We start from the raw sequence: 72,089 nt of genomic DNA, 5'->3' as shown, positions 1-72,089 counted from the left end.
TGGCCAGACAGCACTGGAGGCAAGAGCTGCACGAGTCAGAAACCCCAGGAGATCTGCTGCCTCAAGCTCTTTGCTCTTTGCAGCCATTCCTCTGCACATTGCTGTCCCAAGGCTTCCTGGGGATGCAATAATATTTATTGCAGCTGTGGGCTCATTTTGCTCTTCACCTTTCCTAGTTTCTCTTTTAATTTTCTCTTTCATTAGTCTTTTTCCATTTCCTTGCTTGGTCCAGAGACTTCCCCTTGGCTGCATTCTTTCCTTTGCTTTCATCTCTACCTGCCAGCCATTGACCTCAACTTTTTTAGGAATAGAATCATAGCATAATTTCAGCTGGAAAGGTTTTCTAGAAGTCATTGGGTTCAACCTCTTGCTCAAAACAGGGCTACCTTTGGTCAAGTTGCTCAAGTACTTCTCCAGTCTCCAACAAGGGATATCAGACCACATGCCCAAAGAGGCTGTGCAATATTTGATCTCCCTTATTGCAAAGAATATCAGAATTTCCCTTGCAAACATGGCATGTGCCTCTCAGCCTTTCATTGTCCTTTTCCACAGAAACCTTTGCTAGAAGGACTTGATGCAATGTGAGAATGGAATACATGCAAGTAGAGGGTGTGGTTTTTAAGTTTGGTGATCCATTTTGTAGAGCTTCATGTTGCTTTGGACAAGTACACAATATGAGCAGCAGAGAAAAACTGAAGTCCTTTAAAAATATTGTCCTTTATGTGAGTTTACAATAGTTGCTTTAAAACTTGCAGAGTTTTATCTAGTCTCTTTCCAGACCCCTAAGAAAGGATTCCAGGGTAGTAGAATATAAGGAACCATATAGTCTGGAGAACATTAAGAAGGACTACAGAGCCCTGTGAGAGGCGGTTAGGGTCTCTGGGCCTCAGATAGTTTTTTCATCAATCGTCCAGGTTGAAGGAGAGGACCTTGAAAAGGCCAGGCAGATTTGCAGGTTAATAAGTGATTAGAACGGTGGTGCCATAGTCAGGGGTTTTGTTATTTAGAACATGGGACTTGATTTGGGAGGCCAGGTCTACTGGAGGCTGGTGGAGCTGGTATGAGGAAGAAGGGAAAGAGCTGCTTTGGTAGGAGACTTGCCAGGCTGGTCAAGGCAGCTTTAAACTAGCTGTGTTGGGGTAGGGGGGCATTGATCCATCCCAACACTCCCAGTCAGTTGCCTGCACCTGTAATAAATGCTTGGAGCAACACAGAGGTTATCTCAGCTGCTCAAGCCAGTGAGACAGCTTTATTTGAAACGTGGGTAGGATGCCTCTATACAAATGTGTGTAATATGGGGAATAAACAAGAGGAATTAGAGATGCGTGAACGGCTACAGGGATATGATATCATTGGCATAACAGAAACATGGTGGGATGGCTCTTACGATTGGAGTGTTGGAATGGAAGGTTATAGGCTCTTTAGAAAAGACAGACCAGATAGATGGGGAAGGGGACTAGCTATTTATGTCAGTGATAGGCTGGAAAGTATGGAACTCTGTCTGAGGACAGGTGATGAGTCAACAGAGAGCTTGTGGGTCAGGGTCAAAGGGAGAACAGCAATGGGGGTCATTACTGTGGCAGTTTGTTACAGACCGCCTGATCAGGAGGACTCTGCGGATGAAGTGCTCTATAGGCAGATAGGAGCAGCCTCACACTTGCAGGCCCTTGTCCTCATGAGGGACTTCAACCACTCTGATATCTGTTGGAGGGATGGTACAGCCCAGCACAAGCAATCCAGGAGGTTCCTCAATTGTGAGGAAGACAACTCTCTCTTGCAAGTAATAGAGGAGCTGACAAGGAGAGGTGCCATGCTTGACCTTGTGCTCACCAACAGGGAGGGGCTGGTGAGGAATGTGATGCTCCAGGGCAGCCTTGGCTGTAGCGATCATGAGATGGTGAAGTTCGAGATCCTCAGGACAGCGAGAAGAGCATGCAGCAAGCTCACTGCCCTGGACTTCAAGAGAGCAGACTTTGGCCTCTTCAGGAACCTGCTTAGTAAGGTTCCATGGGATATAGCCCTAGAGGGCAGGGGGGCCCAAGGTTGCTGGTTGATATTCAAGGGTCATCTGCTCCAAGCTCAGGAGTGTTGCATCCTGACTAGAAGGAAGTGCAGCAGGAGGGCCAGAAGACCTCCATGGATGGATAAGGAGCTGCTGAGGAAACTTAGAGGGGGAAAAAAGGAGCTTATAAAAGGTGGAAGTGAGGACGGGCAACCTGGGAAGAATACAGGGATATTGTCCGGAAAGCTAGAGACCAGGTCAGGAAAGGTAAGGCCCAGATAGAATTGAGTCTGGCGCCAGGGATGTGAAAGATAACAGGAAGGCCTTCTATAGGCATGTAGCAAACAAAAGACAGACTAGGAACAATGTGGGCTCTCTCCAGAAGCTATCAGGAGAACTGGCTACCCTGGATTTGGAGAAGGCTGAGGTTCTCAATGACTTCTTTGCCTCAGGCTTCACTGGCAAATGCTCTGACCACACCACCCAAGCCTTGCAAGGCAAACACGGGGACTGTGAGAATGAAGACCTTAGGCCCACTGTAGGAGAGGATCAGGTTCAAGATCATCCATGGGACCTGATGAAATCCACCCGTGGGTCCTGAAGGAGCTAATGAATGAAGTTGCTAAGCCACTGTCCATCATATTTGAAAAATCATGGCAGTCAGGTGAAGTTCCTGATGACTGGAAAAAGGGAAATATAACCCCCATTTTCAAGAAGGGGAAAATGGAAGACCCAGGGAACTACACACCACTCAGTCTCACCTCTGTGCCTGGCAAAATCTTGGAGCAGATTCTCCTAGAAAGCATGCTAAGGCACACGAAAAACAATGAGGTGGCTGCTGACAGCCAACATGGCTCCACTAAGGGGAAATCCTGTCTGACCAATTTGGTGGCCTTCTATGATGGGGCTACAGAACTGACGGATAGGGGCAAAGCAGTTGATGTCGTCTATCCGGACTTGCGCAAAGCATTCGACACTGTCCCGCACAACATCCTTGTCTCTAAACTGGAGAGACATCAATTTGATAGATGGACCACTCGGTGGATAAAGAACTGGCCGGATGACCACACGCAAAGAGTTGTGGTAAATGGCTCAATGTCCAGTTGGAAAACTGTAACAAGTGGTCTCACCGAGCTCAGGGGTCGGTGTTGGGACCTGTCTTGTTCAAAATCTTTGTCGGCGACATGGACACTGGGATTGAGTGCGCCCTCAGCAAGTTTGCCGATGACACCAAGCTGTGTGGTTTGGTTGATATGCTGGAGGGAAGGGATGACATCCAGAGGGACCTTGACATGCTTGAGAGGTGGGCCAATGCCAATCTCATGAAGTTGCATAGCAAAGTGCAAGGTCCTACACCTGGGTTGAGGCAATCCCAGGCACAGCTACAGGTTGGGCAGAGATTCAGAGCAGCCCTGCAGAGAAGGACTTGGGGGTGTTGGTTGATGAGAAGCTTAACATGAGCCAGCTTCAGTGTGCGCTCGCAGCCCAGAAAGCCAACTGTATCCTGGGCTGCATCAAAAGAAGTGTGACCAGCAGGTCGAAGGAGGTGACCCTGCCCCTCTACTCTGCTCTCGTGAGACCTCACTTGGAGTACTGTGTACAGTTCTGGTGTCCTCAACATAAAAAGGACATGGAGCTGTTGGAGCGAGTCCAGAGGAGGGCCACAAGGATGATAAGGGGGCTGGAGCATCTCCCGTATGAAGACAGGCTGAGAAAGTTGGGGTTGTACAGCCTGGAGAAGATAAGGCTGCGTGGAGACCTCATAGCAGCCTTCCAGTATCTGAAGGGGGCCTACATGGATGCTGGGAAAGGCCTCTTCATCAGGTACTGTAGCAATAGGACAAGGAGTAATGGGTTCAAACTTAACCAGGGGAAGTTTAGGTTAGATATAAGGAAGAAGTTCTTTACTGTGAGAGTGGTGAGGCACTGGAACAGGCTGCCCAAAGAAGTGGTAAATGCTCCAACCCTGGCAGTGTTCAAGGCCAGGTTGGATGTAGTCTCAGATGACATGGTTTAGTGTGAGGTGCCCCTGCTCATGGCAGGAGGGTTGGAACTAGATGATCTTAAGGACAATTCTGCAACAATTCTACATTCCCTTTGCACCATGCAGCAATCACCCAGAAAACATGTTTTTTGGTCTCAAAGTACGTTATCCAGTAGGGTACAGTGGGCTGTGCCAGAGCTTGTGTAAGTAGCAGAGGTAACAGCTGTCTCCTGACCTCCTTCCTTGCCCACTAATCAGCTACAGGAGTGCATGGTAGGGAAGATGGGCATCTCTAACTCAGCACTTCTGGAGACTGACAGGGTATCCTCACTACAGTTTCTCTGTGGCATGATTATGGATGCTGACGAGAACAGTAAATGCTGATTCTGGCTGATGTCCTAGTCCTGGAGTTTCATGTAAAGGTTCTCACAAAGCAGATTTGGAATTTGGTTTTGTGAAAGCACAGGTATTCCCGCCTGGTAGTGACAAGTGCTGGAATTTTGTCACCTCTGAAGCACATAATTCTTAAGTGTTACAGCCCACTGTAGTGGATACTATGGTGAATCCTCAAAGATGTCCCTTTCCCTGCATTGGTGTTTTTAACTTGCTAACACGTTCTTCGAGCTCAGATCAGCTGTTTACATGCCTCTCATGCACATCTCATCCCTCCCTTTTCAAGAGTCAGCTGTCCTGAGGAACCTGCACATTTTCCCCCATTTGCCAAAGCAGCTCTAGGACCATCAGCATAGGCAGTCTCAAGAAGAATTAGGCATATGCAAGCATTTCAGTCAGCCAATGAAAGCCTCCAGTAAAGCTGAATTTTAAAGACCTGACAGTTTTAGCTTATTACTGAGGGGCCCCTCAAGCAAACTTGCTTACTAATCTTTCTTACTTAGCTTACAACCAAATATGACCCTTAGACAAACTAACACCCAGTATTGCATCACAAATCAGTAGAAAACTCTCCCCCAATAACCTTTCTGGGTTTGCTTCAGCTTGCTTATATCCCATTAAAGTGTATTTAACTACAAGTATTTGTTTCTATTCTGGTACCGTATGCTCAGTTTCATGCAGGGAAATGAAAATTCATAGAATGGTTCAGGTTGGAAAGGACCTTCAAAAGTCATCTAATCCAACCCCTGCAATGAGCAGGAACATCCGATCATGTTGGTCAGAGCCCTGTCCAACCTGACCTTGAATGTTTCCAGGGATGGAGCCTCTACCACCTTTCTGGACAATCTGTGCCAGTGTCTCACCATCCTCATCATTAAAAATTTCTTCCTTCTATCTAGTCTGAATCTACCCTTTTAGTTTGAAACCATTGCCCCTTGTCCTATCACAACTAAAAAGTTCATCCCTCTCTTTCTTATAAGCCCCTTTTATTGAAAGGCCACAATGAAGTCTTCCTGGAGCCTTCTGCAGGCTGAACAACCCCAACTCTCTCAGCCCTTCCTCACACAAAGGGTGTTCCAGCCCTCTGATCTGTTTGAGAAAACCACCCAGAGAAGGTGATTAGCCCTAGGGTTTTTGGTTGGTTTTTTTTTCATGTGGAGGACCTCAACTTTTGCAGAAGCTAATCACAAAGCCCAGGACTGAGATGAGTTACTACTCCCAATAGGCAGCATTAATTCTAATAGCTGTTCTTTCCAAAACCAGTCATATACACAATGAAATTTTCTATTAAAAAAAAAAGAAATGAATGGACAATAAGTTACCACTCTTATTTTTTATATTTTTAACTCAAACCGTAATGTTTCAATAACAAATTAAGTCCGATATGATGCTATATACACATTCCTGCTGCATAGCTTGCCAACTGATACTCATTTCCCCCACCACAGCACTTAATTCAGTGCAGGTTAAACTACTTGTATTTCCAGTCCTTTGGCAGCTATTAAGGAGGAAGACCAACTCTGCTGTCCCCTGGCACTGCCCAGATATACTAGACGCATCCCTGACCTTGTTCTATTTCTTCCAGAGTCACTCTTTCTACAGGAAACAGTCTTTCAAGTCCTGCCACTGAAGCAGCACCTGAAAGAAACACCACTTCCAGGAATAGTTCTCCATTTTTATAGCTATTCCTCATCTCCTATGGGCTTCTTATGTAATTACATACCTGATGTTTTCTATTGCACCTACATGGCAGGCTGTTAATGCCACAGAAAATGAGTAAATTAATAAGGCAAGTGATTGTGATTTTTTTTTTAAACACATTAAACAGCTTTTCTTCCTTAATCTTTTTTTCTTTTTGTTATTCTACATTGAGAATTACCCTTCACAGATTTTAACAGACAAGGTTAATATAGGCACAAAACTGCTGATAAAATAGTCAATAGCTTACAGCCTAGAGCAAAGCACAGGGCTCTGGACTCCACTGCCCCCAAGACCTTTCTTCCCTCTAATGACCAGTTTCTGGGGTATGTCATTACAAAAGCTTCCTGGGTCCTCCAAGATTCTGACTGGGTCTATTGATTCAGTCCCATCTTATTTCACTTGTTGCTCTGAGATCCAAACCACATGCAAAGCTTTGACTAGTTCACAAGCAGGCAGGCTATTAGCATCCTACTGCAGTTGTGCTAGGGGAGTACATGCAAATATACAAGCAATAAATATGTAGCAGCTCCTAGTTATTTCAGCTTCTGTTCTCCTCAGTGGTAGGTTGTCAGTGTTCATTCCTCTAACAACCTTCCTTAGCAAGTTTACCTCAAGCAGCAAGAATGCTGCAGAGACCAAGACCAGCCACATCAAGAAGCATTTGCTGAAGTTTCCTCCCCATACTAAGGGCTTGTCTATGAGTGGAAGTTTACTACACTTGGACATACTGAAATGGTTCTTGGAATGAATCTACGCTTATACCAAAACAGTTATTCCCTAATGCCCATCCTGATTATTTTAAGTACAAGCTGTAGCAGTAGCTCAGCCAGAAGCCACAGTGAACGTACTGGAGTAAACAGGGTGCTGACAGCTGCTGGTGTTTTACATAGCAGGTCACAGAGCCCTACTTTGAGCTGGATTGCTTTCCATGTTAGCTGCTGCCTGGAGCACTGTTTGCAGTAATGTTCCCTCCTCTGAGGTGAACTGCTGTTAGCAACAATGGAAAATTGCACTTGAAAAAAATTACATATCATTAGACACAGCTAAAGAAAAGCTGCTTAAGGAAATTACAGTAGCACTTTCATTCCTGAAGAACACCATTACCTGGCAGTGACATTTGTACAGATTAGTAAGTACCTAAATTCAGTTAGGTGACCTCAACCGTTGTTTCAAGGGCAAGAATAATCCTAGTGTGGTTTATCTACACATTTTCAAAACAAATCTTTACCCCATGTAAGCAGCATTTCTAACAGCTGAAATAATCCAGCATCACAGGTTTGGTCTGACATTTGAGGGCTCTAACCCATTTTAATCTTCCCCTTATTGATCAGCCACTATTTTTGCCACTTTTCTGTAAAACTCCTACAGGGCAGAGTAGGAAGTTACCTTGCAATAGTAATAACATTGGAGAAAGAGAATATCCACTATGTTATTCTTCATGTAGCAGCTGATACGGGTTCACCAAAATAAATGTGGTCCTGTAACAGCCTGGTTTCCCTTCCTATAGTTCAGACGGGTGAGGAGACAGGAGACTATGGCTGAAAACAGGAGAATAAGCTGGGAAAGAACATCACCTTCCCCATCCCACACTCAAGTCGGAGGGTAAGTATGAAACAGCTTGGTTTGTACAAAAGGAAACCTGACTGAGGAAAGCCAGAGATGCCTGGAAGAAGAGACAGGTTCTAGAGTTAGTTTTTCTCTGGACAACATCAGCAGATCTGGAGGTCTTTGTCCCCAGGATTTCCTCCCAGTGCAGTGTGTGATCTTTATCACAGAAAGCAGGGTAAGGCAAGACCTATTTTATTATCCAGGTTTGCACCCAAATCAGTGAAGGATTATTCTCTACCACCATTTTTACAGTTTTTTCCCTAGCTTTGTATGGTGTCACTCATACTCCTCTTTCACTGAGGGAATATTCTTTTTTCCATAATCAAACCATCATGGTACTTGCACGTAGAAGAAACCCAAATTACCTTGCTACTTTTAGTGTCTTTCACTATTCAGAAATATTGGACAAATTCCAGAACAAGACCTTCTAACAAATGCAGAATCTTGTTTTAAACTCCTCACATTTCTAAAGACAGCTTAAGCAAGTTCAAGGCTGGACCTGCACACTTATACAAGGCAGTAAAAAAAAAAAAATCTTATATCCTTCAGTTTGCATGTTAAATGCCATAGACCTTGAGCGTTTCTCAAGTTTTTCATTGTGCTGCTAAGTCTCAAGTAAGTAACATAGATCAACCCCACAGAATTCTTAGATATGTAAATCTCAAGCTCCTACAGTAGAGGAGGGAGCTTTTCTAGAGTTCAATAAGGAACATGTAGAAGTGCAAGTAGCCTACAGGTTGTTCAGGCTTAAAGTAGCCCTGAGGAAGGGCTTTGGCATCTCTTTTGCCCTTTAATTACAGATGGGTTGAAACAGTATTTCCGTGGCAGTATAAAGCCTTGGGGTATTTGTTAATGTCTGACCTGTTCTCAGCTCTTTACCTCATCTAGCAGTATAAACTTGACCCCAATAGGTTAAACTATGCTTTTGCCAGGTCTGTACTGTTTGATGGTTTTGATATTCTTAGAGTGCTACATCACCTGATCTGGCATGCATATATTGGAATAAGTCAAATCTAAACCAGAAGGATGAGTTGGAGAGGCTAGCTGCAGTGAACCAAGTCTGCAGTTGTAACTTCCCCTGTTTGCAGTCAAAGTTGCCCAACCCACCTTTGCTTGCAGCTTCACTTCAAGTTGCAAAAGACTACAATCCCTCCTGATGTGCCAATGCCACACAGGTATTTTCTTCCTAGCCTGGTCCAACTGGAGTGATCCAATGCTAAACTTTTGTTAGCCCACATCATTTTGGCTGAAGTGGGTTAGGGAAGCAGTGGTATGGGTAGATAAAGGAAAGTAACAATAGAAAACTAAATGTAGAAGTGGAGATCTTATGTTTAACTGAAACCTAATGTCTTGTTTATAAAAGGGGCTACTGAAACAGTAAGAAGAACAAAGGAATTGCTGAGTCATTTTGCACAGCCTAAGCACAGTGTGTTGCACAGTGAAAGAACAAGACTTAACACGACTAATAATTTACACCTACTTTTATTTTGAAGACTGATAAATTACTTGCATCTTAGCTATGGAGTTTAAAGGAGAGATTAAAGTCACTGTTATAAAAAATTACAGAAAAAAATTGTGGCTAATTATAGGGACAGAAATTCTACAGTCTTCTGGATTTCTGAATAAATTGAACCACCTTGTACTCAAAACTGAATGCAGTTATATACAAGACATTAAGTCTTCAACCTAAACCAACAGGACATACTACTAGAATGGGAAGAACTATTTCCAAAAACTGCCTCTGAACTCAGGGTTGTATGGCATAACCTGAAGGAGACCAAAAGTGACCATGGACCACCCAACATAATTACAATGTTGTTACTACTACAAAACAGGCAGAAGAATAAAAACTAAGACAGCTGTCAGTTAGAAGAAGAGGCCTCTTCCATCTACCAGACAAAGCTGTAAGAAAGATAGCAGTTAGAACCAACACGTTCTGAGATCTTCAAGTCAAGACAAGATCTCTTTGTGGAAGGTATGCCAAGTTCTGGCAGAAATCATAGGTTTGCCAGGGATTAGAGATTCAGCAGGCTATTTAAACAAAGTATGACAAAATTACTGCAAATCTCCCATTTAGAAAGCTACATCAGTTTTGGGTTGGTTTTGAGTTTTTTGTTTGGGGCAAGGAAGACTAACTGCAGAGCCACAGACAATCTCTATTTGCTTTAAAACCACCTCATATCACAGCCCTGCGGGCTCGCTTTGTGATACATGCATGTCAGATAAACCAGTTACACATACTTGTCTCCAAAACCAAACCAAGTATATTGATTGAACTAGCACTTACACTGTCTTTAAAATAATTAATCAAACAAGACAAAACCTGCCTCCATTAGTTTGGTGGCTCACACAGGCCACTGAGACAAGGCAGGCAAACCAACTTTTTTTGCTGCAGTACATATTCTCAGAATCCACATAGAAAGTGTTTTTGCTTATTCTTGCAACAGATAATAAATAGCATTGAGTCACTGTGCTCTCACCAATGCAGCTTCCTTCCCTTCTTTGGGCTATCATCTAAGGCTAAATACTTATTTTCACACTTAATCCAGTGTTTCTCTCCATTTGCAATCACCACAGGAATTAGCACAAAACAGGCCCTTTTTCAGCAAGGGACTGAATACTGAAATTGATGCAAAACTGATACTCCACTCCTATAACTGCAGCCCAAATCTATTTTGATAGGAGACTCATATCCCCTGCCAGGGAACAGCAGCAAGCTGGGTAGCAACAAGACAATGACACACCACCGCCACTCCCCCAGAAAAGGCATGGTCACACAGTACCCAAGCATGAAAAGCCAGGGTAACCATGGTCACCGATCACATCCACAGAAATAGAGCAGGTCCAAAGGCAAGCCAGCATCAAGAACACCTAACACCCAAACACAGCACATAGACACTAGACCTCCAACAAGGGCTGAGCCCCAGGCCTGGGTTTAAATGCAGCTCCAGGACCAATGGCTGGATGATCCCATGTGAAGCTGATCAGGGTGATTAACACCTGCTGACCTGATCAGGCCCCTGACAAAAACCATGCACCTGTTGTCTGGTTTCTGTGAGGAGGAAAGAGTGTATTTAGGTCTGAAGGTAGTTGGTGTTGCATGTTCATGCTTTAGTGTAGCTTATGCACAATTAACATTTTTGAGGTGTCCCTACATGAATATGCTCTTAGATGTTATTGATGTGCTGAATCTCACAAGTGAGGAGGAAAAAAAAAGAAGAAATGAATGCTAAATTAGGAAGCTTAAAATATTTAAATATCCTCCTCCTTCTGCTTTCAGGTTGAACCAGATGATCCTTGAGGTCCCTTCTAACCTGGTATTCTATGATTGATTCTATGGCTCTGGTCTTCACATACCTGTCTCCCTGGTCTAGATTATGATCTGCCACAGACACGGAAAATAACTCAGCACAGGGAAAAAAATGTCATCTGAAGGTAGGCAGCTAGCCCTAAATTGTGAAGGGTGAGTTGCTACTTGTCTGAATGTTGTCAGATTCTCCAGACCTTTCAGAAGCCAACCAGCTCTAAAGAGCATGTGTTGGTCCTTGTGCAGCATCCAGAACACAACTGCTTGATAATAAAACATTTGACGGGGTTTGAAAAAAACTAACATTTATCTGGTTTACCTGTTTAGTCTTACCTTACTTGGAAAAGGAATTACAGTCCTGTGTGACATGCTGTGTTGACTTTTCTGGTTGAGACTTTTTGTACAAGTGCTCTTCTGGGCTGAAATACTGCTGCTCTGACAAGTTGACTTGAAACATACTCCATCTGCCTTGCTAACCTCAAGGGAATTTTCTGTGGCTTGTAGCTAATCTTTTCTCGCTGCTCTGAACAGCATTGTGAACACCAGCTGACCCTCATTTTCTGCCCTAGACACAGTTGCTGGTTAGTAGTGCTATATGGGATTTGCTGATCTAAATGTATAGCCCTTAAAATATATATAACACATAATTAGGCAAGCAATAACAGATAATAGACAAATTATAATAAAATAAAGATTAATCATATAACTATATAATGATGTAAAATAGATATTTATTCAGATATCTAATCATATATAGATATATAGATATATTGATAATAATATTCTATATAATGTCACTCAGTTATTATATAACACTATATATAAATAACAATAACACTATTCTATATAATAATACATTGATAGAATACCAATAATCTCTCTGGAGATCTATTTTATATTTAGATATAGAGAAGCTAAAGATCTCCATAGCAAGAAAGATATAGATCTGTATTACAAAAATTTTAATCAAATCTGTTTGGAAGCTCCTTTAGAGTGGTGGCTGGCACCTTAAAATGAGAATGCTACAGAAAATACCCTGTAATCAGAAATTTCTACCTCTCTTTTATCTGCATGAATCCTCTGTTGTCCGCACCCTGGAAAGGAATTAGAAATTGCTCAGTTTCATCTTCACTGAAACCATCTACACTACTGGTCATCCTGTATTATTTGGAAAATCTACTGAATTATCCTTTTGTAAGACGTGTATGCTGAATAAGAAAGTCAGGAATCTGCTAGGTGATGGGTTTGATAGATTCCAGCTGCTCATGCACCTTTAGTCCTTCAAACTCTGGTAAAGTCACTGTATTGCCAAATATCTGAAGAGGAATGACACGTCACATTACTCTGGCAGTTCTACCCTGGGCAATGGCTATTATGTGTCTTGTGCTGTTTAAAACTATCCAGAAGGTCTTGTAAAGGCTAATAGGAAATTTTATGCTCTCCCTGGCTAGTTTATTCTACCAAGTAAGATGATTCAAGCTAGATTTGAACTGCCTTGTGCTTGCAAGGCATTAGATCTAACAATCTAGCTACAAGACAGCTTTGAGACAGTCATGAAACACTACGAAGGATGCTGAAAGACTTCATGTAAGGACTGACATATCATTTCTGGCTTATCAGAAACCTTTTGAAATTTGAGTGTATAAAGGCTCATGGCTATGGCTCTATCTTTGGAAGAAACTAGAAAATCTGAATCTCTTTCCTCCAGCATTTTGCTTGCAAAGGAAGTAACAAGATTGCAAGAAACTGCATTGTACTGACTAAGACTTATTAAGACTGTCAAGAGAGACTGGCAAGCAAGGCAAACTTCAGTTTCTTGGGCACAGCAAGAAATGTCTTATGCTGCAAAGTCACTGACCTGATTTCAGGTGTTGATTGCTAGAAAGTGAATCGGCTTTTGACAGCTTCCCTTTATCTGAGCAGGGGATGGCTTGGGTTGCACTGAGGTGAAGGCTGCTTGCTAATTGCCCTCTCAGAAAGCTGTCTGACAAACCTGCACTGTCTTTGTGTCAGCAATGACAGCATCAGCGGGAATAGCAGCTTCTTGTCTCTGTCTTTGAAGCGAGTTATATACAGGTGACAGAATCTCAAAATGCTGCTTTTCTGACTTAGTAGAGAGGTAAGAATTCATGGCAAGATTTTTCCTAAGAAAAGAAGCATAACAAAGAAAGGATGCAGGATAGGATTCCACGGACAGTAACTTCCTGTTTGTTATTTAATGTTTTTATAGCAGTAGCTCAAAGAAACCTCAGTCAAAGGAAGAAAACCCTCCTTTTAGACGTGCAGGCATGCTCCTAGAATTAATGAGCTGAATTAGGGATGTCAAGTGATTGAATGGCTTGTAGATCGGACATTGTGTGCTCAGGATGTTTACACAGCCCACGTAGCATATTCAGAATTTTATTTAAAATAAATCTTTTCAGTCACTGAAAATATAATCTTTTAGACATACACTCACTGAGAAGTGGCAAGCATCCCTTTTCCACAGCTGCAAACTGGATCAAATAGGGATTGAGAACTGTGAGTTCTTATCCCTTCTTTAAGTAATTTAGTTATAGCTGCACCTACCTATGTGTATGACTATTCAATATAGATTAAAAAAAAAGCAAACATCAAAATAACTTCATTGTTTCAAAGTTCAAATTTCACTTAGGATATTTGAGAATTCAAGGTGCATATTCAAGTCTGATTTAGCATTAGTGCATAGACGTAATAATACACAGTTTCCTGACCTCATGGGGTTTTCTCAGAACACTTGCCTTGTCTGACCCTGACAGGAACTTGTTTTTCTATTTTTACTTAATCATGAATAACATCACTATTAAGTAAAAATACTGCTAAAAATGTTATTAGTGTAGGTAAAGAAAGTCTGCCCTTACTTCTCCCTGGTTTTGACTGCAGTGAGAGAAAACAGAATTCACTACGCAAATTGCATCATCTCTAACTAATATCAGGTAAAACAACCATCACCGTTTGGTTTAATAACCCGCTCTGAGAAATTCAGAAGAGATCCCTAACAAGAACCAATTAACTAAGTACCTCTGATGAGCTTCAGTAACATCCTAAGAGTTATAAAGGCCTACTATCCCATAGGAAAGAAAACAGAAAAAAATCCTTTGGCCAAGCATAAATCTTATTTTAAATGAGATTATAAACATGCTGACTAGCTGACCCAATTCTACTTCTGCATCCAATACCATCTGCAGTTCCTTGCTTACAAAGTTGTAACTCCTATTGATATCACCAGTATCAGTAGTTATTTCATTTCCAAAGCAACAAAAGCCATTTTCCAACAATCTAATTCAAGCAACTCGCCCATGCCAAAAAAGGGACGAAGGTAATAAATGTAGGGAATAAATACTTCAAGGGTAGATAAAATGTTCCACAATTTAATCAGTCAGGTCTGCACATCTACATGGAAAACACAGCTTCTGACTTGTGCTCTGTGGGAACTGGGAGGGGAGGCCAGAGAGGAGGTTTTAAAATTGCTCAGTACTGTACTTGTGGCCTCTGGTAAGCTAAACTCCTGTATGATACTTAGAGAAAATCAACATTGCATTCATTCATTTACCTTTTTTCCTATTTCATCCTCAAACTACTTTTAAAAACCTTAGAAATTTCCTTTTTTGTGATAATACAATTTGTACTTTTTTATATTAGAATTTTACCTATTATACTTTTTCCCTGCTTTTACCATGATTGTATCTTATTCAACAAATATTTTCTATCCTCTTTATCTGTTTGCCTCTCATCCCTTGCTTCCTTTTCTAAGTGTAAACAGACTCAACGTATCTTAGCCTGATGATCATCTCCAATTTCCACCCTTCATTTTCTTCACTTAGAGCTAGCAATTGTTGGATAAATAAGAACATGCTTCGAGAATTGTGTCATTTAATTAGCAAAGAAGGATTGAAAAAGACAGGGAAATATAAAAAGAAAAACAGAAGTCCTGTATGAAGCAGTTTAGCACTAGTGAGACATTGTTATCACAACTGATAACATGCCCTCTCGTGGTCATACAGCTACAAGAGCAATCCCTTATTTCAGTTAAAGACGGGCTACTGTTCAGCTGGTACTTAAGCATTTTAGTTTGGAAAGGCTGGTGTTAAAGCACCTGTCACAGCCCTAAAGTATGAGTTTGCTGGGCAGAACCGAGCTACAATGAGAGAAATATCAGTTAGGAAGAAGTGAAATCACATGTTGAACTGTCCCCACAGTTTTGGGGTGTAGGTTTTGGGGGGTATCCTGGAAATACAGATCGATAGTCCCTATTCGGAAAAAAGAAGGACTTTGTCCTGCTGAAACTAGTACAGACTTCATCAGATGGTTTGTGTACATTGTATATTTTCTACAGACTCACCATGTTATATATTGAATCCTAAAGCTAAATAAGCAGACTTGGAAGACCTAAGGCATAATGACAATGCTCAATTTTTTCCAAATGTCAGATGTCTTTTCTGATCTGCAGCTGAGTATAAATCAGAAATACAGATTTAGTCTGCAGGTAAATATTGTTGATTAATTAAAAAATTGATTCTTATTGAAAATAACAAGGTACACTTGTTTTCTAGGATAAAGTACTCTGATTGAATTAGGAATATGCAATTATGTTCTTCTTTGGGTTTGGATGGATAGTAGGCTAATTTTAGAGTCTGAATACAAAATTATCCATACAAGATGAATCAGACATCTTTGTTTATATTCAGTTTCAGCTAAGTACCACATCTTTGACTCCTTGCAATTTCTGCCAGATTTGAAGCCCCTGATTGCTCTTGCCACAAGTATGCTGAATGATGCAGAAAGCTGCATTACATCTGCTGTTACACCACTAGTTAAAATATATTTTAATACCCTAAAAATATTGTAACACCAATTTCATTCTCTATGCCTTCACATACCAACATGTAAGAGAAGAAAGTTGTATTTGCAACTTACAGTCTCTGAAAGTGATGACTATGGTGTACACAGTTTCCCAGAACATCTTTGGTGCCCATTATTCAGGAACTCGGCCTTCATGGCAGGTGCAGTCAAACAGAATCAATAAAGTTGCATTGGTTGAAATATAATGGCCTTTATACTAGAAAGTATAAAGTTTCTAGAAAGTACAAAGTATAAAGGTTATTAAATAACAAATACCTAGATTGTGGCAAAACACAGTTAGAAACTCTAGAACTTAATTTTCATCTCCCCCTTGTGGATTCTTCCAGGAGATCCATGGATTTCTTGTAAAGGGTGCCTCAGTCTGAACACAAGAACTGTAGTCCTACTGAAATCTTCATCTTAGTATTAGGGCAGTATAGCAGCAAAACTTCCATTCAGTGTAAAATCCACAACACCACAATGCCATTTTCCACCTATTATTACCACAGTTGTATTTGTATGATTTATTATTTTTATGATTTAAACAGATGGACTTAAAATAAGACTGGAAGACAGGTGCATAAAACTGCTCCAAAAAATCTGGGCCATAGTTCATATGGCTTTGATTGTGCACTTCTAAAGAAAGGAAGTGCCCATTGAAGTTAATGAATATTTTGGGTCCTTATCAACTTGTGGATCAGAGCTTTGATATAAACACAGCTGGTGTATGTTCAGTCACATCTTCTACTGCTCCACAAGTTATAGGATGTCATTTAATGAAGAGGTCTTGTGAGGATGTTTATCCAGTTATCTTGAGTTTGGCAGAAGTAGATGACATAAGCACTTTACAATAGAAACATACACTCAATATTCCTAAAGCTTTTAAACTCCCTCCCCCTCAAAAAACCCAAATAATTTAAATAAGAAGTTGTAGATTACATATTGCATAAAATATCATCATACTTATAAATTGTGAAATTTGTGGGAAATGGTTGTTAATCTGTTGACAAAGTAACTAAAATTTTTATTTACTTTCACATCATAGTACATCTGTTTTATTTGATTTTAAAATTCTGTTACTGCAGATTAACTTGACATCTATTTGAGCTTTTCATGTGAAACTTCTATGGGAACAGTGGCCCTGCCTAGGATATTGCCGTGATGTACCACATGCTGTAGTGAATTGGATGTCTTTCTTACCCATAAATAGTTCAATGCTGATTCAAAAGAAAAGGAATTATTAATCCTGTTTTTGGAATTTCTCACCAAAATCCAGAATTTGGTTAATCTCAAGTTTAGGCAATATAAGAAGGGATATGAAAAAGATCTTGGATTGGGGTTCGAGTGGGTGCAGCCCTGGTTTCTCATTTGTCACCACTGGGTAAATACCAGTTTCCTTCTTGTCTACAATTCCATTTTTCTTTCAAAGAAAATCCAGGCATCTGGGGCAATGATGTAGTGTTTGGTCTCTCTCTCTCTCTGTGTGCTCAACACAGAATTACTGCAAGGCAAAAGCACAGCTAGAGACCATGTCCATGGGACACACCAAGCATTTCCATACTCTGCAGCCACAAGCACTTGAAAGATGCAGTGACTATTTTGACAGAATTTTGTTGTTGTTTAGTGACACTTAACCTTGCGTTGGTCACCCAGGCTGTGATGCAATTAAAGTAGGATTCACTAAAGGAACAAACCAACAATAGAAAGTTGTCTAGCCAGCCTAATGAGAAACCATGGAGAGAAATAAAGTTCAGATTCTGTTCTAATCCCTCAAGAATAATTGAGGGTGACAATCTCACTCTATATTCTGGATACTAATTTCTCTAGAGTTTAATCAAATCAGATCATCCTTTTTCTCTTGATGAGCTCTGCACACTGAGCGTGTTATCCCATAAGTGTGTTTGTTCAAGATCTACACACAAATATTTCTGCCTATCTTTTGTCAATGACAGTCGTCAGTTGTATAGTGGAATATTGCTCTTGGCAAGCAAAACAAAATGTAGAAAAGGGAGATCAGGATGAGGATTTTAGGAATCCTAGTTAGACAGTTTAACTAGTGAGCATTTAGTGACATTTATTACTGAGTTAAGCCTATGATACGCTGTCCTGCACTGTTTGAAAAAGCTTTATTGGGAGGTCAGAATACTGATTCATACATGCTGGATGAATGGTGCCACATACTGTGATTCTTGCTGTTGGGTTTTTTTTCTAGTATATACGTTTGAGTACAGCGGACTGCCTGATTTATGATATAGCATTCATAAGGATCCTAAAATAGCTTCTGTCCCCAATTTGATATATTTTAGGAGCACACAAAATAGAGGATAGAGAAATGCTGCCATTAGTAATATCAGCAGAAGTTTCCTGCCGCTAGGGGCTCATGGTATCTTGTATAAACCTGCTACCTGTCACCTTGATGATTCCTTACACAAGGCTTGTCTGCTTAGTTATAGTTAGTAAAGTTAAGGTGAAGTAACTAATGCACCAGAAGTGATGAATATTAAATAAAACCTCTCTGGATGTGTCTTGGCCATAATAAAAATAGCTGTTCACTTCTAATGCCAGTTGCTGCATTTAGGCGATGACACAGATTTCAACGAAAGTTCTCCTTATTTGTGTTACAAGGGCTGTGGGACTAAACAGGAAGTTTAGTCAGTTCACCTAAACACATGAAGTATATGAAGACCAGAATATTAGGTAATTATCTGTAATATTACCAATGGCAGGTAGCATTGGTTCTGATCATCTGAACAACAGCTTTGACTTTCAGAGAAACAACATAAGGTTGTGCTGAGTGTGTTTGAAAATCCCACCAAAGATGTGCTTGTTCAGAAGGAGGAATGATTTGTATTTATACTGTATCTCTAGTCCTGCACTACACTCTTCTCTGGAAATACAGCTCCAGCTATATGCCAAGTTCCTATGAATCTGGTCTGGAAGTGATGTTTGTAAAGAAAATTAATACATCACAGTTCATAATTAAGTCTCCTTTAAGAAAAATTGCATGGCCTCAGTATGTTAAAAACACTGTAGCTGTTCTTTCTGGTTTGTACTGTTCGCTGCAACTCTCCAAGCAACCACCAGTGAATTACTCAGGAAAGAAGAAAACTGAGTTTTATCTTGTGAGAGGTAAAATATATTATTTTTTAAAATTTTAAAATATTTTAAAATCTAAAAATAAAATAAATTATATTTATATTAATCTTTAATTTAGAAAACATTTAAAATAATTTCACTATTTTATTTAAAACATTTTTATTTAAATAAAGCAATATTCCCTCAGCAACTTCTAAGCTTTTCTGTCTGATGCAGAAACCCAAAGTGGTAGTTATGGGCAGGTAGAAGGGTGAGACAGAAAACAGGCACACAGCCAACCTTATTTTACCATTTCCTTTTAATCGCTCTTATAAAGTAATAAATCCTTTATTCTCAGAGTCGAATACCTGACTAAAGGTAGCTCATGTGCTTCTGTAGCTATGGGGTTTTCCCTCTTCGAGGGAGGAAACCCCTTGCCGAGGCTGAAGGCGGGGTCGGTGTGAAGTTTCCCCTCTGGCCACTAGATGCCCCCGCTCAGCTTTGGCCAGCCCAGAAGGAAAACGTGTAGGGTTTGAGCAGCGCTACGGAGTTGTAGCTGGTGGGCTCGGTTTTATCTACAACTATTTCGGTGCAGGTACAGGGGTTTACTGTATTATGAAGTAACATGCCTTCTGAAATGAATAAACCTCCCACAGTGCTAACTGCAAAACAACACTTTGAGGAGTTTAGAAGACCAGATTCAAAATGGTTCAAAATGCAACCAAAATGAAGCAAATACTAGGAAAAACATGCGTTAAAAGATTTTTCTGGAGTGAAGAGAGATGTGAAGCATTATACATATATGTGATTCATGTCTTATTCAAGTTTGATTCATTTAGAAATTCTGCTCTTCAGAAAGTATTTGGTACTGGTATTGGTATTTCTTTGACATTATTAGTATTTCTGTAACAGTTGATTTCAGATGGTTTTGAGAATAAATAATAAGTAAGCAACAAATAAAATGGATTATTTATAAGTGTAGGCCTTTTTTACATTAAAGCCCAAAAACCTAAGGTAGAAGAGTACCAGAAAACTTATGAATTCCAAAACCTGAAAGTCAGGAATTGCCAGAATCAAGGTGTGGATGTTGTCTTGATTTGGTCCATGTGTGTGTATATAATGACCATCATTAAATTAATAACCATACTGTGCTTTTTCTAAAGACTGGAGACCTCATCTAGTGCACATGAGATGGTAGTTATTTATTAGTTACCTTTCTCCACTTCATCACAAATAAACCCCTCTGCATTATTTACTGTGCAAACCATACAAGCTCTGCTTTTAATATAGAATTATTGTTTACCTCTTCCCAGCATTCTCTTTGTTCATAGTATCCTCATTTTCTACCTGCCGTTAATGAACTTTGAACTTTTCTGTATGGCACCTAGAAGGCCAGACAATCATTTTCTTATATTGTGGATAAGAAGCTGAGCCACAGAAGGTAAACACAAGTGAGATTAATTAATCTCATATCCTGTACAAGAAACCAGTTCTACAAACTTTGGTGGTTCTTGAGCATCTTGTAATGCATTTTATGTTCAAAGCCCAGACTGGCTTCGCTTACTGTAAATGCTCAGTTCCTTTGCAGGATGCATCCCAGATTTGAGAGCCAGTTAGTCCCTGCATGATGCTGAACAGACAGGGTGGAATCTGTTTCTTCATGGCAGCTCTCAGCTGCCTTACACAGTCCCTTCTTGCCTTTCTTGACACCCCTGACCTAAGTGTTTGGACACTTCTGGAACAAATAAAGTGTATTACACATTCCTGGCACAAAGGCTGCACTCCTTACCGAATTTTGAGTTCTTGCTCTGAAGCAGTGGCATGGTAAATGTGTGACACCGAGCAGGGGTTCAGCCCTATGCTACACCACGATCACATCACCGAGGGGCACTGTTGTCTTTGGTTAAAATACCAGCCCTGTCAAACAAGGGTTTGGTGGGTAAGGGATCTCTGTACCCAGCGCTACCCTAATAAGCTGCCCTGCTATATCGAGATTGCCCGACCCTGACCTGAAGAAAGTAGAGACCGAAAAGTGATCCTGATGTCTCGTACTTGGGCTTTTTGTTGCGATTATCTCTTACTACCAGCTGTGAAATTGCCTTGGAGATTTATCCACTGGGAACTAAGAGAGACCGAGTCATTTTGCATTCAGACAGTGCCTACTCAGTGTGATTCAACTGATCTGAATTAAGGTAGAGGCAACAAGCAGCATCTCATTTCAAGGCTCTGATTTTTTCACTTCTCAGAGAGAAACCAAACTTTAACAAAACCGATTTACCTGTTTCATTTCAAACTCGGCCTGTGAATGGTGCAGGCATCCTAAGGCATCAGATCCTGATCTCGGTTGCTGCGAATGTGGAGTGAAAAAAACACCAGTAGCTTCAACAGATTTATATTAGATTGGTTCCATTTGTGCTGAACTGCCACAAAACTGTTTTGGCCTTGGAAGTGGCAGCTTAGTTCACTACTGTGAATGTAACTCCTGGTCACTGCACCAGAGATAAGATTACAGAAGGCTTTTCCTTTTAATGGCGTTTCTGCTGGCTTGTACTTCTGTCATGAATATTCTTTTAAAATAGATCTCCAAAGGCAATTAAGAAAAACAAAAAAATAAGGAGAACAAAGAGACTGTCATTAGTAATCCAAGTAGGGTTTCGTTTCTGAGAAAGGATTAACAATGAAGACAAAGAGCAGAATGAGAAGGCAATTGATGTGGTCATTATCAGCAATTTCTTCAAATTAAGTTGGCAAGTCGTGTATTCAGCATGCAATATTCATTGTGGATTGGCATTTGAAAAGATTTGTAAGAATTAAAAATAAGACTTTGGAGCAGGGTGGCAGAAATATGGCCTGGATTGGGACCTCAGGTAAATTCCGTCAGGAGTCCAGTGCAGCTCTAGCCGTGCAATATATCAGTCACCTGGTCTTAGGGAGATCCTGTATTTTTTCACTGTTCTCCTGATCTCTCAGGGAGAAGTTAAGCACATGAACTTTTCAGCAGACCAGCCAAAACTGGAGTGTATTGCTTTTAACTTTGTAGACCTATATAGAAACTACCTAGCAGACAATTAAATTAGTAGCCTGATTTAGAGAGAAGGAGACATGAATAATATTATGGTGAAAGAAAGTGAGCTAGGAATTTCCTTCTTTGTAATAGTGAAGAGCTTCGCCATGTAACTAACGGTGAGTTTTAATAGACTATGTGGTAGGGATGGCTGAAAAACCTCAGCTAATTTATATAATAATAGGATTTGCTTGGTGGGGAACTCCCTCCATTGAGAGGAATGAAATGTCACTGAACATGTGGAATTTCAGAACAAAAAATAGTGGCCAATGAACAACAGTGCAATATTAACACTGTCAGTCTCGTTCAGCTCATATCACCAAGCAAATATCATCAAGAAGATGGAAAGTGTCAAAGTGTTGCCTGTGTCTTTTCCTGCATGTTCTAAGGTACTGCTGTGAAATACCAGGCAAGTGGCTTTTCAAGTCTGCCTGTCCCTGGCTTTATCAAGGAATGCATCAAAATGCCTGGATTTCATCCTGATGCAGGATAAGAAAACTGCAGAATGTGTCTTAGGATGGAGATCTGTTCAAATAATGTCATCAACAAACCTGATGTCTTTGCCTCTGTCCTCCAGTGTCTTCTCACTTTGCTTAGCCAAGGCCACTGAGTTCACAAAACCGAAACGAGACCTTGCAATTGTCATTCATCCCTGCAGCTTGCTCCTTGCAGTGCTTCTCTAAGCATTTCCCACCATTCTTTCCTGTCCTGCATTGCTACTGCTCCTGCCTCTTTTCCCCTCTGCTTTCTGTCCTGCTTTTGTCTGCTGCTCCTCACTGTGCCTCTGTTACCCCTTTTGTGTGTCCCTCGTGCTGGTGTGCACACCACTCCTCCTTCAGCCTGCCCTGCTACTCCTGCTTCTTCTTGCTGTGCATCCAGCCACTTCCCCTCCTATATCTGCCGCTCCACCATGCACAGCTGCTGCTCTTCTCCCCACCTCCACCACTCCCGCTGCTGCTGCTCCAAAAACAGTTTTGACCAGCTCTACTTCCAAACAATGAGGCTTTGACCTCTTTCCCCTGGGAGAAGATTTCACAGCCAAACACGTCTCACTGGCAGGAGCTTTTCCTGATATTCAGCCTGTTTCCTTCTCCCATTGCTCCTACTTAAATCTCTTTATATTGAACTAACAGCCTGCGCCCCAGGCTAGGTGTTTCACCCCTCCTTCTCTGCCTATTGCAAAGAAGGGTTGGGTACAGATAGTGAGGCCAAAATGAACACGGACACCCTCATATAACACAGCACTCTCCATCCTGCATCCAAGTAAGCAAGCTCCTGTTGTACCCAGAAAGAGAAGAACAAACACACTTACCATAATGAAAAATAAGCCACATGCGTTACAAAAATTCACCAAGGGCCAAATTTTGATCAGTTTTTATCCATGTGAAGGAAAGATACTTCTACAGACAGCTGTGTCAACAGCCTGTGAGCCAGGGGCTGAATGAATCTAAGCTCCTGGAGGGGGGACAGTGATCTGAAATAGGTGAATAAGGCCCAAAATGAGTAAGTTTAGATGCAGGATGAGAGGTTTGAACCCAGGAGGCAGAGGAGAAAATCATTAAGCTGAGAAAGTGTGCAAAAGCAGGAGAGACTGAGTTTAGGTAGTGCAAGAGAAAGGGAAGAAATACAACAGACCATATAGAAAGGAGAGGAGTGGGAGGGCGGTTCAAGCAGCTGGATGTGGGCTGAAGTGCATTAGATGACCTGCACTGGGATGACATGGGTTGAGAGGGGCCAAAGGCAAGCGCACCACACACGCAGAGTGGAAGTAACTGAAGCCAACTGTGAAGACATTTGAGTTTTAAGGGCAAAGTGTCTTTTGACTAAGTATCAGAAAATCGTTCAGCAGAAGAGAGGATTAAGACTGATAGTAAAGCTTCATTTCCAGCACAGTTTCTGAGGCAGCCAGCTAATATCTCTCTATATGTCTCGATGGCTGGTGTGAAACTGAAGTGGTCATCTACCCACGCAATCATCTAGACGCCTCCTTGCTAGGCTCAGCACAGATGGCAGCATAGAGACTAGTTTTAGCGGTCAGAGTGAGCCATTTAACTGCTGAAGAACGGTGGACATTTTCTGTTCCTTCCTATCCTGTCTCCCAGGCATCCTCCTGCCATATACGTGGCTCTGGTCCTTGTTTGCACCCTTCCATTAACTGATCCAACTCACTAAACCACCACAAACATATCAATTTCTTTTCTGTGATCAGTTGATCGATTTTCTGCTGGCTTAGTGAATAAAAAGGGTGCAGACAGCATCAATTTTAAAGCAGGGGGCGGGACTGTGCAGCTGGGCATGGGATAGTGGCAATGAAGGGAAGATGGAGCATGATTTCTCCTCGTCCAAGGCAAGACTTTAACCTAGCTCAGTGTACAAGGCACTACACCCTAAGTTAGTATCTTCTTCACCTTCTCCTGTTATTTAAAATGTGCTAACAAATATGTACCCATTAGCACATTGTAAGGGCTGCTCATTTTCCTAGTCTAGACAGGCCTTTCAAGCAGACATGCAGAGCTGCCTTCAGGCATTTTGTCAGGGCAGTCCTCAAAAATACCTTTCAGAGACTCAAAAGACAACTTCAGATGGCAATTTGGAATCTTATTCTTGGTGATTAAAATAGCTTACTTTGGCCAGTCCAAAACCTAAATTATTAATACCAGCTGAATTAATAGCAGTGAAAACTGCTCATTAGAAATTATAATGGTACTGAACACCATAACAGATCCCCTACAGTGTAAATCAACCTGGCCCCATTTATTTAATGAAGCTACAGCTGCTTACAGCAGCCAAGGACCTGCCCTAACTTTTTCTTGCTTTTGCATGTACCTAACATAACATCGCAACCTTCTTGCTCAATTTTTCTGCCATTCTTATAATTTTTTCCTTAGAGGGCTTCTTTAGACATAGCAAAGACTGCTTGGTAATTTTTATGTCTAGCCTCCTATTTCCCTTGCTACTCCCCCATGCAGTAATTTGTGTGGGGAAAAGGTAAATCAGAGCCACATGTTCCCTTCATAAGCCTGAGATAAAGGGCAGCAGCAATATCATTTGCTGTGAATTTACCAGGATTAGTCAAAATGCTGTTAACTATAGAGAAGATCACAGTAATGGCATGCTTCCTCTGTTTTGTATGTTACTTTGTTGGGGTAAGCTTAGTTTCTTCTATCAGAATAAGAGGCAGCTGAGGTATAACACATCCCGATGTTCCTAGGCAGAGGCTTCCCTCCTGACAGGGTGGCACAATTAGATATGGCATACTCAGCCAACCAAACACGCTGTACCTGGTGGAGTGTAGGCATTAGCTGAAGGTATGAAGAACATACAAACATTTTAAAATTCTTAGTCACTGCCATAACAAAAAGAGCTAATCAAAATCGGGGTTTAGTTCATCAATGGAAAAATAGGAGAGGGATAAAGCACAGAGATTTTTTTTCCAAGGAAACTGTAATATTCATGTAAGTCTGAAACCAAAACATTTTTATTTTGATATGTGATCATTGTAGTGTGTATGTGTGTTTCTAGTCTGTCTGGTTTATATCCTGTATTGGAGAGGGAAGTATGTTCCACTTGCATCACTGGTTACATCCCACTGTGGGAGATAAGGCCCAATCACTTTCTGCAGCTCTACAACAAAGATTTGCATTATTATGGGATCAAAGAAAAACTTCTTTCATTAATATCATGCTTAGGGACTGACAGTACACCAAGCCACAACTTTGTAAACCGTGATCTGTTCCAGTGAAGTCAAGTACTTCACTGTGGAATTATACTTACATGAACTGAAACTCTTGGTTTTATGCTGGCTCTAGTATTTGTTCCCAGTTATGCTAACTAGTGTTTCCCTGAAGACTGACTATTATCCACCTATTGCCAGCTGAAGGGTGCAAAGCTCACTATTTGATCAGGTATTTAATTTTTCTCACCAGATACTTTTAGGAACTACTTTTTTCATCCCACATTTCCTTAGTTTTGCATCTCCATTTGAGGTTACATACGCACAAAAACATACATGAGTCCTGTGCTCACATCTAACTTGGACATAAGTTAAATCCACAGATCATTTCAGCACTTCAGGTAATGCTCTTGCACTAGAGCTGCTGGCCAGTGCTTGTTTGTAACACATTCACTTAAAATCAGTGTTTTCCATAGTGTTTCAAAAAACAATTATCAGTAACTTTTAATGGACACCTGCTTGACATGCACTCAGCAGTCCTGGACTACTGAATCATACCACTTGTAGCCACATGGCTTCAAAGATGAGTCTTTTCTTCTACCAAACTTAGGATGTTGGAGGGACTTAGACATTGTTCACACCAATACTGGAACATTTTTCCCCAAATCAATGTTGTTATCCATCTCAGGCTGAAAGATGCAGGGGATGTTTTCTCCCACTTCGTTTTGGGCTCTGAGACATTTGATGTTTTCCTGAAGCTCCTAGCACTGATTCTCAGTAAATGATACCTGGTTGTCTTTGTTTTAAAGACAGAAGAAGCTCTTACAGTCATACAGTGGGACCTCCTAATACTTCTCTAGGACATTTCCATGGCCTGGTCCAAATTTTGCTCAGAGCCATGCTGCTTTGGTGTAGGCCTTGTCTGACAAATACACAGAATAAAGCCCATCAGTGTAACTATCCCCCTTTTAGCAGAAAACTAACCATGACTGCAGTGTAAAACCCCAGCCAATATTTCCACCAGCTTGCTGATGTAAATGAGGATAGGGACACATCAGCTTACAACGTGATGAACTTGGGTATGAACCGAAGAGCACCAGCACCAGCACCAGCTGCACGGCGCTCACCTGACAAGCCGTCACCCAGCATAGCCCAACATAAATGTGAGGTGGCTGCTTTTCCTCCTCCCAGGGCCAAACAGTCTCAGGTTACTCCATGCTTGGCAGTGGGCAGCAGTGTGTCTCTGCACTGGAAGTTTCACAGCCTTTGATGATTTAATGTGTCTGTGCCCTGAGGACAGGCCTAAGTATTCCTGGTTTTCAGTCACAACCTCTGATCTTTCTAAAACTTGCTTAGCTCTTCTTTACTCATTTTGTTTATGCCTTGTTGGCTTAGTCCAGGCTTTGGTCAGGTGAGATGGCTCTGGGAAGCTTTCCCACTGTTGAGATAGCTACTCCGTTACGTCTGTTACTGTACATTTGTTTAATTAATTGCTCATTTTGTTCCCGAGCTGTTATGCTGGCCCAGTGCACTTATGGTATGCATGAGTGCCTAAAAGGTGATGAGACTCCCAGGGATGACTCTGTCCCTTTCATTTATTTATAGAAGTTAAGCATATGATCCCTTATTAATTGCAGGCACCATTCGCTCAGCCTAACTGGAGATAATGTGGCACAGGCTCCAGCCCCTCTCAGCTGGCACTGATGACAAGCAAGGCAGTACAGAGCAGGACTGATCAGCTTGGATCAGGAAAGCAATTAAACTTTATGTGGCATTTGAACTGTGGACCTGGAGGTGCACAAAATAGCCTTTGGCCACTCTAAGATCTTTTTTTTTAAGTGCTCTGACTACTTAACAGAGGTAATTGTAAGAGCATAAATCAAGGGTTCTGTTATTCCTCGGGAGGCCAACATTTATCACAGCAGACCTTAAAATGAATTTGAAGCGCAGAAATTATGAGAATTTTCGTAGCAAATGACTTATTGTCAACAGGCCATGTAGGAGAAGCTTCAGCAGCTGAGACAAGCAGCCTCATCAGTGTATAGGCTTATATTTAAGCAATGAACTACAGCAAAAATTGACAAATGTTATTTTCTGGTAGGACCACTGGCTTAAACAGCCCAAACCGCCTGTTCTTATCCCCAAGCTGGGTCACCATCCAACCCCACAAACAGCTATGGTGGCAAACCAAGGAGAGGGTGGCACAGGGTGGGAAGGGCAGAGGGTGTGAGGGCTGTTTGAGCCAGTACCACTGCTAAAAGCCATCCTTGTCAGACGAGGTCATGGCATTCTGAAGCCCTGGGATCTTTACTCCTTTTCTGTCCACAGACAGCTTTGAAGCTTGATCTACATTCAAGCTGGGGATTTCCCGATGAATTTCATCCACCTTCACAGTCCCTGGTGTGTGAGCAGGCAGCGGGTACAGTGGGGTATTGTGGGATGGGGATGTGCTGGTAAAACAGAGACAATAGAAGTTTCACTAATGTATGCTTGGAAGGCAGGGGATGAGAGGAGGTGACCTTCTCCTGACAAGCAGTTGACCAGCATAGTAGATCTGTGGGTTGAGGGAGTCCGCTGAGGCATAAAACCTTCCTTGCCAGGCTACTTCAGGTCCAGTGCAGAGAATTTATTGCCCTGGATCCAGGCCCAAGGACTTCAGCTCTGGCTCTGCTGCTATCTGAGTAGTCTGGGACCAACATTTTACCTGTAGTTCACTTTTCACCATCTGTTAAACATCTTAAAACATTTGTGCTAAACATCGAACTTGCCGAGTTCTGTATCAGCTGGGTTATAATTAATGAGTGGTAATGATGTGTCTGTTGGAAGACTTCCACAGAAAGTGGAGCTTCTTTTATCTACAACAGGTCTGCTGCCCCTATTTGTCCTCTGCACATTCCCTGTGGGTGCACGTAGCTGAATCACATAGTACTGAACTGGATTTCCTTGTTCGTAAGAACTGCTTTTTTTCCAATACAAAAAGGAGATGCCAAAGAAGGTTGTTGACTTCATGTAATTTCTCTGAGGTGCTCAGATACTGAGCTGCTGAGCATACTCTTGATAGATGAGATTAGATAAAGGAGTGAGATCAAATAGCAGTTTTCTGTTACTAACTTCCAGACAGTTGAGATGGAGCTCAGATACTAATGTGATGAGCATCCTAGAAACACCTAAGAAAGGTCATTGAGAAGCAACTAAATAAACCATTCTCTCCCCCTACAATTGCAGCTATACAGACACTTTCCTCCATCCCATTAAACTCCTCTATTCCCAAGAGGCGGCAGCCTGGGTCTCTATAATATTTCTGGCTCTTTTTGTCTGCCCGCAGTGACTGTTGGAAAACTGGGTTTAAAGAGGAGTATGTAGCAAAATTCAAATTTGTATGTATGAAACTTCAAAAGTTCACTAGCAAAAATGCTATCCCTTTTTACAATTAGCAAGAACGATGATTCTAATTCCCATTGTGTCTGACTAGAGAGCTAGGAAGTTTGCAACGTATACTCCTGCTAACAGATTGAACTTGACAATGTTTTGTGATCTAATCCTATGCCTTGGAAAGGCTTTGAAACATATTCTGTCTCAATGAATAGATTCTACAGAACACAAGTAGTCAGTAGACTGTCAGCATTAAATAAATTTGAAAGAATGCTGCTCTATTGGGATTTAAATCTTTATCTCAGTGGTAATACTTGCCATCTAATTTTGATCAATAGTCAGAAAAGCACAACTAGCTTCCAGCAAAACTTTCACAGAAGCTGTCATGGGAATTATTTTTGCTGAAATGCTTGGAAGCATTTTGGGGAAAGATGTGGGTAAAAGATAGAGAACCAGATCTTCCCACATGAAGACACAATATTAGACAAGAATTCCAAGCACTTTCATACAGAGACATCCCATGTCATCCTCCTCCTCTGTCCTGTTCCCCTTGTATTCTGACAGACCATTTGCACTAGCTCTAACAAAACAATTAGATGATATGGTACAGTTTTCATGGCCTTTCTGGGACTACTTTCCTCCTGGTTTTCTACCCCTGCTGGATCAAAGACTCTTCCCATGATGAGAAATGTGAGAAGAGTTTTGTTCTTTGGTTCTGAGATGAGTACATTTCAACCACTGCGCCTGAAAGTTGGCAACCAGGGTTGTGCTCTGGGTGTGAGAGGCAAACTGCCCTGTGTTCAGCTCAGAATCTAGGCTGCTGAGCACGCCTGGTGAAGGACAGCGTGTGCAGAAGAGGGTGCTTACAATGGCATGCACTGTTTTCTTGAACAAAAAGCACACCTCGCACACCACAAATTTCTCTTGAAGTTCCTTCTTGAGATGAATCTCTCCATCTTGGAGATTAGCACATGCCCACAGTAGAGTGAAGAAACATCCCCCTACACTGAGCCAGCACAGTAGCAACATCACTAGTTACTTGAAGAAGTTGTCAGCCAGTGTAGCTGTATGTCTCTAGACTGTGATACTGGTGATGCTGTGTTGCTGTCTGTACCATTTAAAGCTGCAGTGCCAAAGAATGAAAGTATTTCTAATATGACATCAGCCAGCTCTGCTCAGGGATGTTCGATGCTGGAGTGAGTAAGAGGAGATTTCTAGAGCCTCTCATATCCTGTGGCAACACCGTCTCAGAAATCCTAGCATCCTTTCTTCAGGAGGAAGCTTCTGGCTGCCCTTGGCATCACTAAATGATCTCTTTGCGAGCTTGTGCTTAGTCTCTGGACTGGTGCCCAGTTTTCAAATACATATACTTTGCGCTACGAGGGGTGTCCCTTCTGACCCTGGCGTCTCTGTTCCACCTCAGGCCGAGACTACAGAGGTTTGGGCCAGCAACTTCTCCATTACCTCTCAGGTAAGAGTCAGTTCTTCCGGCGAGACGTGGTCTCAAGAAGTCCCTGTCGCGGCGGTATGCATTCCAGATTCCACTTCAATTATTCACATGGGGCTGCAGTGTGCTACCTGCCACTCAGAGAGCCTCTCTCTCACTTTTCTTTTAAATAAGACATGCTCTCCTCTAACCACAGAGAAAGGTCTCAGGAGCTGACATGTATTTACCCTAAGTGGGGTTCTTGATCCTACCCTTTTGGAAAGGAAATCTCCTTTATCAGTAGCAACCCCAAACACAGTTTTACAGAAGCACATTAGGAGAGACTTGCACCATGTAAATTGATTTGGCAATCAAACAAGAGCAAATCTCCAGGTCTCTGTCCCTCAAGTTTTGGGACCTTGGGGCCCACACCTGATCTTTGGGGCACTGATGTTCTGTAGGTTTAAAATACAGTGTTTTCTGTTTTAAAAACATGAGGACCCTGTACCTGCAAAGCTGTGCTGAAGGATTCACTCTCCTTGACCCTGAGAATACAAACCAAACTGTTCAAAGCCAAACTGTTCAAAGCCTGCTCTTAGGGCTGCTGTTGGCTGCTTATGACCTGTCAGAAGCACTTCACTCTTATGCTCACCTCAGAGCACCTCAGAGAAGAGCAGTGACTGGCATCACTGTACTGGGACCCAGTGAGCAGCAGCCAGCTCTGTGCAGCACAGCTGGCAGGCCACATCTGGGGTTTCTAAATGTACAAATGGTCGGACAGAGAGTCTGTCTGGACTACTAGGAATTATGTGATAGATTAATTAGATATGATGTTAGATAAAGGGATTTTCCATTGTAGTCCCAGAAAGTCTCAGATTTCACCTAAAAAAGGGGTCTTCTGACTGGGAGCCGAAGGGCCATGCTTTGCCCACAGAAAATTCCTTTGCTTTGCTGGAAATGGGGAACAGCTGCTGGGACTGCACACAAGGCCCAGCAGCTGAATGACCCCTGTGGTGCCTGTACACAATCAATTATTAAGAGTCAGGACCTGCCACTGTTGCATCCACGTGACCTGCAAGACAGGTTGTAGGGAGGGTGTTTCAGAGGGATTTAGCCAGAATCACCTGGAAAGGCTGCATTGTCCTGCTCATGGCTAGCATGTGTGGGGGAGCAGGCAGTTAGTTTTATACCAGACTGCTAGGTCAGACAGGGTCAGCAAGACAGTAGATCATACAGCCTTTAACTGTGCTCAAATCCTACAGAGCTTTGTAGGATAAAAAAAGGGCAAACTGGCATCAGCTGTACCAGTGCTAATAGCATTGCCTGGCTTTTTTCTGCATAGGAAGGTATTGTTTGTACTGTTTAAAAGCATACATAAGCTGGAAAAAAAAGTGCATTTTAATACACCAAAGGTCAGAGAGAAAAAGGCTTGGTTTTGCCAAACATCTCCACAGCTGCTTTATAGGCATTTGCTTTTGGGTTTGTGAGCCCTAATTAGATGGCCAACACCCTGGAACAGCTGATTGCTGGAATGAGATTTACAGCAGCTGGGGTGCTGAGCAGGGGAATAGTGAAGGAAATTGGGAAGGCTGGAGCATGTGTGGAGCCTTATGCTTCCTTAGGACTTAGTTATTTACCCGTGGACAATGGGGATTCATGAACCCTGAGTTATTCCCTAAGAGCAGTCATCCACTGGGGCGCAAGTAACTGGACCGTCAGGCACGTGCTTGACATGGTAACCAACTTATTAGAGCTAGGCACAAAACACGGAAGCTGTAACCAGTTTCACTCAAAAGCAAGGCTGGAAGAGGAGACAGCCACACGTCTCGTGTGTCATGGCTGGTGTTTAGCTCTCTCACCAAGGAAACGTCAAGAAACAAAGTGGCATCCTTGAATCCTGGTCCTGCACATCTGCTTCACAGCTCCTGCAAAGTCTGTATGTTAGCCATGGTGTAACAAGAGCCTGCCCACGATGCAGAGCATGTGAAAGACATCATGCCTTGTACGCAGCCAGACTGTGCAAAGCCCATGTTCACGTTCATTCCAGGACACCGGTAAGTAGGCTGCATGTCCAACAAAGGCACGTATGAGAAAAATGGAGCAACTTTTCCTAAATTTCCAGCCCTTCTAAGCCTCTGTGTCCAATCAGCCTTGTTTAGATTATACATAGAACAGACCCATTTATAACTTCGTATTCATGTACTGCTGCACACCTGCCTGATCACATAACCTCCCTGTCTCCTCATACCTCCTCTCTGGCCATCTCCTGGTGTTCTAGTTGAATCACAGCACCAGCTTTGCTAATAGTATGTGTTTTGCTGTGGTTGTATGAGGGAATATCAGTATCACCAACACCAAATACCTGGCAATCATGAACCAAGCCACAAAAGGCAAGAGTTTGTGTTAAAAACACGTGTTTTTAAGAAGTAGTAAGTGTGTACGATTCATCTACCTGACTTCTTGCATTTCAGTACTGAGACTTTTGCTTTCAAGCTTTTCTCCTCTATCACCATGGTTAGAAATAATATTTTGGTCTATGAGCTGGGCGTGCCAGAAACTGCTAGATATCTTGAGGCTCACAATGAATTGTTTGAATTGACAATGTGGTTCAGCTGTTTATAAGACTAGCTGGCATTTAACCCTGGTGCACAAAAACATCTGAAGTGGGTAGAAAATGTTGTCAGACTGGAATGGCAGCTGACGTTGTAAAGGTGTAAAGGGCGGTGAAGGATGAGCGATGCCAGCTGCCTGCATGGTCCCTCGCCTGACATAGATTTCCCTGAGTGTCAGTTTCTTGCTATTGTAAAATGTGGAGCATTTCCTCTCTGCACAGAGGTGCTGAGGAGACAGACATGTTACAGGGCAGATGGGATGGGGCAGGAGAGTTTCTAAGATTTGTTCTACAAGATCAAAGTAATAGAGAATTAGGGTTAGGCTGGATTCAGAAGTGGAAAATGTTTATTATGTTAAAACTGTTTCAGGAAAAGAAGATAGTAAGTAAAATACCACCCCCCCAAAAGAAAAAAAAAAAAAAAAACCAATAAAACCTACAACTTGATTCTGCTACAACAACTTGTCAAAAAAATCTCACTTGTCTCTCCTCTTCAGCTGCTCTGAAATAAGAGTGGTTTTTTCTCATTTTATTCTGAAATTAAAGTAGCATGTGCATCTTCATCTAGGTATAAAACAAAGCCTCTTGGTTAACCACCATTAATTGGTGGGCCTTCAGTTTAATTCTCAGCCATCTCTCTCAGGGACGGCACTGAAAAAGGTTAAAAACGTACCACCAAGTAGGATACAAAGAGGAGCCTGGCTTCAGAATTTGAATGAATTAGTGGGAAGATCCCTTCAGGTTTTTGAGCTTCAAGTGAAATCTCTCTGCATGTCTGCAGTGCCACCTTAGTTCAGATGAGATGTTTTAGTGATGCCTTCGAACAGGCTGTCTTGTCTCCTTGAAGAAAAGAGTGGTCAGGCTCTGCCAGCCGGACTCTCCCTTGCAAACTTCAGCTGAAGCGTCTCTGAACCGAACCAGGGACCCTGTGCCTCAAACAGCAGCTCTGGGTTCATCTGCCTCACAGTGCACTGTAGCTCTCTTCAGTCTCTTTCACTTTTCCTCGTGGGTCTGTAACAAAGCTGAGTTACGAACACAATAAAGATGTACGTAAAGGATAACTATACCGTGCTTTGTAATCGACCCTCCAAAGCTTTTGTAGGTTAGCAATATGGTTCCACTTTTGACTCATCTCTAGAAATGAACTTCCTTTCTTTCTGCCAAAAAGGGTGACATGCCAGCCGGTCTGACGCAAAGTAATTTGTCTTGTTTATCTGATGACTTTGATAAGGCGTAGAGATTACTGCTCTTCCTTCTTACAAAAGTACAGGTTTGTTTATATGCTGTAATCCCAAGTGAGTGTTTTTATGGTGAGATCCCGAATGTGACAATAATTTGGAGAGAAATCCTGGTTGTAAAACTGAAAAAGCACTTTAAATATGCTCCTGGTGTCTTTTCCTCCAGCTTGCACATTATCCCTAGTGCTGGCCCCTCTCAGCAGTCGCGAGATAAGCTTCGAAGAAACAAGGCCGTTGATTGACGGCTCATTAGAAGTTGCAACAGCAGCAAAAGGGAGGCTGCTGGCAGCTGGGGCTCGCTGCCCGCCTGGCCGGGAGGCTGCTGGTCAGCGCTGGCCTGAGAGGAACAAAGACTGCAGGAGACACTGAAGGAAAACAACATGAAACTTTGATGGTGCGCGAGAAAGGCCAGGTGTAATGGATCGGGGCCAAAGCCTCCCCTGCCCCCACTGCCCTGCCGCCTAGGTTTACTTCCTATATATAGGCACAATCGGAGAGTATAGGTTGTGCCACGCGGCACGTACATGAATCCAGGGAATCCTGCCTTCTCCATGCCAGACTGAATTTATCTGTTGATCCATGTATAAGAGAAAGGCTCCAAGTACATACAGTGTTAATATCCCTACATATTAGATATCACAGCTCCAGCCTTAGATAAGGTCACACACCGAGCCAAACTCACCCCTGCAGTGTAAACCAGGCAGGATTTACTAGGGATGAATTTGGCTTAATGTGCCTGCCTGTAATTATGTTTGTTTTTACAAATCCTGTTTATCCTTCATGTAAGCATGTTCCTCATAGTTAGAAGGCTTCTACCAGGCACATGCCAATCCACCTTCAACCCATGAACTGGGATGTCTGTTTCTTTAGCTTCCCTTGGGGATCTTTCAAGCCCCCTGACTCATGCTGGAGGGCGCTTGCTTCTCAGACATCAAACCCCCTTCTCTCCGTGCAGGACTGGTGACAGTCCTCCCTCAGCCCTGTGAGTGCTGAATGGTAGAGAGGCATTCATAACAAAATAATGCAAGGACAATTAGCCTTTGTTCTTTGTATACAATGTCATCTGGCAATAGCTACGAGTGACTTTTAATTGAAATATTCCAATTTTTCAATTTTTAGTTGAGGTGATTTTTAGTTGAAATTTTCCAGTGGCATTTTCTTCCTCAAATTCCCTCTCTTCCATGTTGAGGACTATTCTGTTTAACATGCAGGTAGGTGTGCTTGATGTCAAAGATCATATTATTTTTATTCCAGTAGGTCACCTAGTCAGACTTCTTCTGCAAGTACTCAGAAGACCACAGTTATCTGTCTTATCTAGTAGTTACCTTCTAGTAGTTACCTAACTTTCAGTTATCTTCTAGTTATGTACTTTTTATGCATAGTCAAATAGAAGAGCTTCAAATTTATCTTTTGTAAGCTTTTATACTAGTAGAAATTCACTATGCAAGTGGATCAGCATGGCTGTGTTATGTTTGTTTTGGCATTTTAATACATTAAATACATGCAGAATCATTTGTAGGATACTCCTAAATCTGGGACACACTGAAGAAAACACTAAACTTTGAGAGAAAATTACTAAAAGATAGAGGTGGACTGTAACAACTGCTGTTAGACTTGTTTATGCTTAGAAACTCACATCCTTCTGGAATTTAGGCAATGCTTTTTTTTGCATAAAGATTTTACAGGTTGAGGAGAGACAGTTTTTTGTGAAATGGATAAACTGAGACATTATTATAGCATGGAATTTATTGATAAAACCTAAGCCTATGACTTCTATTCTTCAGTGAGCATAGCTTAATATTAAATTCCCTTAAGCTAGTAGTGTTATGTGGGCATAAAACTGAGGTAAACATGCATATAATCTAGAGCTAGATTTCACATTAAGAGGTTACCTTACCTATAATACATAATAATCCTTTTCACTTCTTTAATATGCTTTCTCTTCAGATCTAAAAGAGTTATAAAGGTGATGCTTAAAACTGTGTCTTTATTTTAGTAATAGAAACCCTGAGTCCTAAGCCAGGCAAGGTGATTTGCCTAAGATCCCCTACAGATTCATTTTGAGCTATCTCTCACTCCTTTGACCTGCCTTCTGCTCATGCCTGATCTAATTTTACTTTCACTTAACCATTGAATTTACTTGCAATTCTTCAGAAAGACTTCCAAAATTTTCCCCACTTTCCAAGTGTTATCATCTGCTGTAAAAACATGATAAATTAATAAAGATTGGAGCTTGTATGCAGAAATCTACTTATTTCAGTAGAAGCTTGGGAAAGGGCATTGAGTGCTCTGAGAGAATCACCTAACACACAGCCTGTGTGTGCATGTGGAGGCAAATACCCTTTCAAAAATTGCTATCGCAGCACAGCGATCCACAAAAAGGCACGAGATGTAACCTTTCTCCTATATTGTAATCCACCCCTTCCCTAAGTGGCTGAAGTGAATTGAAAGGAAATATTGAAGCAAGCTGCTTATTCTGGCGCGGGCTGTGTGGGCTTCCTCGAGCCCCACACCACACAAAGGTGAGCGCCGCTCTGCAGGGAGCCGGTGGTCCCCGGGGGCCCTGTGCGGGAGCTGCCATATCCCTCCATTGTGATTTCTCTTCGAAAATAATCTCGTGCTTTACAAAAAGCCCAAAACACAATAGTGTGACTCAGCAGTTTGGATCTGCAGGCTACCAAGCCAGCTCTGTATAGGTGCCATTGCTTGTGTCTGAGAGAGAGGCAATTTCAGTGCCGCCTGCTTTTGAACCTCATTCTCAGCCAGCCTTCAGCAAAGGAGTCTCCTATCAGTGCTGCCGGATGTCCTTGGGCAGACGTATCAGCTACCATGAGATTCTGAAGTAACAGGTGTTGAAGAAAAACACACATAGAAATAATACCATTGTCAAACCCACCCCACAATTTTGGGAGGCCAGCGAGCATCTTGGACTGGATACCAAAAGTCATTAGGCAGGCAGATGAGGTGTAGCTGTCTCAGCTTCCCTGTCAGGTCAGACACTGGCTTGCCTGCTTCTCTCAGTTACCATAACAGTACTATTTGTAAAGTCCTCTGACAACAGAAAGCATCAACTACAGCTAGTAACTACAGCTAGTAACTACAGCTAGTAACACTAATAACGCTCCACTGTGGTGCTGGGGGCCAGAATCAGTGGTCCTCTTCCTTGGCAGGAGAGAGTAAGAGAAAGAGAACTGAAAAATGAGACCAGGTGGTAGAAAGCAAAGGGACTGGTGAAACAGCAAAAGAGATGAGAGGAAGAAAAGACAGGAGGTGAGACAGGATCAGCAAACAGAAGCAGAGATATGGGAAAGAAAAAGTAGCAGAAAACACCAATGAAAGAGAAAGAAAGGGGCAAAATAATATGAAAATTGATTAATCAGGAATAGCCCTCCTGGCTAGGCCCCCGGGAAGGGCAGCGATGAGTCGGGTCGGCGGGAGGCTGTGCAGTACCAGTGGGGAAAACAGGGTACTTCCCCAAGGGGGAACAAGCCAACCCCGACTCATAAACACAGAGAGGCAGGGCACTGCCTGTCCATTGTCTTACAGCTCCCCAGTGCTCCAAGCGTTACAGCCACTGAGAGGGGGGACCCACAGCTCCCAGCAAGCTGCCTGGCTCTGCTTGACCTGGTGTCTTCCCACTCCTTCCCCCTCCCCTCCTGCTGTTCCTCTGAAATCAGCAGTTAGCCTGCTGTCTATATGAAACCCTCATGAAAGCTTTAATTGCCCCAAGTTTGTGGGTACTTGATCAGCTTTCAAACTCCCCGTTTTGGTTTCCCCACTGTTTTCCCTCTAACTCCTCCTCTACCGTGAAGTTGTAGGCAAGATTTTAAGATGTGTGGCAAGGTACACATGGACATTTAAAAAGATGGCCATTCAGGGTTTGATACTTTCCAGTAAAGTGATTATTTGAAACAAAGTGCGCTATTTATTCAATTGCAGATCACTTTTTCCATGGAATTTTTTTAAGCCATTGTGTTTATGTCTCTCATAAGACAAGAAGAGACAACTCTTGCACTTCACTGGGTTTTTTATTCCAGGCTGCTCCATTTTCACTGAGCAAGCCTCAGATTTTAATTTTCTTTTCACAAAAATAGATCATTTAAATAATTGGAAGTAAATAATGAAAACTGGTCCAGAGAGTTTCATGTTCTGAGTTTCCCACATGTGTCAATCTGCTCTGCCTCTGCATGTCCTCAGCATGGGGCAGGGAGGGAGGATGGGAGTTTGGAGGAAGACAGCATCCTCTAACAGAGTGGACAAAAATACTACTTGCCACCTGCTGGCACCTTTTGAAGGAGCTCAGTATGTTTTCCACTACAGTATTGTCCATACCATACACCTGTAAAACCTGAAGCACAAGCCAAGTGAGCAGCTCCCACTGTAGCATTGTGTCTTTGGCAGAGCCAGGATGCAGGTATCACCTCCTGATTTCCCTGCCCTCTGCAGCTCTGCCTGCCCGTCAGTCCTGGCAGTGTGTGACCTGTGGGATTTTCATGAGGGGGCCATAAAAATGAAACAGAGATTATGAGAAAGAAACATCAAACACCTCTCCAGATTTAAGGAAAGACTTTACTGTAGTTTTGTAAGAGGATCTCATCTATCTCTTTAATAAGTAAAGAATTTGGGTGACACAGGACCTTCTTGTCTCCAGTGGAGGACATTTTTTCCCCAGGGAACCTGAAGCTCAGTTATTAAAAATGAAAATCTGTCTCAGCCTTTCAACTCAGTTCCTGGAAACACCAGCTGTTAAAAGGGGAGAGTTAAAAAGGAGGCAAACAGAGGGACCCTTTCCAGATAAAGCTTCCAGATAAAGCTTCCCTGTGATCTTGGTACCAGGACAGCTGCATCCGGCTGCACAGAGAAGAGGTGAGCTATGATGCTTGTTACATATCACACAGAAAATGCTTCATTTCGTCTTAGGTGCTGCCTACCTGGCATGCTGAGCTGCACATTCACAACTCAAAACCAAAGAAAACCCTCTTTCCAAAACTGGCTAGTGCAGCTCCCCAGGCTGGTGTGGGGAACGGGTTTTCATGAGCATTAGAGGAACTGCAGTGAACTGGTGAAACATTAGTTACAAACATTCCTTCAGGAAAATCATAAGGCATCCTGTTCTGCCAAATTATTTTCAGACTTGTTTTCAGGTTTTGAGATTTGTCAGAAAGTTGTTTGGTTTTTCATACCCAAACTGTAAAAGTCTATCCATTCTAGTTTTACTGGAATTTGGAGATGATTTGCTACTGGATTCACTGGGAGAAGAATAAGGTCCTCATTTTTACGTTAGTCTTCATAAGTAAACATAAAAAAATACTACATTTACAATGAATACGGTGAAAACAAAAAGTCAAGGAAGCAAAAGGATGTTATTGTGCAAAAAGTGGATTTTTTTTTTTTTTTTTGCCTTTATAGCAATCTTTAACTTTTGTGTTTTGTAAAAAACCTTCTAACACAAGAAGAGTGTATTATTATCATTAGCCAAAGACAATAAAGACAAAGATCAAAAAGTACTTTAAGAATATTCTGTGGGTGGTAAAACAGAAGACATAGATTTACATACGAAAATAGAGACACTGAATTTACAAATACAGGCGTCCCCAGCTAGGCACTGCTAAAAAGTATTCTGAGCTGACTGAATATTCAACATCCTGTAAGCCCTTTATGAAACTGATAGGAAAACCTGCAATTGGAAGAAAAAGAATAAGGAGGGGTTTATATTTTTCTGTTTTTTAATATTCATCTTCACATACATTTTTAATAAATTGGTAACAATGTGAAGCACTCAGCAGCTTCTAGCACTATCTGTTTCTTTTAACTATTGGCAGAATTAAGCAATTCTGGTTTTATGCCCACTTTTACTTTCTAGCTTCAGTTTAAGTTTTATTGCACCTAGGACTTAATGCTCCACTGTGCTGAACACCCTGAACAGTCCTGTGCTGCAATAGAAAACACTCAGCCCTAGGGGTCAAGTTTCTCTGCTTTATCTTCACATTCAGGATAGCTGAGCTCTATTTTTCCACCATTTTCCATCCAAACATGAATGGTTTTGAGGTCAAACCTCTAGAAGTAATGCTGACCATTTTCCAAAATAAAGGCCATACTCTCTGCTGGTTCTAGCCAAAAGCCCATGTAGCCCAACGTGCAGTCTTTGGCAGTTCTTTGCCAAAATGCATGACACACAAATGTCACGTTCCTCTTTGCTAAGATGGGAACAGTAATACATCTGTGTTCTACTAGGATCACTTGCAGTGTGCTTTGTTAGGACCCGATTCTGCAAGGGCTTCTCTATCTTACATCCTGTGAGTAGCACTAAGAATAATGAAAAAGCTCTCTGGACATGGTCCTGAGCAACCAGCTCAAGTAGGTGGCCCCGCCTGAGCAGAGAGGTTGGATAGGATGACCTCTGGAGGTCCCTTCCAGCCTCAGCTGTTCTGTGGTTCTGTGATAACAGAGTTTCAGAATCAGTCTCATCAAGACACGGAGCCCTTGCAGGCAGTGAAGAGTGTGGTGTCAAGCCCCGAGGTTACACATCAACCAGCTGTGATATTTAACAGCACCATAACTTTTCATGCAGCGATATAGAGGAAAGACCCAACTCTGTCTGGTGCTGAGTATATCTGGTGAGTCTTGAGTATCTTCAATATCCATTACCTATCACCTTCAAAAAAGTTCTTGGTATTTTAGAGTCGGATCTTATCCGTCTGAAGTCAAATTTCCCTTGCCTTTGGCAAGAAATGGATCAGGCCTTTTCAGAATGAGGCTGCAACTTTGTAAAAATTATATACAGATTTTACTTTAGAATGTAGCACAGCCCCCTTATGAAATCTGAGTAACAAACACGTGAGGAAGTTTGTGCTGCAGGAATACAAGAGAGGAAGATGACAGAGGAAGAAGCAAACTCATAAGAAAGAGATGGGAAAAAGCAGAAGAAAGGATAGGAAAGGAGAGAATCAGGAGGAAAAGATAGGCAATGGAAAAAACCCAGAGATGCGAACAAATTGGGGGGGTTTGGTCTCTTTTTTCAACAAAAGGGAAGAGAAACCTTCATGGGAACTTTCCCCTAAATCATTAGCATGCTTTGTGAGAGAAGGGGAAAGAGAGAAAGAGGGAAAGGGAGGTAGAGAAAGGGAGAGAGGAAGGAAGAGAGGAAGGAGGAGAGAGACAGAAAGAAAGAGGAAAAGGAAGAAAAGAAGAGGAAAGGAGGAAAGGAAGAAAGGAGGAAAAGAAGGAAGAAAGGAAGAAAGGAGAAAAAGAAGGAAGAAAGGAAGAAAGGAGGAAAAGAAGGAAGAAAGGAAGAAAGGAGGAAAAGAATGAAGAAAGGAAGAAATTAAGAAAAGGCAGGGAGGAAAAACTCAGGATGACCTCAGCATATAAGAGCATGTCTAGTGATATACAGAGATGTGCACACCTGAAAATGCAAACTCCTGCCTTCAGCATTTGCAGTAGGAGTCAAGTGCAGCACCCTGAGAGCATATGAAGCATTTTCCCAAGGCAATGCCATTATCTGGGGAGAAAAAGATTGTTTCAATTTTGGTTCCAGAAAAGTGAAAAGGAAAAACCCTGGCAAGCTGCCTTAAAACCTGCTCCTTTCAGAAGAAAACCCCAACAGCAGTATCTTCTCACTATTATTTATAGTCAGCAAGTGATCCTGCTCTCAAATACACCTTTTAAAACGTGTAGCACTTTCTCCTACCAGCACTGGGTGCTGAACCTAATGAGCCCTCCCATTAGGACAGAGGCCAGCCTTCTCCAAAAGGTTGGCTCATGTGAGGAATGCACAAGGATGGTCAAAACCTGAAATTCAAGCTGGGCTTTTTCTGCCTCACACAACGTAAAGTGTGGCAGAACACAGTAAGTCTGTTGATATGTGTCAGGGCAGAAGACAGTGTTTTCCACGTCTCGGCACTCAGATTGAGCCCCTGAAAAATCATCCTATTGACCATATGTTCTTAAGATAACAAAATAAATAGAATCAAACCCGAACGTTTTTCTTCTTCATCCTTTGCTTTATGATCCATGAGGCTACCCTTAATTTTCCTATTCAAACCATGAGAGCTAGAAAAATAGAAAAATAAAAATGAAAACTGAGCTCATGACACAAGACTACCCCCACCAAAGTCGTGTTGGCCCTGTGTGGGTTTCAGAGCCCACCCAGGCAGAGCCACTTGCAAGACCCATGCCTAAGATCACAATGTACTCTGCAATTACAGCGCAATGCTGACAATAGCATTTTGTCAGTAAAATAAGATGAAATAGTGCTGAAGACACATAGGGGATATAGGAGGGGGCTAACTAAATACAAGAAGCAATTTTGTTCACTAGTCTTTTGAGTAATGGAGCAGGCTGACAGAAGGGTTAGAGGATGGCACAGTATTCCCCTTCACATGTCACAGGGACACTCCTGCACGTGATTTAAGATTAATCTCTTGAATCAAAATGCCACCATGTACACTAATGAGCAAAAACTTTCTGGCAGTGTCCGTCCCTGGGGCTCCCGCTCCCAGGTAAGAGGCTTGTCTCCATGCTATTGTAGAAACTCTCTTGGCAGAGTGCGGTGAGGTTGGTGGTATAACTTGCCCTCGGTTCACAATTTTCCATTTCAGACTTGCTGTCTCTGTCTTGGTTTCGGTCTATTTACTCGGAGCCATTTCTTAACAATGTCTAATTTCCTCAAGGAATCCCTCTGAGTCCCCTCTCTTAGAAATGCTGCCATATCTTTTTTTTAATCACTGAAAGGCACAAATATCCTTCCTGAGCTCTCTTACCATCCACCCTGATTATATACATAGATTTCAGTTTCCATACATTTTCTGCACAGTAGGAGTTCCCAAAATGCAGCCTCTGGCGATATAAAGTGTGGCCCCAACTGCAGCTCAGTGAGATGAAAACAAAGCCGATCAGGTACTGTTTTTACTGTTAATGAGCCTAACCAGCAGGCAGTTATTACTCAGTCTGGAAGACATAAGTGGTTGGACTCATAGCACATTCATTTTTTATTTATAGTGATGCACGTTCAAATTAGAAGTATCCCTCCAGCAGCTGGCATTTTGCCAGGGCCTGGCCATCAGTGTGATAAAATTTGAACATCTTGGAGATATGGAATGCCTTCTGTTGCCTTTTTTTTTTTTAATAGCATTCTTCTCTCCTCCTACTCACAACTCGACTATCAAAAGTGGACAATGAGGCTTAATTAATTTAGGATCCCAGCCCTTACTGAAAATGAAAGAAATTAGTCCTTTTTCTTTCCCCCTTGGTGGTGAAGTACAAGTCAAACATGAGCTGATCTTCTCGTAATAAAGCAAAGGCTCAAGCCTTCTGGCAAATAAAGGAGTAGAAATGAATCCTTGGACAAGAAGCAAAAAGAAATGAGTTCTCGGAGAGGATGCAACTTATTAGATTGTTAATCTATTAATGGCAACTGTAAATACCTCACCCACAATCACAGTGACTCTGAAGCATTCACTGCAGAGGCTTACAAAGCCTGGGCAGGAGAATGCCATCTCAGAAACCTGCAATAATTTGCCTCACCTTCCAAGTCATGGTTCACAATCTAACCCCTCCCCTGAGTTAAAGTTACAAATCTCAATAACTGTGTGGCAGACTTGACAGCAATTAACATTACTTAGCTGCCAGCTGGATTTTAAAATCTCCCTTCCAAGTGATCTTGTTACATCGGTTACGAGCCTGCCAGGGTGCTGTGCTGAGGAGCTGGTCTGGCCTCTCAGAACTTGGTGATATTTTGCTGTTGGTTTCAGGGGGAAGCTGGTAAATCAGTGACAGAGTAAGGGTAATGGCACTGAGCTGTTGTTCAGAGTGTGAGGCTTGGGGTTTTGTTTTGGGCGGGGTTTTTTTTTGGGGGGGGAGGGGAAGGTTCTTAATCTTCTTAGTGATGGGGCATCCCACCACTATTGAGAATTTAGCCTTATTAATTTAGTTCTTTAGTCCTGTGCATTACTCATGCATAGGAAGGAGCACGACATACTGCAAAGCACTCCTTAATCCCACATACCTCGATTTTCAGACTTAGAAAGTTCTCTTTGACTTTTAAAGTCATTAAAAAAGCCAAGAAATAAGAGTTCTGCTGGAAAATAACTAGCTGAAGTCAAACTCCCATCAGTTCTAAACCCAGCCCAGCTGTGCCGTTAGCTCTGCGCTTGGCTTATGATGACTGTTGTGGCTAGAGGATCAGGATCTGCCCTGTCCCGGCGCCGAGACCCGTGAAAGCTGACAAAGACATTTATTGCCCCTCTGCTCCCACCTGGAACAGGACGGAGCAAGGCTGCTCTCTCCGTTACGCAGCCCTGTCTCTGGGCCACGGGCTAGGCCCTCTCCTCCGCCTCCTTCCACTCGCGGCACCGATGAGGAGAACGGCGAAGGGCGTGCCCGGGGCTGCCCCGCAGCGTGGTGCTCGCCCGCTGGTGTGACACACGGCAGCGCCCGCAGCGGAGCGCGGTGCGCACTCCCCTCAGCCGGGCCGGGCGACCCTCACACACGGCGCCGGTTGCCCCCCTCGGCGCGCCCGCCCCTCAGCGCCCATTGGCCGGCGGGCGGAGGCGGGGCGCGGCGCGGCGGGGGCGTGGCCGCCGTCAGCTGTTCGCGGTGCGCCCGGCGGCGGCAGTTCGGCGGCGGGAGGCGCGGCGGTGGCGGCGGTTCTCGGGACGTGTGTCCCGCTTCTCGGTGAGTGCCCGGGACGCTCTTTCGCCACTCGGGGCCGGCCCCTCAGGAGGCAGGTCTCCGGTTAGCGGCGGCGCCGAGGCCAGGCGCGATCGTGACAGGGAAGGGGATTCGCCCCGGGGCAGTCCCGGCCCGGGCGGGAGGTGCAAAGCAGATTCTGTCCGGGGTCCCGCGGCGTCTCGGGGAGCGGGGAGAAGCGGGGAGCGGGCGGGCTGGGAATGAGCCCAGTGGGCACCGAAAAGGCAGCGATTCGGTGGTGTAGGCAGTGGGTAACTACCGGTGCCAGCGCTGGCCGTCCCGCGGCGCTGCCCGGGGAGCCGCGTTTAACCCCGTCGGCTGGGGGTGAATCCGCGGGGCTGGGTCCCGGGAGGGGAAGAGTTAAGAGCAGTTGGCGGTGCCGGAGCGCGGCCGGCCAGCTTTGTTTTGGGAAGCTGGCACGCACGTGCGCGCTGAGCCCTCCCCCCGGCTCCCGGCACTCGCCTGTCAGCGGCCCGGCTCCGCGCGCAGCCCCGGCGGCGGGGGCCCGGCGCGGGCTCCCGTGTCGGTGCGGCCGGGCCCGAGCTGCCCGGTGCCGCTGCCCACGGACGCGGCGGGTCCCGAGGAGTGGCGCGAAGAATCGGACCGTGTTGAGGGGGGTCGAGCAAAGCGTGTTGCTCTCTAACCCCTCTGCTGCTGGGGTTCGGGCTGCCCCGGCTAGCTCGGTGTCCTTGTCGCACTTCCTTGCCAGTGTCCCAGCGGGGCTCTCGGGGATGAGCTCTGGCAAGGCTTGCTGAAAAGGCAAAACACGTTCTCGCCCTGCCTCTCTCAGGTGACCGCGGTCCAGCAGCAGAGCTGGCAGGAGCTCATCGCTGCTGGGCCTCAGGGCCTGTAATTCCTTTCGGTGTGCTACTTAAAGCCATAGATGAGTATATTACGAGTGCTGCGCCACGAAAGCGCTGCTGTCACCCGGGAGAGCCAGGTCAGCTGTGGGGCTGGTACCTGTTCTGCTCTGCAGACCCCTCTTTGGGGGTTGTGGCTGAGCTGAGTGAACCGCTGAGATGCAACAAGTTGTAAATAACCACAGTGCCCTCGAGTTAGACTCTGCACACATAGTTCTTGCACTCCTCAGACCCTTTGTCTCCTCTAGCGAGCTGGTGTTGTAAGTGCTGCTCACCTGGGGGGAAATGGGAGCACCAAGGGGAGCACTGAACACAGCCTTATAAAATTATTATTAATGTCTCCTTTAGGCCTGAAATTCCTCTTGCTAGTCTTCCGTTCTGTTAAATGCTTCGCAAACCAGAGCAAAGGAAGAGACATGAAGAGTTGAATTTCACTGCCTTGTTTGGAACTGGGTGGAAATCCTGGAGATGGATCTCTTAGGAGTCTGTCTTCCAATTGGGTTAGATGCACAGGTAACAGTAAAGGGACTTGAGGCATTTTTGGTAAATCTGCTTCTAATTGGTATATGTTTGCAAAGAGGTCTGAAATAGTGATTTAGGGCTTCCCTTTTTTTTTTCCTCTGCCATCTTTGTCCAGCTTTGTGCTGCATGGGAGCTCAGGAGTGTTTGCTGTGGCAACTACAGGACTAAGAAGTCCTGCTTTAAACACTGACAACAGCAATGCTTTTAGTAGTAAGGTGAACTAATGCACTAACAGTGCATGTAGGCTTGAAGGTAGGAGGGGTAATGTGACTGCATTGCCAAGTTTGGGATATGTTTTAAGTTGAGGTGAGGGAAGAAATGAGAAGTTGAAAGTTGGCCCTTTTAGGGAGAAGTTATGGAGAGCTTCACAGAAATGGCTTTGCCAGCTCTTAAGTTTTGCAACCACTGGGGTTTCTTAAAAATCTGGCCTTGCAGTCTTGTGATTACAAGAGCTTTTCTTCATCAGTAAGTGATAGATGGGAAAAAAAGTGAATGGGGCATACTATAAAGTTCAAATATGGAAGCAAAGCAGACCCCAAAGAAGCTATATGGTTATGGGGCAATTTGAAGGGTTGGGTTTGCTTTTATGACAATGTCTTTTGAGTTTCTATGTGCTGAGGTTGGGGGTTGGCTCCCTCCTTGTGACCAGTTGTGGAGTTGGAGCTGTGGGTAGACTCTCAGACACGTGTGAACTTTGTCTCTCTGGGCCAGCACTCGAGAACTCTCCACAAAGTCCTGACCTTCACCACTTGCCTCTCCTGCCCATGCAAATGGGCAGCACTGGCAGGGAGAGAGCCAGGCAGGCATGGAAAAAAAGAGCTGTGTTTTGTTGTTGGAGCAGAAGGCATTCTATCTCTGACAACGTTCTTGTGTCTTAGCTGTTTCCTCATATGTCCCTTTATTGCAGGAGCAATGGATCGCCCCAGCTACCTGGAAGAGGACTATTCTAGCCTGGATGGGCTGGACGATGATGTGTTTCACTCTGATGACTTTGGACTTGCAGGTCAGCCTGGTGAGATGACTGCAACTGGCATTTTCACACAGAACCAGTCCTACAGCTGCCTTCTGGGGAGGTTTCAACTATTCCCCCTCACACACTGCTGTGGTCCCGGTATCAGGCATCCTGAGCAGCAGGACAAGGCAACTCAAACACTCAGCCCATCCTCTTCCAGTCAGGATGTTATGTTGCCTTGTGGAGTCACTGAAGAGCCCCGGAGACTCTTCTATGGTAAGAGCACTCCAGTGTCACCAGCTTTGCAGCAAGGAAACTGTCCCTCTAGCACTTCCCCAGTCAAGCAAGGTTTCTTTCATTAAGGCGTTTTATTAAAGGACCAAAATGATTTTGCTTTGGTCCTACTCCCTCAGGAAAGACAACTTGTATTTTCTTATCCTCGCTTGTCCACTGCAGGAACCAGGCACTTGCTCATTGCTTCCGCTGTCTTCGATATTTCCACTCTTGTTCTTTTTGGCTTTATTCTGTCACGTTTTGTTTTACTGCTAGATGTTCAAGTGCTCACCATGCCTCGTATCCTACAATTTGCCTACATTTTTAACTTCTAATGGTCTCACCCACATAGGAAGACTCAGGAGTTTTCAGTGGAGAGAATGAAATGCAAAAATTCACACTTAGCAGGACAGATTTTAGGTTCTTTACTGGAGCTAAGTTGTCGAACAAGTAGCATGTCCATCCAGTATTTTACTAGTAACTGGTGGGACACCACTTTGTGTATCTGATTCAGCTTTAATTCAAATCAGTCTCACTAAATGTCAGAGAACTGAGAAAAGTCTGGCAGAAAAGATACAGGAACCTTTAATGGGAGACAACTTGTGGCAGAGATCTTGTAAAACTGTAGAATTGTCATAAAAAAATTGTCAAAATTGTCAATTGTCATAATTGTCACTTGGCTGAACTATAAACAAGCAAATGGAACCAAGTGTAAGATCCTGCCAGTCATTTGATTATGGGAAGCAACACAATGCTCTGCTTAATCAATGTAAATCCACTTAAAAGCTGAGCAGATACTTTACTGCAGGCTTACGGTACACAGTCATTGTTTGGGCTTCAGGAATTGGACTTCAGCACGAGTCAAAAATTTAGGATTATGTGCAGCTCTTCCCTCTGCAAAGTGTACCGAGTAGAAGGGCTATTCTTTGAGCTGGAAGAATGACTCTTCTGACATCTGTTTTGTAGGGAATGCTGGTTACCGTTTACACATCCCTCCAGTCGGCTTTGCGTTGGATCCACACCTCCAAGAGGAGCCTCAGGAAGGTCAGCGGGAAGCGCGTGCCGAGGTGCAGATTGCACGGAAGTTGCAGTGCATTGCTGACCAGTTCCACCGGCTCCACATGCAGAGGGTAGGGTGTCTCTGGAGGGGAAAGTGGGGGGTAGCTACCCAGGAGCGCTGCCCTAGAAGACTGGCTCCCGGCATCAGCTAAGCAGGCTGTTACCTAAGGCAGCAGACTGACAGCAGTGATGAAATGGCAGGAGTACCCTGATGGATTTTGCCTACGCTAGATTGCTGGCTCTTCCTAAAGTTTGGCAGGTAGAGGGAAGAGAATGTGTGGGATTGTATTTACTGCCTGGGAAGGTAGCTGTTCTGCATTAGCTGCTGCTATTCCAGCTCTTCCAGTTCATCTGCAGTGAGGTCACTGAGGCTTTCCCCATGGATCTCCCCCTTGTTTCTTATTACAGCTTTTACTCTTCTTCCCTCTCCTCACCACCAGCATCTTCTCTTCTGTGGCCCAAGTGGCCATCTGTGACTTATATCAGCTCCTCATCTTGAAGATGACAACAAGCCTGGAGTCTGTTCTGACACTCCTTGTTGTCTAGGGGTAGTTCTCTGAAATGTTGTGGAATATATTTAGATCACGCTAGACTTGCTAGCAGCTCCTCTGTCAGACAGTCCTAGCTAGTGTCTCAGACTTGTGACTAACTTCTTCACAACAAAAGACAGCTGTAATATGCCATCAGGTCTGAAAACCACACTCCCGAATCTTGATTCTGTTTTCTTAAAAAAAAAACAACATAAAAAAAAAAAAAAGAAACCCAAAAAACCCCAACCCTGCTCTTCAAACAAACAAAGTAAAGACAGCATCCCTAAACCCCCAGATGCTTGCTTTCTTGCCCTCCTTCCCCTGCTGAGTTGAGGTGGAAATCCCAGCCCATGCAGAGTTTGCCACAGGTGGCATAGGTTTGGCAGTAGGCAGCACTTTGCCACTTCTATGCAAGGCCAACAACTAGAGTGTGTATCTGCTTGCATGTGAAGAAGCTGGCACTTGATGACTTCAGAGAGGGACAGAAAGCTTATCTCACCCCAAGTGAGCTGGTGCTCTGTTAACTGTGGGATCTGTTGCAATTCTTCTCAAGGTAAGTGAGGATCTCTGCCCTGGTCAGAAAATGTGGCTTGTGGCTGCGCTAAGGTTTGGTCCTCTCTGTGTCACCAGAGAGAGGAGGGAGTTCTGGGACTCTTCATCTCCGAATAGCAGGATTAAAGCAGCTGTAACAGGAAGGTTAGCCTGTGAAAATGCAGATGGGGCTATGAATGTCGTTTAGCAAATTGCAGGAATAACAAGCTACCGCGCGTTCTTTAACATAAGCTGTGTGGCTGGATGGGGTTTTCCCCAGTGCTACCTTTTCACCAGGGGTAGCTGCAGACCCCCCTCTCCCTCGCCAGGTTCTCGCAGGACAGGGCAGGTTAACCAGCTCGATGGAGGAGCCCTGGCGTCAAGTGGTGGAACTGGTTGTAACGTGATCTGTCACCTCGGGGGAGCGTACCTATCTGATCTCTGCGCCTTGGAGACCCATCCAGCAATACCCACCCAAGCCGGCCCCGCTGAAGCCGCCGGGGCCGGGCTCCTCGCCGGCCAGTGGCCCGGGGCTTGCTGCCCGCGGCGGGTGCAGGCCAGGGCCGCAGCCAGGCCCCGGGCCCCGGCCCAGCTTGCTGCCGGCCAGCCAGGCGTGCGGCCGCGTAGTAAACAAAAGCGTCCGCCGCCGGCCAGCATGGGAGGAGTTCTGCTGCCTTTGTTTGAACTGGAAGAGCAACAAGTTGTAAAGGGGGGGGAGCCGCTGAGCCATTTAAATTTGAAAACAAAACAGAAAAAAAACCCCAACCCTAACCCGAAAACTTAACCCCAGGACAGAGTAGTTCAGCCAGTGGTTCTCCACAGCCTGACCCGGGGATAGGCCTTGGCATTTGGATCTGTTAAGGGATTCTTTCTTGTTTGTCAGGAAAACTGAGCACTGAGCCACATACTAGTGTCCAAGGCACTGTTCCCCTTGGAGTGTTTTGTTGTCATGCCCAATCCCTTCCCTCCCAGCCCTGCATGGAGGATTTCCTTTGGCTTTTGGCACAGATCTATGCAGAAGCCCCTCTGTCCTATGTGCAATGACTCTTCCCAGCCTGTTGCTACAGAAGCAAGCAGTCTGCCCCTGGAGACATGTGAACTGGTTCACAATGCGTTGTGGTTTGGAAAGAGCAGTCTCTGGGACATGGAAAACTGGGCTGTCGTCTATCTTGCTGTGAAACTAATCCCTGATTTGGATGCCCCATTCCAGCTCGTCTCAAACATTTGGTCAAAACCAACTTTCCAGAATGGTGTCTTGAATCAGATTTAGAATACCGCAAAGTTAGTCACACCAATGTGGTCTTTTGAGGTCCTGAGAGAGAGCAAGCCTGGTTTTCAACAAGCTGTGCCTCTTTTTGGAGCCTGAAAAACGTCTTATCTGTGAACCTGTGGAAAGAAAATGTGTGTGCCCTTTCAGTGGGAGTTAGCAAAGGCTTTCAGCATTGGAGTAATGCAATCCAGCTAGCTCAAGAGTTGCCCTCTCATGGCTCTTGAGGTCTGTGAGACTCTGAGGCAGTTCAGGTATGGCTCCTGTTCTGCCGCTGCAGCAGCAAGGCTGTGTTGACACAAAGGCTGCTGGTTAATGTACATCCCTGGCTGAGAGGAACTGAGCAGGCAATAGCTGCTGAGGTTGACGTCACTGAGTTGTCACTGGGCTCAGCCGCACGCACAGTCTAACCCCAGCCCACACTGGGAACCCTGGAGAGTCACTGCTGTCTCTTCCCTGGGATCTCAAAGCTATATGGTATTTATTCTGCGGTTCTTGGCTATACAAAAGATTTCTGGGTATGTATCTCATAAGAATAAGAGAGTTGGCAGCACCTATGCTTGCTTTTGGCATGTACATAATTTTCAGGGTTTCATTTCCTATTAATATATTAAACAGAACACAGTAGTTTAAAACCTGGCTTTTTCTTCTTAAGATGCTGAATTCATGATAGGAAGGACTTGAGCAACACTCTGTGTTCCTAAGTAGCAGAGCCCACTACAGGTTGATCCAGTTTGCAAAGGGCTCTGCAGAATGACATGCAAGACCCATTTATGTTTTCTTGGGCTCTTTAGTACCTCTTACGTGTCTGAGGCTGTGTAGCTTCTGGCAATGTTCCCTCTGTTGTTGTGCTTTTCTCACTCTGCCCTGGAAAACAAAGGTAGAGCCAAGCCGTGCTTTCTGCAGGAGAACCTAGTACCTGTCAGCTCCTTCTTGATTTGGAGCAAGTGTGCCTTTGCTGTGGGATCTGCGACCTGCTTGCCTGTGGCTGAGCTTAAAGAGTGCATTCTGAAGTTATGGAGAACAGAGGTGAGCTTAGGGATCTGCTGCTCAGTTGGTTGGGATGCGCTGTCTGTGCCTCACATGTTCAGGCTGTGGCAACAAGTGCCTGGGCTTTGCTTCAGGTCTGAGTGCACTTGAGTTTCCTCGCCTTGACAAGGGGCTTCAACCTGTGCTGAACTGACAGTGTTTTTCACAGCATGATGTGCTGCTAGATGGGATGTGAGCAGACAACCAGGGATGGCAGCAGCAGCAGCAGCATAAAGCTGCCCCATAGGAGCAGGGGGTTATACAAGAGTGGGGTGGATGACACTATATCAGAATCACACCCCTTCAATTTGAGTTGCTCCATTGAGACACTGGAATGCTACGCCTTTTTCCAAATAAAATAACTCTTTCTAAGCAGGCTGCAGTTTTGAGGGGACTGCTTTTGTCACATCTCTTCTTTGTGGTGATAAGATCACTTCACAGGGGATAAAATTGTCTCTTTAAGAGCCAAGGAGTGGTAGCCTTGAACAGTTCTGGGCTCTGGTCCAAGCAGAGCCACTGACTTGCTGTATGACCTCAGACAAGTCTCTTGACCTGCTTGTGCTTCAGTCAACCCATCTGGAAAGCTTGGTTTAAAAAAAGCTGAGCCTCAATGAGAAACAGATGCTGAATCAGAGCTGAGCTTTCTTGAGTAAATAAGTGCATTACAAACAACAACAAAGCCCCTTTCCAACACATCAGGAATCCTGCAGTTGATTTAGATATGCTGACCATGCTCAAAAATCCTCTGTGGATCTAACTCTAGAAAACTTTGTTTCTCTAAATTCCCCAATTGATTCAGCAAATAACTCTCTTGCTGTCACTGCCACAGGCTCAAGCAGTCTTTGGAGACGAATGCCTGAATCCACACCGGCTGTGAACAGACAACAAGGCATGTACCTGTTTGCCTCAAGTTAATGACACTGAAAATGTCCAGGAGGAAATGTTGTTTTCCTTTGAAAGTGAAACTTGCTATGTTTTGCATACTTTTTCCCCTCTGTCTCTCATGAGAGTTATCGGTGCCTCCTCTGAGACACTTCTGCTTATGCAACAGGGAGCCCATGTCTCTTGTCAGAAACCTAGTGGTGTGAGAGACTGGGTGCACAGTGCTATGTGTATATCATTTATCCCAAACTCCATCAAGCTTTTCTCCATCGTTTATTGAGGACACTCAGGGAATTTTAAACTTTTTTAAACTGGAATTGTTTGCAGGAAACTGTCCTTTATGATGACTTTACATTTTAGAAAAAGTGTTCAGAAAAGCTTCCTAATAATGCAATGCAGCGACTCTCAAACTGTCCTGGAGCTGAGCCTGTAGCACCAGCAGCTCCACACTTCACTTGTACCTGCAGTCTCCCTGAGACTTGGGGTAAGTGCTTTCATTTGTTTCCCAAGTAGCTCAGTACGTTTCAGGATCTTCTCTGCTGCTAGCTAATGCTCGCTGGTCCCTGATGCTGCTGTGGAAAGCTGTGGAAAGCAGTGGGTCACCTCTTCAGCTCTGCTGTCTATGGGTTGCCCATCAGTGTAGGACTTGAGTTTCCAGCTGAGGATGCAGGAGCATGGTGGGGGAGACTACCAGATGGAGAAGTGCTGAAGTGAGTGAGCCCAGTTTAGAGGGCAGGGGGTAAGCTGGGTGTGAGGTCGGGAAGATTGAAATGTAAAGCAAAGTTCTTGCAAGGCCATGGAATTGGGATCCTAGGCTTGAGGAAAGGAGTGTGCCATAGGGGGAAGAGGAATTCTCACAGTCAGTGGAGACATGGAGACAGATTTGTTTGGGGTCGTTTTTGGTTTTTTTGCTTAATAATGTTGTTAGTTTTGGGGGGGGGGTTTCCCATTTTGACCAATGACAAGGAAGATGTGGGCTTGGAACTGCACCTTCCCCTATGCATACAAATGACACAGCAACCTGTTGGTCCTTGCCTAGCACCTGTTATGAAGTCTTGCTGCCTGTGGTGGAGCTGATTGCTCGACATTTAGGTTAACAGAAACTTGCTCGACTCTTTCACATCTCATCTGAAGTGAAATTCTTTGGTATATTAAGACACTGAGAACAAGAACATAGTTATTCTCCTGCATAAAATCATATTTCTCCCATATCTTGAATGTTACATACAGTTCTGGTTTCCTTCTTCCAAAAATGATGCAGCAAAACTGGAAAAGGTTCAGAGAAAGGCAAGAGGATGATGAAACTTCCATATGAAAAATGAAAAAATGGGCTAGGACTGCTAAGCCTGAAAAAGACACAAAGCAAGAGGGTAGCAATATTAAACAGAAATCAAAAGTGACATGAAGGAGATGGATGACTAATTTCAGTACAAAAACTAGGCAAAATCAAGTCAAGCTAGTAGGAGCCGGCTCAAAGAAAATGAGGTAGTTTTTAATGCAGTATATAGCTCTGCTATAGACCTATCTATATGCTTTGTCAAGGAATATTGTCTATCCTAGTGCTTTATCTGGGTTCCAGGGGAATCAGGACAAGTTTATGGCCATTGAAGGAGACATTAAATAAACAGAAACCAGATCTGACTCGGGAACTGCTAAGCTCAAACTAGTTAGTTGCTGAAAAAGTATTAGGGGGAGCTATTGCATGTACTTGCCCTCTGCTTTTCCTCCGGCAGCCACGCAAGGCTGCTGTTGGAAGCAGGGCTGTACAAACTGTTGATGCAACAGTCACATACAAGCATTGTATATCGGTTTACTAAAAAACCACCAAACTTTTGCATCAGCCTAATCTATCCTTCTTCTCTACGCTTTCAGACAACAAAAGATTTAGATATGTTATGGTTTAGTTCCTGCTTAAAATAGGGGATAATGTTAAAAAGCAAAGCTTCCTGCCTAGCTCTGGTAGAGGAAGTGGGCAGAGGATAAGGGAGCTGGGTGGCAGGAGAGCAGTGCAAGCTCTGTGCAACACACGGTGCATCCTTCACCCTGCTGGACACAGGACTGCAGTGTCTTAAGGCCGTGCAGCCACAACCTCAAAATAACAAGATTGCACACATTAAAAAGCACAAAATAATTCTTTGGAGCAGCACATGTAAATTGTTTTGCAGTATTTCTAACATCACCTGCAGTATCGCTGTGCGACTTAAATAGCATTCAGTGCTGCTGCTTTTGTACAAGCCCAGGAGTCTCACAGGCTTTTGCATTGCCTTGGCTCTTGCAGCACCATGCTGGCTGTGACAGTGGTAACGTGCTTTCTCCTTGTAGCAGTGTGACAGCTGAGAAATTATTTTTCAATTAAGAAATAATTGCGGTAATATCCCACTTCTTTTTTAGTGTGGGAGACTAGGAAATGCAGGTTATAACTTGTCTGAGATCATGCAGGGATCGCTGATTGGAACCCAGTTGTTCTGCCTCCAGTCCTCCGCTTGGGTTGGTTGATCTTATTAAGATACTGCCATCTCTGAGGGGGATGATGAGATGTTTGGACTGATTATTTATGGTGAGGAGCGTGCATGTTTGTATTTTACTCAATTAAATTTTATGGTGGAAAGGCAGGAAAGCAAAGTGCCCAATTGTAAAGTCCTCTTTTGTTTCAAGCCATTGAGGAGGAATGTCCTGCTAGCCTTTTATAGTCTCTGGTGTTTTTTTTTTTGTTGTCGTTTCTCCTTGGTAGCTACCCTTGCCAATGGCAAAGCAATCTTTCTGAGGACTGTACCACAGCAGAAAGAATAGTGATCTAAAAATAAAAGCAGTGAGGCAACTTCTATTAACCCCAGTTCGGTTTTCCCTGATGTAACGCTTGACAGGACGCTGGCGATGGAGCACTGCAGCCACCCGCCGAGCAGAGCCGCCGACGGGACGGACCTCGTCAGGCGAGGAGGAGCCGAGGCCGTGCGTGAGAGCGGCTGTGCCGGGCAGTGTTTGCGCTGCGGCTGCTGCTGTGTTTATATCGCTCTCTAAATTTAGCCTGTGAGTCACCAGAACTGCTGACGACAGGCTGCTGTGCCCGCAGGCTCCAGCGCTGCACCTGCCCGCCCGCTCGCCCGCGGGCTCCCCTCGCAGCCGGGCAGCCCTGCGCACCCCCCCGCCCCTCCGCCAGCGTATTTTCCTGTAAAAACTTTTGAAAATGTTATTTTAACAACCCCCCGAGGTAAGCTTTAATCACCAGGGGGTGTCTCCAGCGCACTGAGCAGGTTGGGGAGCGCCTCCCTTCTGCTGCTGGTGAGGAAATGGATGAGAAGTAAAGGTCAGTCCATCCCACAGCCCGTGCAGGTTCGGTGCTCAACAGAGTGAGGTGTGGAGCAGCTCTGTCAGTTCACGCTTGGGGCCTCACTGAATAGACCTGCCTACGCTTGCTGCCTGCAGCTGTGGGTGTGGGCAAAGGTGGGTGTCTTCTGGGCAACAGAGGCCAGGTCTGGGCATCTCTTCCTGCACCCTCATCACCCCAACGGCATGGGGGTGAATCCCCCTCAGACTCCATGGCGCAGGTAGAGCGTGGCATCAGGTGTGGCTCTATGGAAATGCAAGACCCTTATTTACTGTATTTATGGAAAACAAGGCAGTGTGCCCCCCAGGGGTGCAGGAGGGGAAGGCTGGCGGCCTGGGAACGCGGTGGCCGGTGGTTGCCCTTCCCAGGTTGCCGTCAGCTGGCTGTTGCCATGGCGTCTGTCTGCTTCCCCTTCCTGCCCGCTCCAGAGAGGAAGGAGCGAGTGGCTGCGTGTTTGTTTTTGAACTACAAGAGAGTTGAGAAAGAGCTCACCTGCACAGCTGTGCCTGCAGCAGGTCTGGGGCGATGAACATCGCCGTTTGCTGCTCGGACCAGCACCTCGGGCCAGGTCAGTGCCGTCCCCCTTTGCTTGGGCTAGGCAGCCCATAAGGCAGTTACGGGGATCTGCTGCACCCTGCATCCCTCCTGCTGCGCCCACTCCTGTGTATCCTCTCTCCATAAATACGTGTCGCTTATCTTACTTCGCAAAGCCTGATGGAGGCTTTGAGAAAGGAAGCAGTACTTGAGATGACACCTCTCTCCACCACAAGTTTAGTCCCACATACGAGAGCCATGGGGTTTGCAAGCCAGAAGGATGCAGGTCCCCTGAGGAAGATCCTCATCCTCTTGTATGTGTCACCACGAGAAATCGTGCCACTAAGCTCCTCTTTCGGTTTATCTCTGTTACCGTCTCCTTTTTTTCCCTGCTGCTTTTACACATGCATTATTCTTTGGTCATTAGGAATCACAGCTGGAAAGATTTGTATTTAACTTCCATTGGCCTGCATTTCTCTCTCCAGCGGGGGACACCTTCTGTAACCTCTGTTGCCTTGGGGACTGTGACTTTCTAGTCTTTCTGAGCTAAAGCATATTTTGTGGTAGCACAATATGCCTCCAGCCACCTGGCAGCCAAAACAGCCTTCAGCGATGAGTCAGCAACTGCACCCGGTGTGCAAGTATTTTTGTTTTCAGTGAATAAATAAAATCCCACAACTTATTGCAAATACTTGTATTAGTCATTAAAGGAAGAATGATGTTTTTATGTACACATATGCCATTATTCTTCTTTTGCTCTAATAGTGCCATTTATGGCCATATTTTAATTCTTCTAGTTAAGATGGGATCAGAATTTGACCCTTAACCATCTGGAAGCCATGAAGCAAATTCAGAAGTTGCCCATAAGATCAGGAGGGTAGAGAGGTGCACTGTTCTGTATATGCGATAGGAATATACCAGACCCACATACGACCTGTGTATTATGAGGGATATTAATGGCACTTTTATGTATTAGGTGGAAAAGTGAATCCTATTCATCTGTTAAACATGTATGTTCAAGGATTCAAGGAGCTGTGTCAGAGGAACAACACTTTCTTCGAGGTCTATTGCGTGTCCTGATCTTCCCTTGATCACCCTATGCAAGGGCTTGGTAGGACTAGAAGGCTTTTCACATCTGGGGTGCTATTTGACTGATATATATCTGTATGCTTACAATGTAAAACATGTATTGGGAGTTAATTGTGGGAAGGGAATAAACACTGGGTCAATCATGTCCCTCTTTCATTTGCTTCCAGTAAAAGTCTTTGCTTTTTGTGTTTGTTTACCAGTATTCTGGCTTTTGGTTCAGTACAGTTCATGGAATAGGCTTCACTAATGTACTGTTGCTGCAGAGGACATTTTTCCTGTAAAATGGCCTTTCCTTGTGACTCATTGAAGCATTCATGCTAACGCCTCAGACAGACAGTCTCTTAAGGATATCCCCTTTAAAAAGCAGCTGCTGCAATAGGAAATGGTTTTATGTGTTTCCAGCTTTCTGTTGACTTGCTGTACTCACAAGTCTAGTCTTCTTTAGTTACAGTTAGTGCAGAGGGCAAAAGGGGCTTCTTTCCATCCTGGGAAAGAAGCATCAAAATGATCAGTGTGTTGCCATTGCATGGAGGTGGCAAAGTGTTCATCCTTGATAACTTCTGTGCAGTAGTGACTCTTGGGATTTAATTGTTTCGATGAGGGACAAATCAGCATAGTGAAGCATAGGAAAGTTATAAACCTGCGTCACAATAGTTACGAGTCTTAGAAATCTGTAGAAATTTACTTGAAACGTATCACATCTGAAAAAATCAGATGCCAGATTCATGGAGCCACTCTCCTGGGTTTTCTGTCCTTCCTGGCAGCTAAATTATACCACACCAAAAAACCCTCAGTCTTGAAATGTTTGAGTATTTTGGTCTTGGCAGAGGCGTATGTAGGGAAAAGCTACTGAAACTTGTGAAAGGGACATTTTTTAGGCTAGGACAGTTTTTTCCATAAATTGTTTACTCTGTCTGTACTGTAAAGAGTATCTGCCATTTCCATTCTGTGGCTCTTGTCCCATGCTGAATTAGTAGCACGGAAAGCAGATCAGCCCAGAAGTGAAGCCGTAGCTCTCTAAACCCTGTTTGCTAGCCTTGCTGCTGAAGCAAACAGTCCAGCTTACTCCTCTTTCAGGTCACCTTTCTGTTGTGCTGGCACAAGCATCAGCTTGACTACATGATGCCATGGATCAGATGGGTTAGGATGACCCAATCCATACCAAAGGCAACTTCTTTATGGGATTACTTCTGGCCTCGATCACTGTCCTGCTCTAGTTCACTTTTCTGCACTAGTGTGAGGAGAGGACAGTGTGAGCAGGCTGCTTCAGTACCCAAGCCAGTGAAAGTGTGTGTGGAACTACACCACTGTGGAAGGAAATGCTGGCTGAGTGCGGACCCAGGGAAATACAAACTGTAGGTCTAGGAATAAAACCTGGAAAGCTGCCCTCAGCCTAGTGCTCTATTTTTTCACAAAATTAATGGTGTCAGCATCCTTCATAAAGGGATTTGAGATCTTATGCTTCTTATAAGCAGAGGGAAACAAGGGTAAAATAATTCCTATTCTGCTCTTGCATGGAAATCACCTTGGGTGTCTTAGGCAAGTAATGGGAAACATTTTTAACTGGAGAAGGACAAAAATGCTGTACTGCTGTACCAAAAAAATGGCTTCAAGAGGCAGTGAAATAAACACAATAGAATATAAGTAAGAAAAAAAAAAAGGGGGAATTTTTCTCAGGATTTGTGACACCACTTCCCACTGGTTCTTTTGCAGCTCTGTAACTCTTCCTAAAGTAAAGCTCTAAAACTCCTATTTACCAAATAAAACCAAAACCTAATACCTTCCCCAAAAAGCTCCCCTCCTTCAAAAAAAAAAGGGAGGAGGATGAGCTCAATCCTGCTGGTGGTTTTCACTGAACGTGGCCTCCTTTACCTATCACTGCAAAGAACAAGTAATCCTTCTCTTGTGAGGTGACATGTAAAGCTTAAGGAGGAGACAGAATATTTAGAAACCTGTTATGGTGTGTGAAAAGCACAAAGCTGCTTCCTGCATGAAGCGGGACATTAATACAGGGAGTCTTACATGTGTTTGTTCTCCTGACAGTGTGGCATAGTCATTTCCCATACTAAGTCACTATAAGACACTTTACCCTCTTGGCTACCAGTAGAATAAAATAATCTGCCAAAGCAGATTGTCTTCAGAGCATCTATGGTATGTTTCTCCATGCTCTCCTGGCATAGTTCCCTACTGGAGAAGGCTGCAGAAGAAGGCATTGTGCTCACATGCCACTTCATTGAATGCTACCCAGAAATCTCTGTTTAAGGAACAGTCCACTTAATTTGTAATTGCTTGATAAAAACATGCTATCTAGATGTCATCAAGACATTATGGTCCCATATGCATGTTCAAGCAGATTTGGGAATGTGGCTTTATGGAGGAGGGTGAGAAGAATCTTTGGAGTTTGATGAGGAAGGACAAGCCTGGTCAAACTAAGAGGTGAGTAACAAAACAAAAAGCATCTTGCTTTTTGAGGCCAAATTAGGTTTTTGTAACCCAGCCCTAAGGGATAGTTTATAAAAGCTTGTTTTCACCTGTAAGCCTAGCAATGCCTAGATAGTCACTACGGACTGAACCCAGGGCTGGTTACTTGAAAATAAATGATACCAGGCTCTTAGAGTCGCTGTCTGTGGATTATGCTCCAAGCATAATGGTGTTGAAATGTGTAATGGTATCTGTGTGAACTCTTCTAAATTCAGGAGACAAATGTTAAGTCTTGAGGGTAAAAAGAATGATGCACTGGTAAGGTGCAAGATGAACACAGATTTTCTGATGCCTGTTTTGTGCGTACTTGTGGTTCAACTGGCGCAGATCTAGTGAGGCTGAAATACAAACATAATTTAATGACTATCTGGAAGGGCTTTGAAGAGCTGTCTATTGACACATCTCCAATACACCAGCTCTGGGTGCAACTGTCTTATTTGTGATTACATAAAGAATGCCTTGCAACCGGGTTGTTCTGCCCTGTTGGGCTAATCTGAGTTGAAACATCTTGTTCATATAATGTGCTTCAGTGCTCTTTTATGAACTCCTGTGTGCTGAGGCAAAGTTGTTGGAAGCCAGTCTTCTGTTTCCTCGTCTGCTGGGGATTGGGGCAGGGGGGAGGGGGTAGATTGGGGCTGGTTTGTTTTGTTTTCCAGAAGTGATCAGTCCTGCTTAGCAAATATGGAATTCTGGATGAGAAAACAAAGACTGACTTCTAATAGAGGGTTGGTTATTGAGGTGAAATAGTATCCCAGGCTGGGCAATGTAAAGAGAAACCCACCTGTTTGTATGAGATACCATTAAACTGCGGGAAGGTGGGGGTATAATCGGAGCCACTTTTGCAGGGGTGATTACATATAACAAAAGAAGGAACAGTGTCCCTGCCCCAAAGCTGCATTATAGAGTCTGGTGTCCCCCTGAAACTCAACTCCCATGTTTCTTCCTTGACAATGGGACCTGAAATAACCTCTTGGTTTTGGTTTTTTGTGTGTTTTCAAGTATGTTCTTGCTTAAGGTTTAATTGGCTCCAGTCAGTAGGAAAGGGCTCCAAGGCTGATTATTTATGGCTTACTGTCAAAAGTGGCTATAAAAAGGGCAGTATTATCTTGGAGATGCTGGGAAGGAAAATGTGGTGGGGGGAGGGTGGGGGAGTGTGTGTGTGCACGAATGTGTTTTCTTGTACTAGATGAAATCAGAGTTTTGCTGTCTCAGCAGTGTGGTTTAAATTGAAGATTAACCCTTTGACCTTCACGGTGTCAAATCACTTACAGATGGATCACCAGTTATATTTTTTTCTTTTTTTTTTACTTTCGGGGTGAAGGGGGGCTTTTTTTTTTTTTTTTTTTTTTTTTTAAAAAAAATAGGTTGTTTGTTCATGCAGCTGGGGCTTTTGAAAGGCTCAGAAGCCAATCTGATTAAAAACAGCACTTGGCTAAACTCTGCAAAATCCTACAAGCACAAAAAAAAAGTTTAATCCTCTTGTGCACAATGCATAAAGGGTCTGCTCTTTTCTTTTTGTAATGTTAGAGCTACAATTATTTCTGGAGAACTTATCATTTCCCTCTCTCCCCTCATCCCTTGCTGCACCCCCTTGTTATGCTGATGGGATTAAAGTGTCTGCTCTTGAAAAGTGTAACTGAGTTGTTATTGGAAAAGAGAAGTGGTATGTTGCAATTTTAGAAATATAAATAACCTTGCTTCAACTGTTCTCCTCTACAGCATCAGCAGAACAGAAATCAAGTGTGGTGGCAGCTTTTTCTCTTCCTACACAACTTGGCCTTAAACGCGGAGGTGAACAGGAACCACACTGGGCAGAGGTGAGCTTCGCCCGCCTGTTTCAGGCCGCATCCAGTCTGCAGGGAGCACTGAACAAACACTGGTTCGGGGGCGAGACATTGCACACCGCCGGCCGGATGTGAGGACTCTGAATTTCTGACACTCGTCTTCAAGTTTGAGGGTTTTTACGGACTCTTCTTTGCCGCTGCCTGCCCCGCGGGGCAGGGAGCTCTTGTCCAACACTGTCGAAGGAAAGCCAGAATGTGGGTGTGTTTGGTAAAGCTTGCTGCTGGTTCCCCGCGCCGGTGACCTCTGTGCAAGGGAGGCAGGTATTAGACTAACAGCTTCCTCTGCCCTGTGTGTTAGTCAGTGGTAGAGTGCAGGAGTGTGCTTTGGCTGCTAGTTAAAACTGATGTCTGGGGTTGATGACTCTAAACATACTTTGGGTATCTTCCAGAGCAGAGATGCTCGATTCCTCCACAAAGAAAGTTCTTTTTAGCAATGAAAACATTCAAGTAGCTTATACCCATCAGGTTACTTGTTTTGTACATGGTTTACTGTTTATTTCCTTGCATGCTGTGTGAGAGAACATCACAAAGAAATCTGATATCTTCAATCTTTCCACTGGGCACCGGTTGCAGTTCTCTCACATGAAGTTGTTCTTTGTCATTACCATCAATAGACAAAATCATTTCAGTAGAACAGTCTTAAAATTAAACCTTGCTGGGATTGCTGGTGGCTATTAGTTTCTGCCACTGTTTGTTTCCAGTTCAGTGTTCACTGTGCCCGTGAGCCAGCATGAAGCCAAAAACCATGGAATATGACACAAGCATCATTCTTCTACAATGCTAATGTATATGTTTTTATTAATTTTATGATGGGTGTTTATTTTATTTTGTTTTTCTTTTCTCGTACTATAATATGGTTGTTCAGGAAGACTTAGGTCCCAGGTATCTGATAGTTTTGCTTCAGGATTTGACAGGGAAATTAATTAACAACTGTACAAGCAGTCTGTCCATTACTCTAGTGTGTAATGTTTGGAGGCTACCGTAAGCATATTTGACTAGCAGCCATAATATGACTTCAAGGGAGATCTTCTAACAGTTCCCAGTTTGTTTGCACTCAGAAGTTTGTCCACATGACTGATACTATTGGACCAGCACAGGGAAATTACCTTACCAAAAGGAAGTAGCCTTAAATATCGATGGCTACTTCTCTGTAGCTTTCACTATCATTAGTTCATTAACCCAGTGACAACTAGGGTAAAACACAAACAGAAAGGCAATACAGACTTTATGTTCTTCAGACCATTTCCATATTGCCATTGCACCTTGTTGTAGGTCTCAAATGATACAACCAGTATGAGGAAGAGCTGTCCAAAGACTTGCTCTTCAATCTTGTTACAAATGTTGACTTCAGGTGTTGAGGAATTCAGCTCTTGGTCCACTCTGAAAATTAAGCATTACTGTATGGGAAGAGTAGTCTACTTGCACATATGCTTTCTCCTTCACCCTTCTCTGCTTATCCTTCTCTAATTCATGCCTTCTCTGGTATTTGTATAATCTCATCATTGCACTGTAGTGTCTGGTAACAATTTGCTGAACACAGTTAAATTTGGACTTTCTCCCTCTCTCCCAGCCCCATTCTCTTGGTTTGAATCCTGCTCTACTGTGGCAAAATGTGCCTCAGCTCCCTGAAAGAGGTCCCCATGCTTTTTTCACTTTCATATATTCACACTCTCTTTCAGCATAAGGAGAGTTTATGTGAGCAAAGCTTCTTTTTTTTTCTCCTCTTATGTTATTTTTCTAGCTAGAGCTAGAGTAATATGTTTGTCCATGATGATTAATAATTCATATAAGTGAATCTCAAGTAATATTTTGGGGGGGTGGGTTTTATGAAGAGGGAGGGTGGGAGGTTTTTTGGGGAGGGGGGATTGGTTTTGGGTTTGTGTTGTTTAAGCATGTGCACTACAGAGTTACCCAGAGGGATACAAGTGATAGCTGTTGCTGACTCTGCTGCAGGAGTATAGAAAGCCACTTTCTGTCCATGATGACAGAGGTGAGGCTTTCCGTACCTTGCTTTGCACAGTCTGCTTGGAGTAACCGCTGGTCATTGGAGAACACAGACTTAAATGCGGGGGAAAGCCTGAGTGGTAGTGCAAGCAGAGACTGAATTGGTGATCCCTGAGAAGCTGGATGTTAAGGAGAAGACTCTTAAATCAGAAGCTCTTAAAGAGGCAGGAGTGGAAGTGCTGAGGCTCAGGAAGCAATGCAGCAGTGCTGCCTGCCCACAGGGCATGCCCTAGGATATGATGCTTGTGTTTTCCCACTTGTTGCCAGAAGCCCTTTATCAGGAGCAGTCAAAGATAAACCCTATAACAGTCTTCCAATACCTAAAGGGTACTTACAAGAAACCTGGAAAGGGACTTTATACAAGGGCATGTAGTTACAAGATAAGGGGGAATGGCTTTAAGCAGACAGAGGGGAGATTTAGATTAGACATTAGGAAACAATTCTTCACTATGAGGGTGGTGGAACAGGTTGCTCAGATAAATTGTGGCTGTCCCATCCCTGGCAGTGTTCACGGCCAGGTTGGACGGGGCTTTGAGCAACCTGGTCTAGCAGAAGGTGTCCCTGCCCATGGCAGGCAGTTGGAAATAGATGATCTTTAATGTCCCTTCCGTTCCAAACCATTGTATGAATCTATGATTCTGTGGTAATAGCCCTGCAAACTACAAAAAATTCAGTAAGCGCATCTGACACTTAAAAAACATTGTGAGCTTTCCCCTTCCCCTCTGCCTTGACATGACTGCAAAACAGGCCAGTGAGGGCTGTTCTCTGGATGCGTAAGCTGGAAAGATAGATCTGGTCCTGGCACTTCCTAGTGTTGTGACCCAATCAGTTTATCTAGGGTAAGACTCTTTTTATCATGGAGAAACAAGTATCTGAGACCATTCCTCACTCAAGATGCCTGCCTCAGTAGAGTCGCTGGGCTTAGGGAAAGACACATCTTTGCCAGTCTTTATTTCCCACTGTAACAACAGACTTATCAAAATTGGTCATGCCAGGGTCTCAAGTGAAAATCTCCTTGAACAACAATACTTCATTGGAGACATAGAGCTAATGCTAGACAAAGGCCGACTTCCTGCAATATGTGTGTTGGTTACTGGTGCCAGAGATTTACAACCACTGATAATATATTTTAATTATATTCAATATCTGCATATCTTGGAGAAAGGAAATATGCTCTGTCAACCCAAAAGTCTTATTTTGCTTCATGTAGATTTGGAGGGGCAGGGTGTTTATTCACTTAGGGACAAGCAGCTATTTCATACTCACCTACTTGAGGAAATAGTGGGAAGATTTCACATGTTTATCAAGAAATACACAGATGCACAGCACCCATGTATTTGTCACCCATTCCATGTTAGTAAGGCCCCTTGAGTATGAACTGAGGAGATCTTCCCTGCAGAGTAGCTATTGCAGTGTGGCCACAGACATACATCAATTCTTTGGGGAAACAGCTCCAAGGAACATGCTTTAAGTCGTGTTAGTGAAGGGGTATGCTGGGGTTTTTACATATTAGTTTGTCTTGATGAAATGAATGGGACACTGTTTCTCTCTGTGTTGTAAAACTACAGTCTAACAATTTGAAAAAAACCCAGTCCGACCTTTCTCCTAAAATAAGTTCCTGTTTTTAAGGAGCAATTCTTAAGAAGAGCTTGAGCTGTTGCTGATGGTACCAGCAGCCTTGAAGTATCTTGCTTGATGTCCCCAGATCTCCAAAACAGCTTCAGACCTCAGCTCTCTTTCACTGAGGGACGGAGTTCTTCCTATCCCATCCCAACTTTCCACCCCTTTGGATATCTTGTAACCTGCCTATCCCTGGATCCAGAAAGCCTGGTGCTAGTAGGGAATAGTTAGTTTTATTTTTGTTTCCTGCAATTCTTGAAAGCTGAGCCAGTAATCACAAAGTGACTGCCCAGGGATAGCTGCAAACTGCCTTAAGTAAGATATAACAAAGGCAGGGGAGAGGATGAATTCGCATGGAAAGGGTTGCCTTTGGATCTGTGCGTGGGACTGCAGCCTACTCCCAAGGTGCTGATAATCCCTGGTAGCACTGAATTCCTGCAAAACTGATCACATATCTCAGTTTAAATAGCTGGTTGTTTTTAAATGTTTGTTGACTAAACTCTTGTTAGAGAAGTCCTGAAAGAAACTTAGCAGCCTTTGCTTTGGAGTTCTGTATCAGCAAGAGAATAGAGGCAAGATACCCAGTCCTTCCTGATGTAGAAAGGGTGACTGCAAAGACATCTTTCTTTCTACTGGCCATTTACTTTGTCCCCTCAAGCCTTGGTAAAGGTATAGGCAGTGTGTGCATGTGAGGTTACTATAGTCCTGGAGCTGCTCTGTAGCAGTCACTGGAGCTGTACCCATGGTTGAACTTCATTTAGCGTAGGGCTTGGCAATTCTGGGAAATTGCAGATTCTGCCCATTAGTAGAGAAGGGAGAAGGGTTGGGGCTTTTTTAAGAAAAACCAAGATTACTTGAGGCAGTGTGACCCTATCAACTCTACAACGGATTCCGCCCTTCTGCTGCTGGTCCTGACCCATATTTCTGCTGAAGTGATGGGAATGGTGAGACTGTGACATGCTGAATGGTGTGCTATTGAGGATATTTTAAAAGGGAAAAATAGGGAGAACACTCAGCATATGTACTAGGAGCAAATGAGAATGCAGATATGTGGAGGTTTTACCAGTGGTATTTACTGCAGGATTATAAGGAATAAAAGGACCATGGAATGCCCATTCGTACTTATGGGAGCTCTGCACATGGACCAAGCACTATTGAGTATTAGCATAATTTGACAACAAAGGTTTTTAATAATGTCCTTCAAAAGAGTCTGTCTTTCAAACTGGCATTTGTGATCATGTGCAAAAATGCCTACCTGTTGCCTTTGATTGTTTTAGCAAGAAGAAATACCTCAAGGAATTGGTAAAAGATCCAAGGACAATCTTTTACAGTTCCTAAAGACTTCAGTGGTCTCTGTTTCTTTGGTTTGCATGTGTTCACGCAGGTGTTACACAGCTCAGTTCTTCTCCACCAGGAAAAGCAGAAAAGACCAAACACATCAAATGCACTGGAATGTAATTGTGTGTGTGTGTGTGTGTGTGTATGCATGTGTGTGTGCGTGTGCATGTGTATTCTTAAACTGAATGCAGCCTGACATCCCCTACCCCTTCTTTCTTCCACGTGCCTCACCTTCCCCCTTAGCCACAGAAAGGAGGGTCTCTTCCTGTGAATCCCATGCTGGAAGTTGGTTTCTGGGAAGCAAAACCTAATGTCTGTGGGCTGTATTTTAAAGCCATGTTTCAGTTCTGTCTTCAGACTCTTTGCTGCCTTTGGGGAATGGAGGGGTGGGAAGGGTAGATTCTTAAACTGTTTTTAAGATCTGTTATGGAAATTTTGCATGTATAAAGTTATTCTTAAATCTAAAGGAGTCTCCCTGATTTGTGGACACAGCTCCAGGAGAGCATCGTCACAGATTCCTCAGCTCTGGCTTTGATCACGCTATTCTAAAAACAAAAAAAAAAGGATGACAAAAGGGGGAGAGACTGGTGTGATGAAAAGACAACATTGTCAGTATCTCCTTAAATAGTGTCAGAAGTTAAGCTTGTAAAAGGGAAATTTCAAAACAGCCCAAGGGATTTGTATGTCTGTTTCCACTGGGTGCATTTGAAAATCCTGCCACTAAATTTGGGCTTGGGTATCTAGACTGTGGGGGGGGGTTGGTAAAACTAATCATGTATCCATTCTGTTCTCTTCAATGGTATGTAGTACAGTCTGCCACGTTTCTAGGTAAAATTCACTGATGAGAGTACTGTGAAGTGTGCATTCACACTTCCTCCCTCCCCTTCCTGCATAACTTTTCTACTTTGGTGGGATACTTTTTTTTTTTTCTATTTTAAAACTTCAGAGTCCTTCATCTGGAATTCAAAAAGGGTGAGCTAGAATTTGCAATGTACTTAATAAACTTTCCCTCAATGGAGGGTTTCCCCATGAATTCTGATATTCACCAGAATATGATACTGTCCTGCTGCAGAAGTAAACCTGATGCTCTCCTGTGAGGTTTCTGTCTGGATTAGTCCTGAAGTGCACACACCTTCTTTGCCATGGACTGAGACCCAGTGAGAATGTAGCATTTTGTTTATCCTGGTTGTGTGCCTCCAGGACTCCTGCCTGTACCAATGGTGACTGGGCAGAGCTCCTTTTTTTTTGTATCTGTGCAGTATATTTGCTTTGTGCTTTCTTTCTTTGGTGCTTTTTAATACTGTAATACTAATTTTTTTCTAATAACTGGTACAATTTTTAATAAAATTGTTAAATTCTTTGTCTGTGTTCTTTGCTTTATTTTTTAAGGGATGGAGGGCATTTACACAACTCGCCTGTTCTGGAGTTACCCAAATCACTTAATTTTATCAGGTGATAAAATTAGGGCTGTTCAGCTTTGGAAATACCTGGTAGGTCCTTTCATGTGCACACTAATACCAGGCCCTGCAACAAAGACAAGATTTTCTTTCCAGATTGGACTGCTCTCCTGGGAATAATTTAATTTCTAAAATAGTCTTTCAAGGAGGTATATTCCCATGCTTGGAGAGAGAACTGCTGCTACTCAGAGCTGCATGGTTAACTTGCTGCTTCAAATCAGGAAGATCTCTTAAGACATACGTGGGATGCAACCTCCAAATTTGCAAAGTGTAACCTTTGATTGATAGCTGCTTACCTACTGCCTACGCAATGCATCAAAGGCACGCAGGCCTTGAGAATATAGACTCATTGCTTGGAAATCCTACCAGGGAAATACGGTTCTCACTGGTCTTCTGATGTAAAGGCAGGGGAGGAAGGTGGCTGTGGCTTTGAGAGGGCTTGTAAAGTGGTAACAACTCCCTCAAACACAAGACATGAGAATGTCTCAGCCATCCCAAGTGACAGCAAGATGTGTTTTGGTAATCATCAGGCCTCTCCCTAAGTTTTACTCTGAAAAACTACCTCCGTTAAAGTAACAGTAGTGAACCTGGGTGGAGCAGAAATAGTGATGTGTGTATCCTGAATTATTTTAATATAGCTGGTCAAATTCCTTCAACCATATCCCTTTTCCAGTGCAATGCTGCCGGTGCAGTGTTCATGGGAGGCTTTAGGGAACCCAGTTAACAATCCTGCCCGATGTTAAGTTGCCTCGGCTGGTGTGTGCGTGTTACAAAAGGGCCTTTCATTCCAAGGACACATGATGTGTGTGGTATGAAAAGCCACATGTGCATCTAAGACCACAGGGGGAAAAAGACAGTTTTTCTTTTCATTGTATTAGTTCTAGTGAGAAGTGTGTCCCCTGGCCAGCCTCATGTGACCGTGAAAGAGCCTGTTGTAACACACTGATACCGGGGGACAGCAGTGAGATTGACCTAGATGGAAGGGTTGGCTCTGAATTTCCTCATTCTTGTGTGGTTAAATTCTCACCATTAATTAAACTCTCACTCTTATAAGCTTTAATAATTCTTGTATCAAAGAGAAGAAGGCTTTTAAAAATGAGCGGTTTGTAATGCTACCCCAGAAGCATTTGCCAAAGCAGCAGGATGCATTGCACCTTGCTCAAAGCAAAGGCAAGTGCACAAATGTATGCACGACCTCCCTTCCTCTGAGAGATCTCCTGGATTTATCTGGGCTCTGTCATGACCTGCTGTCTTGTCACCTGGCCATGGCAAAGTAGACTCTCTGCATGGAAACACTGTTGGGGTTAGGCATCAGGACCAAACACTACAGGTGGGAACATTCCTATTACAACAGACATTAATACTTTCTTTTTTTTTCCTTTTGTACTTTGAAAGAAACTGGATATCCTAGAAAATGTGCTTCAGAAAAGCTTTCTTCTTAAAATACTAAGCCTGCATACTAACAGGGCACTTTCAATTCATTTCCAGCCACGGCCTCTTTCATGGCAATCACAACTTGTCCCTCATTTGCTGTACTAACATGACTAGTACTTTAAGGGAAAATGAGTTTTGTTATTAACTTCCTAGCTGTATGCTGTAGGGACAAGGTAAAAAGTTTAAGTAGGATTACTGCTTCAAGGAAAAAATGTTTATCAAGAAGTGCTCAGCCTGTCTCGTTAAAAATAATAAAGCACTCTGAGGACGAGAAAGTTCTTCGGTTGCGCAAGCTACTGCACAAAGCACTCTGTTTTCATGGCTCTGGCTGCTGAAGTTTAGAAGCCACTATAGTATATGGATTGGAGAATATTTTTCAAGCACTCATATCGTTGGTTTACGGTGCAGTAAATGTGCCGGTCCTTAGTCTCTGCAGTGTATATGGAAGCTTTAAGCAGCTCTACTGGCCAGCTTTCTCCTTGTACTATCATACCTGAGTAATTCAGGAATAATCCAGCCCCATTTTCTCCTTTCACCCTCCTATTTATATAGAGATGGGGTTTGGGAAGGAAAAGGTGTCTCAAAAGCAATTTTTGACAGTTTTGGGAGATTGGTGTTAAAATGTGAGAGCTGCAGTTGCTTCGTTGTGCCCATCACTGGTTCTTGTTGAAAGACTTGAACAGAAAGAAACCTGTTTCCAACAGGAATCTAACAAAGAGCAGGCAATAATTTCTGGCAGTGAGTTGCCTTCCACCTGACATGATGCGTGGTACCCTACCGCACGTACAGAGTCCCACAACAAACCACCAGGCATGACGTGCTGACGTCAGTATTCACATCCCCCTCTATAAGTCCTTTAAATCTTGATTTCTCTTAAATGAATTATGTTCTCTGTAACGTTCATAATGGACTCTTTTCTTTCTCCATTAAAGCCTGTGTCAGCATTCTCCTTCTCTGTGTTTTGCCTCAGGGCTCTTGATGTATACAAAGGCTCCTCTGTTTTCTGCTCTTAGTCACACGCTTTCACTCTTAACCTCAGCGCTATAACCTAAACATCCACCCACTATGGCTGGAGATGACCCTGTTTACGTCTGCTGCTCAAATCACGACAGCAACAGTCATGAAACTATGTTTTCATGGAGACAGTTAGCTCTTAATAAGAGGACAATGAGTCTTGACTGCTTATAACGCTACGAACTTTTTTTTGCAAAAAATTTCAACCAAAATAAATAGCTGGGAAAAGTTAATGGAATCTGTAAAGAAATGGCTTGTTTCAATCATTTTACTTTGCTACCTTTTTAAATTACTGTAGATGATTTATTGTAGCAGTCCACTGTGGTATTGGGTGGGACATGCCAACTCAATCTGAGACAGTTAGTGGGGCTTACATTAAAATTTCAGGGCCAATCACAGTGATCAACCTGGACCACAACTCTCCTCTGTGCCAGCACTGAATGCACAACAGAGGGGTCACCCATGCTGCTGAGAAATTCCTGGGTTTGGAGGCCTTTGCTACCAGTCTTACTGCCATGACTGCTAAGTGGAGGGACAGATGAGAGGATGGCGCTTCCTAAGGAGACCACCAGCCCATAGGAAACAGGGTGAGCAGTGACAGGTTTGAGAACATGAAGGAAAAGGCAGGAATACTGTTAAATCACAGTGTGGAACAACTCTTCTTGCAGGTGGCTGAACAGGCTGTCAGGCTGGAGCCAGCTTTACTTCTCTGCAAGCACAGCCGGCTGAAGAGTGTGCTGAGAGCAAGGTGCAGTCCTTGGGACAGGCGGCTGCTCTCGCCCCTGCCCTAGCCCTGGTCACCAGCTGCGCTCCCCCTTCCCTGCCATCATTTGGCAAGAAGGTGCTGAGATGCTGTTCTTACAAAACAGATTTGAGTGTCTTCCTTGTGACCCTGCCCATCATTTCCAGCGCTGGCAGCACTCCCTGCACTGCTCTCCTTCCCGCAGGGAAGCCCAGGGCTCTGCAGTTGGCAGCCAGTTTGCCTTCTAGCCGAGGTCTCCTTGGTGCTCACACACAGCCCTCTGACGACGGACAGGGTCA

General features: G+C 43.7%; 1 protein-coding gene across 1 annotated transcript; it reads left to right on the top strand.

Moving 5' to 3' along the window:
* The first annotated feature begins 44,923 nt into the window (after nt 1-44,923).
* On the top strand, nt 44,924-63,945 carry BMF (Bcl2 modifying factor). Its single transcript, XM_030484747.1, has 4 exons — nt 44,924-44,988; nt 47,293-47,613; nt 48,577-48,740; nt 62,057-63,945. Exons 2-4 carry the CDS (start codon nt 47,298-47,300, stop codon nt 62,156-62,158), a joined length of 582 nt encoding a protein of 193 aa, XP_030340607.1. The 5' UTR covers nt 44,924-44,988; nt 47,293-47,297; the 3' UTR covers nt 62,159-63,945.
* The last annotated feature ends 8,144 nt before the right edge of the window (nt 63,946-72,089 follow it).

This window comes from Strigops habroptila, chromosome 4 (genome assembly GCF_004027225.2).
Source record: "Strigops habroptila isolate Jane chromosome 4, bStrHab1.2.pri, whole genome shotgun sequence".
Taxonomy (NCBI): Eukaryota; Metazoa; Chordata; class Aves; order Psittaciformes; family Psittacidae; genus Strigops; species Strigops habroptila.
Note: the sequence above shows the minus strand (reverse complement) of the source record. Positions and strands in the feature narration are given on the sequence as shown.

What these genes read in the sequence shown, in the direction of transcription:
- BMF (XM_030484747.1), top strand. Translation starts at nt 47,298, where the DNA reads ATGGATCGCCCCAGCTACCTGGAAGAGGACTATTCTAGCCTGGATGGG. An exon ending in GCCCCGGAGACTCTTCTATG is followed by an intron (nt 47,614 to 48,576) that starts GTAAGAGCACTC and finishes TCTGTTTTGTAG; the next exon opens with GGAATGCTGGTTACCGTTTA. An exon ending in ACCGGCTCCACATGCAGAGG is followed by an intron (nt 48,741 to 62,056) that starts GTAGGGTGTCTC and finishes TCTCCTCTACAG; the next exon opens with CATCAGCAGAACAGAAATCA.